General features: G+C 50.6%; 6 protein-coding genes across 6 annotated transcripts; 2 read left to right on the top strand and 4 right to left on the bottom strand.

Annotated features, from left to right (window-relative positions):
- The first annotated feature begins 8886 nt into the window (after positions 1 to 8886).
- Positions 8887 to 9822, top strand: LOC116501308 (olfactory receptor 14C36-like). The gene has a single exon (XM_032206826.1). The coding sequence runs from the start codon at positions 8887 to 8889 to the stop codon at positions 9820 to 9822; it is 936 nt and encodes a 311-aa protein (XP_032062717.1).
- Positions 9823 to 26885: 17063 nt separating this feature from the next.
- Positions 26886 to 27821, top strand: LOC116501307 (olfactory receptor 14C36-like). The gene has a single exon (XM_032206825.1). The coding sequence runs from the start codon at positions 26886 to 26888 to the stop codon at positions 27819 to 27821; it is 936 nt and encodes a 311-aa protein (XP_032062716.1).
- Positions 27822 to 30925: 3104 nt separating this feature from the next.
- Positions 30926 to 31891, bottom strand: LOC116501306 (olfactory receptor 14C36-like). Its single transcript, XM_032206824.1, has one exon. The coding sequence runs from the start codon at positions 31889 to 31891 to the stop codon at positions 30926 to 30928; it is 966 nt and encodes a 321-aa protein (XP_032062715.1).
- A 13053-nt stretch (positions 31892 to 44944) lies between these two features.
- Positions 44945 to 45559, bottom strand: LOC116501304 (olfactory receptor 14J1-like). The gene has a single exon (XM_032206823.1). The coding sequence runs from the start codon at positions 45557 to 45559 to the stop codon at positions 44945 to 44947; it is 615 nt and encodes a 204-aa protein (XP_032062714.1).
- Positions 45560 to 55781: 10222 nt separating this feature from the next.
- Positions 55782 to 56717, bottom strand: LOC116501303 (olfactory receptor 14A16-like). Its single transcript, XM_032206822.1, has one exon. The coding sequence runs from the start codon at positions 56715 to 56717 to the stop codon at positions 55782 to 55784; it is 936 nt and encodes a 311-aa protein (XP_032062713.1).
- Positions 56718 to 59216: 2499 nt separating this feature from the next.
- Positions 59217 to 62611, bottom strand: LOC116501302 (olfactory receptor 14C36-like; the record flags this gene model as incomplete). The annotated part of the gene is made up of 2 exons (XM_032206821.1): positions 59217 to 59318; positions 62147 to 62611. Coding segments are annotated over 2 exons (567 nt in total), but the record flags the coding sequence as incomplete, so codon positions are not given.
- Positions 62612 to 69998: the final 7387 nt, after the last annotated feature.

Here is a 69998-nt window from a genome sequence, read left to right as displayed (position 1 = left end):
AGCTTGCCTATACCCTAACCACAGAAGAACACCAAACGTTCCCAAAAAACCTCTGTTTACTCTCTAACCCAGAAAAGTGAGTCCTAGTCCCTAAGGGACTAGGGAGATATGAGCTCTGCTTCAGGATCTCCTGCCCCAACAGGACGAATGTGACTGTGGCAAGGACTGTGAGGTCACTTCTGTCTCTGCACTTGATAGGGCAGCTGCAGGAACGTGTCACAGAAAGGGACTGGGAGGTCACTTGTGTCTGGAGGTGGCAGGTCACCCTTGACTTCTCCCTGGGAGCTGCACTTTTGGGCTGACATCTGGCAGTGGCCCTGCTAGGCCAGCAGAAGGCACCTGCTTGGCATGCTGACTGGGGGATCCCCTCTGCCTCCAGACCCAGGAGGACCCAGACAGAAAGAAGGCCCCCAGATGGGTTGTCCTGTCCCTTCTGCTTGAGTCCATGAGTGGGCAGCAGCAGGCACAAGGCTTGGCTGTGTCTCCACAAGAAGCTGCAAGGCCAGCAGCAGGCCCCTGGCTTGGAAGGTGCTGCTGAGGTGACTTGTGTCCGGTTTGTGACTTGTGTCTTGGCTTGGACTGGCGCACGCTTCGTTGGGTTAGAAACTGGCTGGATAGCCGGGCCCAAAGAGTCGTGGTGAATGGAGACAAGTCCAGTTGGAGGCCAGTCACTAGTGGCATCCCCCAGGGCTCGGTGCTGGGGCCAGTCCTCTTTAATATCTTCATTGATGATCTGGACGAGGGCATCGAGTGCACCCTCAGTAAGTTTGCAGATGACACCAAGTTAGGTGCATGTGTCGATCTGCTTGAGGATAGGAAAGCTCTGCAGGAGGATCTGGATAGGCTGCACCGATGGGCTGAGGTCAACTGCATGAAGTTCAACAAGGCCAAGTGCCGGGTCCTGCACCTGGGGCGCAATAACCCCAAGCAGAGCTACAGGCTGGGAGAGGAATGGTTGGAGAGCTGCCAGGCAGAGAAGGACCTGGGAGTGATGGTGGATAGTCGGCTGAATATGAGCCAGCAGTGTGCTCAGGTGGCCAAGAAGGCCAACGGCATCCTGGCTTGTATCAGGAACAGTGTGACCAGCAGGGCTAGGGAGGTGATCGTTCCCCCTGTACTCAGCTCTGGTGAGGCCGCACCTCGAGTACTGTGTTCAGTTTTGGGCCCCTCGCTACAAGAAGGACATGGAGGTGCTTGAGCGGGTGCAGAGAAGGGCGACGAAGCTGGTGAGGGGCCTGGAGAACAAGTCCTACGAGGAGCGGCTGAGGGAGCTGGGCTTGTTCAGCCTGGAGAAGAGGAGGCTCAGGGGCGACCTTATCGCTCTTTTAGGTACCTCAAGGGAGGCTGTAGCGAGGTGGGGGTTGGCCTGTTCTCCCACGTGCCTGGTGACAGGACGAGGGGGAATGGGCTTAAGTTGAGCCAGGGGAGTTTTAGGTTAGATGTTAGGAAGAACTTCTTCACTGAAAGGGTTGTGAGGCACTGGAACAGGCTGCCCAGGGAAGTGGTGGAGTCACCATCCTTGGAAGTCTTCAAAAGACGTTTAGATGTAGAGCTTAGGGATATGGTTTAGTGGGGACTGTTAGCGTTAGGTCAGAGGTTGGACTCGATGACCTTGAGGTCTCTTCCAACCTAGAAAATTCTGTGATTCTGTGATTCTGTAGACTGTGATGAGGTCTCCCCTCAGCCTCCTCTTCTCCAGGCTGAACAGGCCCAGTGACCTCAGCCGTTCTTCGTACGTCTTCCCCTCCAGGCCTTTCACCATCTTCGTAGCCCTCCTCTGGACACTCTCCAACAGTTTCATATCCTTTTTATACTGTGGTGCCCAGAACTGCACACAGTACTCGAGGTGAGGCCGCACCAGTGCAGAGTAGAGCGGGACAATCACCTCCCTTGGCCTACTAGCGATTCCGTGCTTGATGCACCCCAGGACACGGTTGGCCCTCCTGGCTGCCAGGGCACATTGCTGGCTCATATTCAACTTGCTGTCTACCACGACCCCCAGATCCCTCTCTTCTAGGCTGCTCTCCAGCGTCTCATTGCCCAGTCTGTACATGCAGCCAGGGTTTCCCCGTCCCAGGTGCAGGACCCGGCACTTGCTCTTATTGAACTTCATGCGGTTGGTGATCGCCCAGCTCTCCAACCTGTCCAGATCCCTCTGTAAGGCCTTTACGCCCTCATTTGAGTCCACAACTCCTCCAAGTTTGGTGTCATCAGCAAACTTGCTCAAAATACCCTCTATTCCTACATCCAGATCGTTTATAAAAATATTGAAAAGTACCGGCCCTAAAATGGAGCCTTGAGGGACCCCACTGGTGACCGCCCGCCAGCCTGACGCAGCCCCATTTACCATAACCCTTTGGGCCCTGCCCGTTAGCCAATTGCTCACCCATCGTATGATGTTTTTATTTAGCTGTATGGTGGACATTTTGTCCAGTAGGATCCTATGGGAAACCGTGTCAAAAGCCTTGCTGAAGTCCAAAACAATCACATCAGCTGGTTTCCCTTGGTCCACCATACGGGTGATCTTATCATAAAAGGAAATCAGGTTAGTTAGGCAGGACCTACCCTTCACAAACCCATGCTGGCTGGGACCAATGACTGCTTTGTCCCCCAGGTGCGCCTCAATAAGTTCGAGAACCAACTTCTCCATGATTTTACCAGGCACTGACGTGAGACTGACAGGCCTGTAATTGCTAGGGTCTTCCTTCTGACCCTTCTTGAAAATCGGCACAACATTTGCCAGCTTCCAGTCTACCGGGACCTCTCCAAATTCCCAGGATCGTTGAAAAATAATTGATAGAGGTTCCGCGATGACGTCCGCCAGCTCTTTCAGCACCCGGGGATGAATCCCATCCAGACCCATGGACTTGTAGGGATCCAGATGGAGTAGCAAATCCCGCACACGTTCAGGGGCAGTTGGGAGTTTGTCATCCTCACCGTCCCGGCCCTCCAGCTCAGGGCACCCTGGGTCCCGAAGCCCATCATCAGCATTGAAGACAGAGGCAAAGAAGGCGTTAAGCGTCTCTGCTTTGCCTATGTCATTGTCTGTGAGGAGACCTTCCCTATCAAGGAGCGGCCCTATGTATTCTTTAGTTCTCCTTTTTCCATTCACATATCTAAAAAAAAAAACTTTTTATTTTCTCTCACAGACACAGCCAGCTTCAACTCTAGGTGTGCTTTGGCCACACAAACTTTCTCCCTTACAAACATGAACAGCATCCCTGTATTCTTTCCATGACGCCTGGCCCTCCTTCCAGTAGCGAAACACTCTCTGTTTCCGCCTAATCTCCATTAGAACATTCCTGGTCAGCCACGCTGGCCTCCTGCCCCGCCTGCCTGACTTGTGATATTTTGGAATTGCCTTATCTTGTGCTTCTAGGAGGCATCACTTAAAGAGTGACCAGCACTGGTGGACATCGAGGCCTTCAAGAGCAGTTTCCCAGGGGACCTTACTGACTAGTTCCCTGAGCAGCCTGAAGTCCGCTTTCCCCATATCTAGGGATGAGGTTTTGGTGGCACTTTTCCTTCTGTCACCGTAAATTTTGAACTCAACCACTTCATGGTCGCTATGACCGAGGCGGCCACCAATCACCACATCTCCCACCAGATCCTCTCTGTTTTCTAGCAACAGGTCTAGGAGGGCACCTTTCCTAGTTGGCTCCGTTAGCACCTGCACCAAGAAGTTATCATCTAGGTGCTTCATGAACCTCCTGGACTTGCTCGTGTCAGCCGTGTGGCACTCCCAGTTAACGTCTGGCAAGTTGAAGTCCCCCATAAGGACAAGGGGAGTTAATCTCGAGGCCTCTCTTAGTTCTGTAAAGAATAATTTATCGGCGCTATCGTCCTGGCCAGGCGGTCTGTAATAGACTCCCACAACGACATCCCCTTTATTCGTTCGTCCCTTGATCCTTACCCAGAGGCTCTCAACTTTGCCATCGCCGACCTGAAGTTCCACACAGTCCAGCCCCTGCTTCACATACATCGCCACCCCACCACCTCGCCTACCCTGCCTGTCCCTCCTGAAGAGCCTGTAACCATCTATCGCAACACCCCAGTCACAGGACTCATCCCACCAGGTTTCGCTTATGCCGATGATGTCGTAGTTGCGGGACTGGGCCAGGACTTCTAGCTCATCTATTTTATTCCTCATACTGCGTGCGTTTGTGTAAAAGCACTTCAGGTGCGTCTCCTTACACTCAGCACCTTGTGGATCTGACCAAAGGACCCCACTGGCACACAGCCCCTCTGATTCTAGCATACCATCCCTTAGGTCTTCACCGGTTCGCCTGGTTTTAGCCCCTTCCCCCTTCGACTCTAGTTTAAAGCCCTATCTATCAGCCCTGCCAACTCCTGACCTAAGATCCTTACCCCTCTCCGAGAGAGGCGCATCCCATCCGGTGCCATCAGGCCCGGTGTAGCATAGACCTTCCCAAACCATACCTACAAAACACCCCCTTATGAGGCCAGGACCTGCACACATACAAGTAATCTGGCTGTGATCCTTGCAGCATTGATGATGGGCTCCCAGCCTCTCTGAGGAGCCAGTTCCATGCCAGTCCTGTAAAGTACTTGGGCAGGAGGGACCTCCTGCCCTGTGCCTGTTGGTGGTCTCTCAGATCGTTGCTCTAAGCGAAGATCACACTCACATCCAGAAGCCATGTGCATGAAGCTGGCCTGGAAAACACCTGGGGAAGCACCTCCCAGCCCCAGCCCCAGCCCCAGCCCCAGCCTCAGCTGGTGGTGCTGCTCTGTAGGGTGAGGGGGCCGGGGTTCCCGGGGCATGGGGCACTCTGCAGGGCAGTGCTGGGCAAGCTGGGAAGCAGGCCCAGCTCATGGGGTCACTGCCATTGCCCCAGGGCTGCAAGGAATCACTCGCCAGGCTCCTTTGCTGGGGCTGCTGCGTGCCCCGGGGTTGCAGAGCTCTCCTCTGCCTGTTCACACCAGATTGAGCACTTGAGCTCTGCTCAGTCCACATAGGACAGGCTCACGCTCTGCGGGCTCCATTCATTGCTGTCTACTGGGCTCACAATGCCCTGACAGAGGAGGCCAGTGAGTGATTTTTTGGAGCCCTGGGGCAGTGGCAGTGACATTTCTATGTTTCTCACAAACTTCACACAATTGTTTCTCCTAGCCCTCCCCACTGCCCAGCACTGTCTCTCGGGTGGCACTCGGTGACCCTTCAGAAGGGCCTTTGGGCTTCCTCAATTGTCCTGGTGCTTATTAACACCTTCCTGGCTCCTTCCAGAGCTTCTTATCCATTGTGGGGACACTGTCTCTGGCTGGGGCAGAGTTCTTCTGCAGTGCAGCCCCTGTGGTACTGTGTTTTTGATATGTGACCAAAGCAGTGTTGGTCACCCACAGCTGTAGTCAGTGTAGTGCAGTGTTTGCACAGCATCAAGGCCTTCTCTGCTTCTCACTCTGCCCCATCATCGAGTCGGCTTCCACTAGACCAGGTTGCTCAAAGCCCCATCCAACCTAGCCTTGAATACTTCCAGGGATAGGGCATCCACAGCTTCCCTGGGCAGCCTGTTCCACTGCCTTACCACCCTTTAAGTCAAGAACTTCTTTCTAATAGCTAATCTACATCTACCCTCTTTCAGTTTAAAACCATTACCGCTACTCCTATCATGACACTCTGATGAAGAGTCCGTCCCCAGCTTTCCTGTAGGCCCCCTATTGGTACTGGAAGGGCTCTTGAAGGTCTCCCCAGAGCCTTCTCTTGTCCAGGCCGAACAAACCCATCTTCCTCAGCATGTTCCTAGGAAAAGTGCTGCAGCCCATTGATCGCCCTCATGGCCCTCCACTGGACTCCTTCTAATAGATACACATCCTTATTGGGCCCCAGAGCTGAACACAGTACTCGAGCTGTGGCCTCACAAGCCCTCCTAACAGATCAACATTCACTCCAAACTTGGTGTCATCTGCAAACTTACTGAGGGTGCACTCGATCCCCTCATCCACATCATTGATGGAGATACTGAAGAGACCTGGCCACAGTACTGGGCTCTGGGGGACACTAAGGACAGGCCTCCACCTGCATTTATTTGCATTTACCATGACTTTGGTCCAGTTTTTAACCCCACAAAGTGTACACCTGTCCAAGCCTTGAGCAGCCAGTTTCTCTGGAGAATGTTGTGGGAAAAGATGGAAAAGCCTTACTGCGGCCTAGGTAGAGCACATCCACAGCCTTTCCCTCATCCACTGCGAGCATCACCTTGTCACACCTTGAGATCTGATTTGCCAAGCGGGACCTGCCTTTGACAAACCCATGCTGACTGGGCCTGATCACCTGGTTGTTCTGGAAGCGTTGTGTGATGGAATCCAAGATAATCTGCTCCAAGAGCTTCCCCAGTACCGAGTTCAGACTGACAGGCTTGTAGTTCCACAATCCTCCTTCCAGCCATTTTGTAGGTGACCATCACATTTGCTAGTCACCAGCTGACTGGGAACACCCCTGATAGCCAGGACTGCTGATAAATGATGGAAGGCAGCTTGGTGAGCACTTCTGCCAGATCCCTCAGTACCCTCGGCTATATCCCATCCAGCTGCATAGATTTGTGAACACCCTCCATGAGGGATGCCGTACGAGCAGTGGTGCCTGCTCACCAGGAACCAGGCCAGCTTCCTACAGAGCTGCCTTACACAGACTATGGCCACCAAGAGAATCGGAGTTAACAGACTAAGCTCAGATTCAGTGAGACACCACAAACAAAATGGTCTACAGGAATGGGTAAAAACGTACAGGACTGGGATTTCCTATGACAGCCTGGTTCAGAGAAGAGCAAGGACACTGGAAAGGCTCAAAGTCCCAACAGAACCAAAATCTTTGTATCCATGGTAATGGCTGCTATCTAAGCCACTAAAGCCAATGAGGAGACATGTTGTTAAAGCACCAGGGCCTCATTGCCTCCTCACCCCCACCCATGAACCAGGCAGGGGTCGTACCATTGTCCTGCACTTGGCCATGCACATCCCCATCTCCTACTGCCCCACAAAGAGGCCTGAGTAACCTGTAAAGGAAAGGATCTCTCTTCCCAGGGTATGGGGCAAGCGCTGGGCCTTGGGCTTGGTGACACACATCCAGATTTCCTCCACATCAGTGTCACCTTCACGCTGCCTTTGTCTCCTTGTCCTCACTGCCTCCAGGGTTCTGCTCTAACGAGCTCCAAGGGAGGCTGTGTCAGTGCTGGCCCTCAGGGGGACACTGCAGGAAACTTGCCTCTGACTTGGACTTCTGGAGAGCTGTCTTCAATTGTCTCTGAGTGCCTGAGGTTCGTGGGCTCATCAGCAAAGCCCCCAGAGGGGTGATTCCAGTGCCTTGGGCTGGTGCTGTGCTGCTGAGCTGGGCCGGGCTCGTGGGACAGAGAGAGCTCGTGGCAAGAGGGCCGTGGTGCAGAGAGACAGCTGTGGCCAGGAGCAGCTCCTCTGCACAGCGCAGCAGGGCTGGGGGCTCTGACTGCAGCTGGCACACAGAGAGGAGAGAAGGAGAGAGGGCTTGGAGGCACTGAGGAGCGCAACAACAGAGGGCAGCGTGTGGCAGGACACATCTGCAGGCTCTTGACACCGTGAGGCTCTGGCAGCAGGGCCATGCAGGTGGGGTTGCCAGAGGGGTCTTGTACAGCTGGCACATCTGACAGCTGGTAGCATCTGGCAGGGTGGGTCTCTCTGTTTCTCCAGAAATGAGTAGAAAATGCTTTAGAGAATGGCATTTATGATTGGATTTTTCAAAAGGAAGACCAAGGCAGGGGCTACCTGAAAGGCAAGACATTTTCTGTAGCTTGTGCTTGCAGATACCTGCGGTAGAGTGGAGGCTGGTTTCATGGTAATAGGTGGTCAGGTTTGTACTGCAGACTGAGACTGCTAGAGCATTGTAGTGAGGGATCAATATTTCATCATTGAACTTCATAATGTCCCTTCCCACACCTCAGCCCACAGACTACACCAACATCATCATTGTGGTCCTCTCAGGTTTTATCCTAGCTTCTCTTTAGGAGCTGCAAACCCTCCAATGCCCAGTGCCCTGTCTTTGGGAGGCCTCAGCCAATTTGAGAAGAGTACAGATTGCCTACACTGAGCATGAGCTGCCTCCTCTGCAGGCAGAGCTGCAGCACAGGAGGGTCTGCTGAGTGTCCGTCTGTCCCTCCCTGGCCTTGCCTCCCCTGGCAGCAGCACGCTGGCATTCCTCCTGGCTTCTCCAGCTGGCCGTGCTGCTGCTGGTCTTGTTCCCAGGCTGGCTGGGGATGGGGCTTTCACATGCCCATGGGGTGAGCCCTCGGTGTGCTTGGGGGAAGGGGAGTATGGGGACAAGTTTAGGGGTGTGGAGATGGGCACTTTGAGCCTGGATGTCTCTGCTCTCAGCAGTGTCCTGGCTTGTTTCAGGCAAACATAGGAGTGCAATTGTCCCGTAGGTCAAAGAGACACCAGCAAAGGGCAGTTGACACTAGGACTAACAGACAGACTTGATGTGCTCTTCCAAGGACACTACACTGAATACATCGCTACGTTGATGAAACACAAGGTTTTACTTTGAGTACAGTGGGGCTGCTAGAACAAAAGAGAAAATAAAAATCACTATATGATCTTTACCACTAGCTTAGGGCAGGACTGACTCCCGCATTGCTCACAGCAAGTCTCGTGCCCTCTAGCAGCACCAGACAGAACTCATAAAAGGGACCTGCCAAAAGACTGAATGGAATTGGAGAATCATTTGGGAGGGATTAAATGAAAAATGGAATGATTTTTCCTCTGAAATGAGAAATGAAGGCATAAAAGAAAAATGGATATATATTATTTTTTATTTTGTAAGATAACTCTGTTAAGATAACTCTGATAAACACTCAGTGTTTTTCTTTTCCTTGGGCAGGACCCCATGCCCAGAACAAGGAAATGCCCAACAGCAGCTCTGTCAGTGAGTTCCTCCTGCTGGCATTCGCAGACACACGCGAGCTGCAGCTCCTGCACTTCGCGCTCTTCCTGGGCATCTACCTGGCTGCCCTCCTGGGCAACGGCCTCATCCTCAGCGCCGTAGCCTGTGACCACCGCCTCCACACCCCCATGTACTTCTTCCTCCTCAACCTCGCCCTCCTCGATGTGGGATCCATCTCCACCACTCTGCCCAAAGCCATGGCCAATGCCCTCTGGGACACCAGGGCCATCTCCTATCAAGGATGTGCTGCACAGCTCTTTTTCTTTCTCTTCTGCATATCAGCAGAGTATTATAACCTTACTATCATGGCCTATGACCGCTACATTGCCATCTGCAAGCCCCTGCACTACGGGAGCCTCCTGGGCAGCAGAGCTTGTGCCCAGATGGCAGCAGCTGCCTGGGGCAGTGGCTTTCTCAATGCTGTCCTGCTCACGGCCACTACGTTTTCCCTTCCCCTCTGCCACAGCAATGCTGTGGACCAGTTCTTCTGTGAAATCCCCCACATCCTCAAGCTCTCCTGCTCAGAATCCTATCTCAGAGAAGTTTGGGCAGTTCTGTTTAGTATCTTTTTAGCATTTGGTTGTTTCATTTTCATTGTTTTCTCCTATGTGCAGATCTTCAGGGCAGTGCTGAGGATGCCCTCTGAGCAGGGACGACACAAAGCCTTTTCCACATGCCTCCCTCACTTGGCTGTGGTCTCCCTGTTTCTTAGCACTGGCATATTTTCCTACCTGAAGCCCCCCTCCATTTCCTCTCCATCCCTGGACCTGGTCGTCGCACTTCTGTACTCGGTGGTGCCTCCAGCAGTGAACCCCCTCATCTACAGCATGAGGAACCAGGATCTCAAGGATGCAGTGAGGAAACTGTTTCCATACATGTTTCTTAAGCATCCATGATGCTTTTAGAAGATGTATTCTTAATAATATGCAAATATTTTGATTCACATTATATCATATCATTTCTATCATTACAAGTGTTATCATAACATTGTCATTAATAAGAATCCCAAGAGAAATCAAAGTGTATTCGGGAAAATGACACAACATTTTTTAAATTATTTTTCTCTGTGAGTATTTTAACAATATTTCATTTTGTTTTTAATAATCTCATTCTTAGCATTCTGAATGTTACTTCTTGTGTTAGGTTTGACCACATCATCTAATGTACATACAGAACCAGGCTTCCTTGGTAGATAAAGACAATAAAGATACCAGTGGAAATTCATTGGTCTCAGTATCCCTCTCTTCCCATCTCCTCTTGACCTGGGGGAGCAGCCCCAGCATCCAGGAGGGGCTCAGGGCCAGGAGCCCAGCTGCCACAGGTAGGAGCAGTGTATTTGGATTAGACCTTGTGGATCTAGGTGACAGTCCTGTTGTCTCTATAGCAGGGCCGGCACAAAGCCTTTTCCACGTGCCTCCCTCACCTGGCCATGGTGTCCGTCTTCCTCAGGCCTGTCATGGTTGCCTGCCTGAAGCCCCTTCCATCTCCTCCCCATCCCTGGACCTGGTGGTGGCAGTTCTGTACTCAGTGGTGCCTCCAGCAGAGCACGTCCTCATCTGTACCATAATGATCCAAGAGGTCAAGCATGCCTTGTGGAAATTGATGACTAGATGTGTCTTGGAAGCAAGAAATTTTTGATCTGCTTCTGCACATAGCTTGTAATGCAAATAATTGACAGAATAGCCAGTATAACTGTTTTGTTTTGTTTTGTTTTGTGGTTGTGTTTGTGCATATTCTTATTACATTAATTCAGCTAATGAACACCCATTAAAATGATATGGATGTACCTGTTGAATATAGCTCATAGACTCTATGATTGTGAAGCCATGCTCTCTGTGAATTTAACCTTAAGGAAGTTAAGATTTAACTGCCTTTTTTTGTCTGACATCCTTTCTCTGAGACCTGTTCTGGCACTTCAGGATCAGTGCCCATGTGCAGGGGTGCAGAGGAAAAGAGTCCCATCCCAGCAGCACGGCCAGGGAGCACCAGCGCTTGGGGCATGCAGAGCTGCTCTCTTGCCACTGCCGCCCTGTCCTGCTGAGCCCTGCTGGTGGGGTCAGGCCCGGCTGCTCCTGCAGCTTGGTGCCAGTGCTGCTGTGGGGCTGAGCTGGGACTGCAGGCAGGGACAGGCAGTGGGCACGGCAGTGGCACAGCTGGCCTCCACTGCAGCACTTCCCTCCTAAGGGGGGATCTCCTCCAAGGTGGACTGACCAGAGCTCAAGTGCTCAATCTGGTGTGAGCAGGCAGAGGAGAGATCTGCAGCCCCACGGCTCAAAAAAGCCCCACCAAAGGAGCCTGGGGAGTGATTCCTTGCAGCCCTGGGGCAATGGCAGTGACCCCATGAGCTGGGTCTGCCTCCCAGCCTGCCCAGCATGGCCCTGCAGAGTGCCCCTGTGCCCCAGGCACCACAGCCCCCTCGCACTGCAGACCAGCATGGCCAGCTTGGGCTGGGGCTTCAAGGATGCTTCACATGAGTGTCTTCTAGGCCAGCTTCAGACTTCTGGACTTGAGTGTGATCTTCACTGTGCACAAGGAGCTGAGAGACCGCCAACAGGCATGGGGCTGGAACATTGCCTGCAAGGTCCCTCCTGCCCTAGCACCTCACAGGACTGGCACGGAACTGGCTCCTGTGTGTCAGAGAGGATGGGAGCCCAGCAGGTGTGTCATGAGCTTGGAGGATCACCACCAGATCACTTCCACCTGGGCAGGTCCTGGCCCAAAAAGGGGGTGTTTTCTAGGTGTGGTATTATAAGCTCAGTGGTGCGTCAGAAACACTAAGTCCAGCAGGAAGCGAATGGCTGTTAAATGGCCTGTGAGGTGACTGCTTTCTGAAGTAGCTGACAGGTCACCCTTGACTCCTGGCTGGGATCTGTGCCTTTAGGCTCACATCTGCCAGTGTCCATGGTAGGGCAGCAGAAGGCACTTGCTGTGCATGTAGTTTCTGAGATCGGCTCTTTCTAAGTACCTGGTAGGCCCCATAGTGGAAGAGGTCTTGGGTAGGGGTTGTCATGTCAGAGGTGTCAGCTTTTGCCTGAAGTCATCCTTTAACACTGCTTTCAGTTTTCGACACAGAGGGGGCCACTGCCTCCAAGACGCTTGGGGCAAACTGAACCATGCATGAGGGTTTGGAAAAAGATAGACTGGGTACACAGAAACCATTCCATATCTAAAAGTTGGAGGCAGGAAACAAAATTTTGGGGTGGTACAAGAACTGCTGGGCATATTGTGCACGGTTTACCTACAGCCTTTGTGTTATTTTCCATCCTGACTTAGGTGCCACGTCAGTCTCAAGAAAGGAGTAGCCAACGGATATGAGACAGATACTCTGAGATCATGAAATCCATCAGAAAGCTGTCCCTAAGAAGATGACTGATATGGGGAAGTCAGGAGAAGCCTGGCCAGGAGAGATGTGAGATTTGAGGGAGGGAAAAGGAGCTTAGCCAGCAGAAATTAATGATTTCTGTGAGGTTAGAACATTCAGGTAATGTTGATTCTGCTGTAACACTGACTTCAAACAGTCATGTAAAGCCTTTCCCTTATTTTAACCAGTGATATTAATCCCCAAACGTCAATGCTACTCTACACCCGGACAGGAATCCACTGTTCTTATGCCTGACCTCAAAGTATCCCTTGAAGCCAAAACACAGCCTGTAGCCCCTTTCCCTTACCTTTACTCTCTTGCTTACCCTGATCTGATCAGCTTGTGGGCCACAAGGAGGAGATGGGTGGGAATGCTCTGAGGAGCTAAGCTCTGCCTCAGCATCTTTTGTCCCAGCAGGAGGAATGTGACTGTGGCAGTGACTGTGAGGTCACTTCTGTCTCTGCAGTTGGTAGGAGAGCAGCAGGAACGTGTCACAGAAAGGGACTGTGAGGTCACTTGTGTCTGGAGGTGGCAGGTCACCCTTGACTTCTCCCTGGGATCTGGACTTTTGGGCTGACATCTGGCAGTGGCCCTGCTAGGCCAGCAGAAGGCAGCTGCTTGGCATGCTGACTGGGGAATCCCCTCTGCCTCCAGAGCCAGGAGGACCCAGACAGAAAGGAGGCCCCCAGATGAGTTGTCCTGTCCCTTCTGCTTGAGTCCATGAGTGGGCAGCAGGAGGCACAAGGCTTGGCTGTGTGTAGCCAAGAAGCTGCAAGGCCAGCAGCAGGCCCCTGGCTTGGAAGCTGCTGCTGAGGTGACTTATGTCTGGTTTGTGACTTGTGTCTTGGCTTGGACTGGTGCACGCTTCGTTGGGTTAGAAACTGGCTAAATAGCCGGGCCCAAAGAGTCGTGGTGAATGGAGTCAAGTCCAGTTGGAGGCCAGTCACTAGTGGCGTTCCCCAGGGCTCGGTGCTGGGGCCAGTCCTCTTTAATATCTTCATCGATGATCTGGATGAGGGCATTGAGTGCACCCTCAGTAAGTTTGCAGATGACACCAAGTTAGGTGCGTGTGTCGATCTGCTTGAGGGTAAGAAAGCTCTGCAGGAGGATCTGGCTGCACCAATGGGCTGAGGCCAACTATGAAGTTCAACAAGGCCAAGTGCCGGATCCTGCACCTGGGGCGCAATAACCCCAAGCAGAGCTACAGGCTGGGAGAGAAGTGGTTGGAAAGTTGCCTGTCAGAGAAGGACCTGGGAGTGATGGTGGATAGTCGGCTGAATATGAGGCAGCAGTGTGCTCAGGTGGCCAAGAAGGCCAACAGCATCCTGGCTTGTATCAGAAGCAGTGTGGCCAGCAGGGCTAGGGAAGTGATTGTCCCCCTGTCCTCGGCTCTGGTGAGGCCGCACCTTGAGTACTGTGTTCAGTTTTGGGCCCCTCACTACAAGAAGGACATCGAGGTGCTCCAGCAAGTCCAGAGAAAACACAAAGCTGGTGAGGGATCTGGAGTCCTACGAGGAGCAGCTGAGGGAGCTGGGCTTGTTCAGCCTGGAGAAGAGGAGGCTCAGGGGTGACCTTATTGCTCTTCCTAAGTACATTAAAGGAGGCTGTAGTGAGGTGGGGTTTGGTCTATTCTCCCACGTGCCTGGTGACAGGACGAGGGGGAATGGGCTAAAGTTGTGCCAGGGGAGGTTTAGGTTGGATATTAGGAAGAACTTCTTTACTGAAAGGGTTATTAGGAATTGGAACAGGCTGCCCAGGGAAGTGGTGGAGTCACCATCCCTGGAGGTCTTTAAAAGATGTTTAGATGTAGAGCTTAGTGATATGGTTTAGTGGAGGACTTGTTAGTGTTAGGTCACAGGTTGGACTCAATGATCTTGAGGTCTCTTCCAACCTAGACAATTCTGTGATTCTGTGATTTGGTGAATCTCCACGTCTCACCACGATCTGTATCAATCAATCCCTGCATCTCACCATGATCTGCATCAATCTCTGCATCTCACTGCGATCTCTGTATCAAGCAATCTCCGTGTCTCACCACGATCTGTATCAATCAATCTCAGCATCTCACCGCAATCTCTGTGCTCGGAGTCTCTCAGGTCTCTCAGTGTCTCTCAGGTCTCTCAGGTCTCTCTGCGTGTCTCAGCCTGTGCAGGCGGCATGTGTTGCAGGAAAAACGGTCGAAAACACAACAGACACTAGAATGGTCAGATCATGCTCTCTCTCTTTATTACCTGACTAGCCTGACTTTTATAGCATTCTTAACAGGGGCGGATAGTGTCTCACACAAGATTATTGGTCAAAAGCACTCAGACAAAGAACTGCACGAAAACAACCCAACCTGCAAGAAAACAACCCCCTTGTGATTAGCAGTCATGTAGATGCTGTTCTTGAAGCAAGCTGCTGGCAACAACATTTTTCTAAATTCCTCAACTGGGCAATGTGGGAACACTGTCATGGGAACTTCTCATAGTCGTCCTGGTAGCTTGGTTTGCTCAGCTGCATCAAGCCATGGGATCTTTGCTGTTTCAAAAATCCCTCAACAAAAGGTCTCTCAGCAACCTGTTCCAGTGCCTCATCTCCAAGTGAAGAATTTCTTCCTAACCTCTAATCTAAATCTCTCCTCATTTAGCTTAGAACCATTCCCCCTTCTTCTGTCATTATCTGATTGAGCAAAGAGTCACTCTCCATCTTTTTTATAAGCTGCTTCAAGTACTGAAAGGCCACAAAGAGGTCACCCTGGAGCCTTCTTTTCTCCAGGCTGAACAGTCCCAGCTCTCTCAGCCTTTTTTTCATAGGAGAGGTGCTTCAGCCCCTTGATCATTTTTGTGGCTCTCTTCTGGACCAGTTTTAAAAGATCCACATCCTTCTCGTGTTGGGGTCTCCAGACCTGGACACAGGACTCCAAGTGAGGCCTCACAAGGGCAGAGCAGAGGGGGACAATCACCTGCCTCCACGTGCTGCCCACTCCTCTCTTGATGCAGCCCAGAATGCAGTTGGCCTCCTGGGCTACAAGCACACACTGCTGGCTCATGTCGAGCTTTTTGTCCAGCAGAACCCCCAAGTACCTCCCAGCAGGGATCCTCTCAATGAGTTCTTCTCCCAGCCTATCCTCATGTCTGGGATTTCCCAAGCCCAGTGCAGAATCTTGCACTTGGACTTGTTGAACCTCCTTAGATTCACAGGGACCCAAATTTCAATCTTGTCCAGCACTCTTTGGTTGGCACCCCTTCCTCTGTTGCATCAACTACACCACTCAGCTTGGTGTCATCTGCACACTTGCTGAGGGTGCACTCGATCCCACTATGTCATTGATAAAGATATTAAACTGTACCAGTCCCAAGACAGACTCGTGACAGACGCTACTCATCACCAGCATCCACTCTGATATAGAGCCATTGAGCACCACTCTCTGGGTGTGACCTTCAGGCCAACTCCTTATCCACTCAGTGGTGCAGCCATCAAATGCGTATCTCTCCAATTTGGAGATCAGGATGTCATGCGGGATACTGTAAATGGTCTTACTGAAGTCCAAGTAGATGACATTGGTTGGTCTTTGCTTGTTGTCTAATGCGGTCACTCCATTTTAGAAAGCCACCAGATTGGTCAGGCAAGATTTGGCCTTTGGTGAAGCCATGCTGGGTGTCTGAGATCACTTCTTTTCCATGATCTTGCCAGGCACAGAGGTGAGACTCAGCAAACGGTGGTTCCCTGGGTCCTCCTTTCTACCCTTTTTTAAAAATGGGAGTGATGTTTTCCTTTTTCAGGTCACCAGGGACTTCAGCCGACTGCCAGGACTCTTCCAATATGATGGAGAGAGGCTTGACAACTACATCAGCCAGTTCCCTCAGGACCCTGGGATGCAAGTCATCATGCCCCATAGACTTGTACTTGTTGAGTTCCATCAGGTGGTCTCAAACCTGCTTTTCACTTAGAGTGGGTGGGACTTTGCACCTCCAGCCTCCATCTATGGTTTAAGGGAAATGAAAGACTTGGGAAGCCTGACTGGCAGAGAAGACTGAGGCAAAGATGTTGTTGAGTCCCTCAGGCTTCTGCATGTCTGTCATTACCAGTTCACCCTTCTCATTCATCACAGGGGGTACACTGTCCTTGGCCTTTCTTTTCTGAGCAATGTATCTAAAGAATCTCTTCCTGTTATTCTTTGTGTCCCTTGCCAAGCTGAGTTCCATGTGAGACTTGGCTTTCCTTATCCTATCCCTCCACATCTGAAACTGAAACATGTGAGAGGGCCTGGGAAAAGTAACCCTGGATCCACAGAAGCCATTTGGGAAACAAAACTTGTAGGTAGGAAGCATGATTTTGCATAGGTACAGAGCTGATGGGCACATTGAGCAGGATGCGCCTAAAGACCTTTGTGTCCTTTTCCCTCCTCATTACAAGGCCACTACCTTCTGAGGAATGGAGGAGCCAACAGAGGTGAGATAGATACACTGAGATGGTAAATGTCATCAGAAAGCTGATCCCAACAAGATATGGGGAGGTCGGGAGCAGCCTGGACAAGAGAGATGTGAGATTTTGGGGTGGCAAGAGGAGCATGGCCAGCAGAAATTAATGATTCCCTAAAGGTAAGAGGGGTCATTTAATGTAGGTGTTACAGTAACACTGATTTAAAACAGTCATGTATTGCCCTTACATTATTTGAACCAGTAATTCTAATCTTTAAACCTAAATGCTCCTCCAACACTCTGAGAGGAATCCACTACTCTAATGCCTGAACTTAAAGTATCCACTGAAGAAAAATGCAGCCCACAGACCCTTTTCCTTACCTTTACTCTCCTGCTTACCCTAATTCCTTCCCTAAACACTAGCATTAAAATGCACTATTTAGCCCTAGAGAAGTTGTTGGCAGGCCTTAAAATACTCTAAACCACAGGGTTTGCCCATAACCTTATGACAGACCTGATAGCCACAGAAGAACACCAAAGATTCCCGTTTAACCTGTGTTTATCCTCTAACCCAGAATGGTGAGCCCTAGTCCCTAAAGGACTAGAGAGAGGTCAGCCCTACGTCAGGATGTCCTGACCCAGCAGGAGGAATGTGACTGTGAGGTCACTTCTGTCTCTGCACTTGATAGGGCAGCAGCAGGAAAGTGTCAGGAAAGGGACTGTGAGGTCACTTGTGTCTGGAAGTCACCCTTGGCTTCTCCCTGGGATCTGCATTTTTGGGCTGACATTTGGCAGTGGCCCTGCTAGGCCAGCAGAAGGCACCTGCTTGGCATGCTGACTGGGGGATCCCCTCTGCCTCTAGACCCAGGAGGACCCAGGCAGAAAGAAGGCCCCCAGATGGGTTGTCCTGTCCCTTCTGCTTGAGTCCATGACTGCACAGCAGCAGGCACAAGGTTTGGCTGTGTCAGGAGGCTACCCTCAGGAGGCTGAGGGGAGACCTCATCACAGTCTACAACTTCCTCGTAAGGGGTTGTCAAGAGGCAGGAGACCTTTTCTCCATTAACGCTAGTGACAGGACCCGCGGGAACGGGGTTAAGCTGAGGCAGGGGAAATTTAGGCTGGACGTCAGGAGGGGGTTCTTCACAGAGAGGGTGGTTGCACACTGGAACAAGCTCCCCAGGGAAGTGGTCACTTCTTTCACAGAAGAACTGGTCCACAACTTTGCCTTGGCAGAGGGGAAGGGAAAATGTAGTGGCCGTGTGCAGGACAGCATTGAGAAAGCCACTGCCCCAGGCAGCTGCTGCCATCTGGGCACAAGCTCTGCTGCCCACGAGGCTCCCGTAGTGCAGGGGCTTGCAGATGGCAACGTAGCGGTCATAGGCCATGACGGTGAGAAGGGAAAACTCTGAGCCAAAGAAGAAAACAGAAAAGAGAACTTGGGCTGCACATCCTTGATAGGAGATGGCCCTGGTGTCCCAGAGGGCATTGGCCATGGCTTTGGGCAGAGTGGTGGAGATGCAGCCCAGGTCGAGGAAGGCGAGGTTGAGGAGGAAGAAGTACATGGGGGTGTGGAGGCGGTGGTGGCAGGCTACGGCGCTGAGGATGAGGCCGTTGCCCAGGAGGGCAGCCAGGTAGATGCCCAGGAAGAGCGCGAAGTGCAGGAGCTGAAGCTCACGCGTGTCTGAGACTGCCAGCAGGAGGAATTCAGTGATGGAGCTGACGTTGGGCATCTGCTTTTTTCCGGATGTGGTCCTGAACAAAGAAGAGGATGAGAATAATAAAATACAAGAAATGCATCAGAGGAAAATGAATTCAATTTCTCATTTAAAATCATCACTTTTATTGTGCACTTTTTGGCAGACATTTGGCAGATCCCTTTCATGCATCCTGATTCATTCTGCCTGACGGTGTCTGTTGGAACAGGGGGCTCTACTGTGGGCAGTGCAGGAATCAGTCCTGTCCTACAGAAAGAGGTGAAGAGGAACATGAGGAAATGTCAGTTTCACTTCCCTCCTGATCTCAAAGAGGTTTTCCCCAGTGTTGCTCCCAGTTCACCAAACTGCAAAGCAGAGTTGTGGAGGCTTTTTTTTTAATTTTATTTAAATTTTTGTTTTTTGAGTTTTTTGTTTCAGCTGTCCCACCACTCCTGAGGAGTGTTTCCAAGTCACAAACCCTGGTTATTTCTGCTGGACTCAAAGGGAATCCTTGTAGATCATTATCAGAGAAAAAGAGACTGTCACTTTAGTGCACAGTGTTCTTCAGGGAGGACAGCCAGTCCGTCCATCAAGTATGGTCTCAGCTGCCCTGTGAGAGCTGCACGAAAGTTGTACTCACATGTTTGATTGAAAAGAATAAAGACCCTGCTGAGAGCAGAGGAATCCAGGCTCAAAGTGCCCATCTCCACACCCCTCACCCTGTCCCCGTACTTCCCTTCCCCCAAGCACACCGAGGGCTCACCCCACAGGCATGTGAAACCCCCATCCCCAGCCAGCCTGGGAACAAGACCAGCAGCAGCACGGCCAGCTGGAGAAGCCAGGAGAAATGCCAGCGTGCTGCTGCCAGGGGAGGCAAGGCCAGGGAGGGACAGACGGACACTCAGCAGACCCTCCTGTGCTGCAGCTCTGCCTGCAGATGAGGCAGCTCCTGCTCATTGCAAATGATCTGTGCTCACCTCAAGCTGGCAGAGACCTCCCAAAAACAGGGATGTCTCCCAGAACTAGGAATCGGGGAGCTTGCAGCTCTTAAAGATCATCTAGGATAAAACCTGAGAGGACCACAAAATGATGTTGATGCAGTTTCTGGGCTGAGGTGTGGAAAGGAACTTTATAAACTTCATTGCAGACAACCAGCACTCTCACTGAAATTCTCTTGGAGTCTCAGTCTCCACTACAATAATGTCAATCCATTACCATGAAACCATGTCTCCCCTCCACTGCAGGAATCTGCAAGCACAGGCTACAGAAAAATTCTTCCCTTTCAGGTACCCCCTCTCTTGGTCTTCCTCTTGAAATATGCAATCATAAATGTTATTCTATACAGCATTTTCTACTCATTTTTGTAGAAATAGAGACAACGACCCTGACAGATGCTATCAGCCATTGGATGTGCCAGCTGTAGAAGACCCCTCTGGCAACCCCACCTGCAGTGCCCTGCTGCCAGAGCCTCCCGGTGTCAAGAGCCTGCAGATGTGTCCTGCCACACGCTGCCCTCTGTTGTTGCGCTCCTCAGTGCCTCCAAGCCCTCTCTCCTTCTCTCCTCTCTGTGCCAGCTGCGGTCAGAGCCCCCAGCCCTGCTGCGCTGTGCAGAGGAGCTGCTCCTGGGCACAGCTGTCTCTCTGCAGCGCTTGCCAGGAGCTGCCCTTGTGCCCAGGAGCCTGGCCCAGCTCAGCAGCACAGCACCCGACCATGGCATCGCTTGCTCTGTGCCCTTGGGCTCCCTCGAGGTGTCCCCAAGGCCTCAGGGCTGACAGCTCCCGAAGGCAGCAGGGTCTCTGCTGGGGTGTGCTCATTGAGGCAGACTGAACTGATCATCTACTGCTCCTCTCTGAACACAAGATTTTTAGAAGTGTGGTTTGTGCTGTTGGACTGTGGTTGTCAAACATGATGTGCTTTAACCTGGCAGGCAGCTCAGCACCACACAGCAGTTAGCTCACACCAACCCCCCCACATGCTTATTGGTTGAGGTCAGGGCAGTTGAAAGGACTGAAATGGTAGAGAAAGAATTATAATAGTAATTATTTTTAGTGCTATTATTATTATGTACAAAACAAACTATGCACAGTGCAATTGTTCATTACTGACTGATCTCCAGCCTGTCCCCAACTGGTAGAACATTGTGGTAACCATCTGCACCTGCTCTTCTTTGACCTTCAACAAGTCCACAAATGGAAAGGTCCTCCCAGGGACTGGGCAAGGTAGACAGCTCTTTAACATCCTTTAAAACCCCACCTGTACCCTTTTGGATCTTGGAAGTACCCTCTCGTGGGGAAGTCTATGTCAAGGTTTCATAGATCAACATTCCTCTCCCTCCTTTCTTTTCTGGGCAGTAGTTCTCTTCCATTCTCAGGAGCCTGATTTTCACACCCTCTGTTTTCTCCTGCATGTAGAGGCAATTGATCCTGGCACAGGTTGGTGCTCTGGCCTAGCAAGAGCAGACCTGAGGGGGTCTGGTCTAGTCTGGGGCCTGTCACAGTGGCTGGAGTGGCTGCAGGACATGTCAGAGGTGTTGGAGTAGCTGCAGGGCCTGTCACAGGGCTTGGAGTGACACTGACTGAGGCTCCCTTTGGAATTCCCTTTGGAATTGCCAAGGTGATAACCCCTCCTTTTCAAGCACTTCTGCAGTTTTTAAGGATTCTGCACGTGCTCAGGGGGGAAGTTCCAAAGCACTGGAGGTGCCCACTGCTCTAGGTTCCTGCCCAGATCCTCCCATGCTCCCTGCCACTCCTAACTCTCCGGCCTTGGGGCAGGTCTCTGGAGGGCATTCTTCAAGAGTTGCTTATCCTTAAACAACAGTTGAAACATATTCAGGAGACATCACAGTAGGACCATCCCATGGATATTCTAAGCTTTGTAGAGGTAGTGTAATTAGCCTGGAGGAGAAGGGGGAAGTGTAGAAGTGGAGAAGTGTACATCCCTTTTCCTCCCCTAGATTGGCTTCCTAAGGCAAAAAGGTGAAGAGCATTATTCTTAATAGTTTCTGAGTGATGGTTCCTGAGGTATGGAGGTGATGGCAATGCTCAGTACAAAGAACAGATTTGTCACCTGACCAGTAATTTTATAAACTCACAAGCCAGTGCTACACAACATAGCAAAATAACTTTAAACCAGCCACAGAAATGATAAAGAGCACAATGGGAACATATGCAACAAGTAATGTGCTATACAACACATTTCTGAAAACAAGCCCAACAGACCTGAGATCCAAAATGTCGACCTTGTGATCAGCAACTATTAAACTGGTCTAATGCTTATAACAATTTATCTTTAGTACTCTGTAGTAAGATCTGTCCTTCTCTCAACCCTTTGTGCCCCACACTGGGTGCCAAAAAGACTGCTGTGGTTTAACGCGGCAGTTCGAGTACATGGAATTATTTGAACAAGTCCAGATCAAGGGGCTAGAGCAAGTCTTCTATGAAGGCACACTGAGAGAACTGTTCTGCCTGGAGAAGACAAGGCACCAGGGAAACCTTAGAGCAACCTACCAGTACTTAGAGAGGACCTACAGGAAAGCTGGGGAGACAGTCTTTGTCTGGGATTGTAGTGATAGGACAAGGAGTAATGACTTTAAAATAGAAGATGGCAGGTTTAAATTAGATACATGGAAGAAATTCTTTCCTCTGAGGATGGTGAGGCACTGGAACAGGTTGCCTGGAAAAGCTGTGAATGTCCCATCCCTGGAAGTGTTCAAGGACAGGTTGAAATGTGTTTTGAGCAACCCGGTCTAGTGCAAAGTGTCCCTGCCCACTGCAGGGGAGTTGGAATAAGATGATCTTTAGGTCCCTTCCAACCCAAACCATGATCCCATGTTGCTATGATTATCTACGACACTGCCATCATTGACCATGTGAAGCTCATAAAGGCTCTCCTCAGAGATTTTAACCAAGCCCTTTCCCAAAATTTCACCATCCCCCTGGCCAGTCCTCAGGTTGCTTAGAGTTGGTTTTGGAAGAATGAGAGAGGTGCTGGTACAGCTGCTGACATCATCATAAGACCTATCTCAAAGACCTTGGAAAGGACAAATTGATTAAAGTCATTCCTCAAGACTTAGAAAAGGCAGATGTCAAACCCATCTTCTACTAGAAGGCTGAGCAAAAGGATGATTAAGCCTAACCAAGGATTATAATGCCAGCCTTCACCCTAGCCCCCAGTCAAGAAATAAACAAATCTCCAATCTCCAAAGCTTGATCTTCCCCTATAAATTGAGCAGGCATCTTGAGAAGAACACCGATCCTTCCCTTAAAGCCCTACCATTCCCATAACCCTAGAAGGTGACCTCTAATCCCTAAATGTTAATCTGAACACCTAATTCCCAAAACTCTCCACCATGCACACAGCACATCTCAGCTTCAACCCCACTTCTACCCCTAACTTCAGCTGTTTGTCCCCTTGGGGCAGGGCAGGGACTGCGAGGTCCTGCAGCAGTCCCATGGCATTGGAAGAGGCATGTGAGGTGACAGGTATGTGATCAGATCAGAGGCCACAAGGAGGAGCTGGCTGGGAATGCTGGGATGGGATCAGGTGTGCCTCAGGATGTGCTGGGCCTGCAGGAGGCACATGGCTGTGAAGGAGGCTGGGAGGCCACTGCTGTCTCTGGATCTGACGGACCAGCAGGAGGAATGTGGCACAGATAGGGACCGTAAAGGGCAGAAGCATGCTCAAGGCATTGAAGATGATGGTGAGGCACCTTCTGTTGTGGTCAGGTGAGAGACCACAGGAAGGCTGATGGCATGGAAGTCGTGCTTGAGGTATAGCTAGTGAGACCATAGAATCAGAGAATGGCAAGGGACTTTAAAGATCACCTATTGCCAGCCCTCTGGCCATAAGCAGGGATGCCCCCCAGGAGAACAGGTTGCCCAGAGCCCTTTGGACAGGTATCCCTTCCTCTGTTGCATCAACTACACCTCTCAGCTTGGTGTCATCTGCACACTTGCTGAGGGTGCACTCGACCCCACTGTCTATGTCATCAATAATAATATTAAACAATACGGGTCAGAGGACAGACCCCTGAGGTACAAGACTCATTACCAGCCTCCACTTGGACATAGAGCCATTGAGCACCACTCCCTGCATGTGACCTTCAGGCCAACTCCTTACCCACTGAATGGTTCACCCATCAAATGCATATCTCTGTAATTTGGAGATCAGGATGGCATGTGGGACCATGGCAATGGTCTTACAGAAGTACAAGTAGATGACATCGGTCAGTCTTCGCTTGTTGTCTGATGCGGTCACTCCATTGTAGAAAGCCAGCACATTGGTCAGGCACCAGTTATCCTTTGGTGAAGCCATGCTGGGTGTCTGAGATCACCTCTTTGTCTTGCATGTGCCTTGACATTGATACCAGGAGGATCTTTTCCATGATCTTGCCAGACACAGAGGTGAGGCTCAGCATTCAATAGTTCCACGGCTTCTCATTTCTACCCTTTTAAAAATGGGAGTGATGTTTTCCTTTTTCAGGTCACAAGGGACTTCACCCGACCGCCAGGACTCTTCCAATATGATGGGGAGATGCTTGGCAACTACATCAGCCAGTTCCCTCAGGACCCTGGGATGCACGTCATCAGGCCCCATAGACTTGTACTTGTTGAGTTTCTTCAGGTGGTCTCAAACATGCTCTTCACTTAGAGTGGGTGGGACTTTGCACCCCCAGCCTCCATCCATGGGTTCAGGGAAATGAAAGACTTGGGAAGCCTGACTGGCAGGGAAGACTGAGGCAACAATGTTGTTGAGTCCCTCAGCCTTCTCCATGTCTGTCATTATCAGTTCACCCTTCTCATCCATCACAAGGCGTACACTCTCCTTGGCCTTTCTTTTATGAGCAGTGAATCTGTAGAATCCCTTCCTATTATTCCTTGCATCCCTTGAGAAGATCAGTTCCATCTGTGCCTTAACTTTCCTTATCCCATCCCTGCACACCCAAAACTGAAACATGTGAGAGGGCCTGGGAAAAGGAACCCTGGCTCCATAGAAGCCACTTGGGAAACAAAACTTGTAGGTAGGAAGTATGATTTTGTGGAGGTGGAAAGCTGATGGGCACATTGTGCAGGATGCTCCTAAAGACCCATATGTCCTTTTCCCTCCTGACTACAATGCGACTTCCTTCTCAGGAATGGGGTAGCCAACAGAGATGAGACAGATACACTGAGATGTTAAATGTCATCAGAAAGCTGATCCCAATAAAATATGGCACAGTCTGGAGCAGCTTGGACAAGAGACTGTAGATGCTAGATGCTACACTAACACTGATTTAAAACAGTCATGTATTGCCGTCACCTTATTTGAACCAGTAATTTTAATCCTTAAAACTAAATGCTCCTAAATACTAAATGGTACTCCACCTCTCTGAGAGGAATCCACTACTCAAAGTATGCACTGAAGCAAAACACAGCCCATAGCCCCTTTCCCTTACCTTTCCCTTACCTTTACACTCCTGCTTACCCCAATCCCTACCCTAAACACTAACATTAAGATGCACTATTTAGCCCTAGAGGAGTTATTGGCAGGCCTAAAAAAAAGCCTAAACCATAGGGCTTGCCCATACCCTTGAGACAGACCTGATAGCCACAGAAGAACACCAAAGATTCCCATTAAACCCGTGTTTATCCTCTAACCTAGAATGGTGAGCTCTTGTCCCTAAAGAACTCTAGAGAGGTCAGCCCTACTTCAGGATGTCCTGCCCCAGCAGGAGCAATGTGACTGTGAAGTCACTTCTCTCTTTGCACTTCATAGGACAGCAGCAAGAACATGTCACAGAAAAGGACTGTGAGGTCACTTGTGTCTGGAGGTGGCAGGTCAGCCTTGACTTCTCCCTGGGATCTGCACTTTTGGGCTGACATCTGGCAGTGGCCCTGCTAGGCTAGCAGAAGGCACCTGCTTGGCATGCTGACTGGGGGATCCCCTCTGCCTCCAGAGCCAGGAGGACCCAGGCAGAAAGAGGTCAAAGGTTGGACTCAATGATCTAGAGGTCTCTTCCAACCTAGAAATTCTGTGTGTCTGTGTGTGTGTCTGTGTGTGAAGGCCCCAAGATTGGTTGTTCTTTCCCTTCTGCTTGAGTCCATGACTGGGCAGCAGCAGGCACAAGTCTTGGCTGTGTGTACCCAAGAAGCTGCAAGGCCAGCAGCAAGCCCCTGGCTTGGAAGCTGCTGCTGAGGTGACTTGTGTCTGCTTGGCTGAGAGGCCACAAGGAGCCTGCTGGGTTGGGATGCCTACTTCAGGAGGGGTTTCCACCACAGGGATGCCATACGAGCAGTGGTGCCTTCTCACAAGGAACCAGGCCAGCTTCCTACAGAGCTGCCTTATGAGATATTTGGGTCCATGGCTATGGCTATTGTCTCAGCCACTAAAGCTTTTGAGGAGACAGCTAATCATTAAAGCACCAGAGCCTAATTGACTCCTCATGGGCTCATCAGCAAAGCCCCCAGAGAGGTGATTATAATGCCTTGGGCTGGGCCTGTGCTGCTGAGCTGGGCCGGGCTCCTGGGACATGAAAAAAAAAACACATTTCAAAAAGTCCCATGAAGCTGATAGACATCTGTGGCCAGGAGCAGCTCCTCTGCACAGTGCAGCAGGGCTGGGGGCTCTGACTGCAGCTGGCATGCAGAGAGGAGAGAAGGAGAGAGGGCTTGGAGACAGTTTTGAGTGGGAGGATGCTGAGAGCTGCCTGCAGGAGAAACCTGCACAGCCCTTGACAAGGTAAGTGTCTGGCTGCAGGGCCATGCAGCTGCAGGTCCTGGAAGGGTCTCGTGCTGGGTCTTGTTTCTGGGAGTGGGCAATACAGTAGGCTTTGAGAGTCCTGCTGGGCTGCTCTGCGAGGTGAGGAAGTCTGGCAGAAACCCCTTGGAGTATCATAATCTAGCTACTCCTGGTCATATAAAACAGGGATGGCCAAACTCCTAAAGAAACTGCATGGGATGCAGATTGGATATTGGGATACCCCAGCTTGTGAATATCCAGCTCTGTCTGAGGGTTGTCCTCCTGGGCTGCAGGCTGTTCTCCTGCAAGATGCAGCTCTCTCGAGGCATCTCTGTGTTATCCAGGTGCCCCAAGGAGGAAGCAGTTCTGTGTTAAGGTCATGTCCGTGCTGCTGGATGGCTGTCTGTGTGCAGCTGGAGTGAGTCCTCTACACCCCTGGTTAGGAGAGAAGAGCTGAGATCCTGCTCATGCACCTGCAGACAAAGTGAATATTCTGTCCATCTGCACTTCTACTGCAGCTTCTGTGCTCCCAGCTGTCTCAGCTTTCTTCTCAGAGAAATCCCTGACCATGTTCATCATGCTAACCATTACAGGGATAACTACTAGATAACAAAAGAAAATTCTACCTTGCTCAAGCAAGAAAGCTGCAGGAAGGTTCTCCTGCAAAGAGAGAGGTTCAGGCTAGGGCATGCTTTAAGGCTTGCAATGGATTTCCTGAGAGAAGTTTGTTATGACGTTTCTCTGCCATCTCGTCTTCAGCACACAACTGTGTCCAGAGTCAGCAAATGCCCAATGTCAGCTCTGTGAGTGAGTTCCTGCTGCTGGCATTTACAGACACACGTGAGCTGCAGCTCCTGCACTTTGCGCTCTTCCTGGGCATCTACCTGGCTGCCCTCCTGGGCAACGGCCTCATCCTCAGTGCCGTAGCCTGCCACCACCGCCTCCACACCCCCATGTACTTCTTCCTCCTCAACCTCGCCCTCCTGGACCTGAGCTGCATCTCCACTACTCTGCCCAAAGCCATGGCCAATGCCCTCTGGGACACCAGGACCATCTCCTATCAAGGATGTGTTGCACAGGTCTTCTTTTTTGTCTATTTTATTGGAGCAGAGTATTCCCTTCTCACTGTCATGGCCTATGACCGCTACGTTGCCATCTGCAAGCCCCTGCATTACGGGAGCCTCCTGAGCAGCAGAGCTTGTGCCCAGATGGCAGCAGCTGCCTGGGGCAGTGGCTTTCTCAATGCTGTCCTGCACACGGCCACTACATTTTCCCTGCCCCTCTGCCACGGCAATGCTGTGGACCAGTTCTTCTGTGAAATCCCCCAAATCCTCAAGCTCTCCTGCTCAAATGCCTACCTCAGAGAAGTCTGGGTTCTTGTGCTTAATGTTTCTTTAGTCTTTGGTTGTTTTGTCTTCATAGTGCTGTCCTATGTGCAGATCTTCAGGGCAGTGCTGAGGATGCCCTCTGAGCAGGGCCGGCACAAAGCCTTTTCTATGTGTCTCCCTCACCTGGCCGTAGTCTCTCTGTTTGTCAGCACTGCTGTGTTTGCCAACCTGAAGCCCCCCTCCATTTCCTCGCCATCCCTGGACCTGGTGGTCACACTTCTCTACTCAGTGGTGCCTGCAGCTCTGAACCCCCTCATCTACAGCATGAGGAACCAGGAGCTCAAGGATACAGTGAGGAAAATGTTTCCATACATGCTTCTTAAGCATCCATGATGTGTTCAGAAGATCTATTCTTAATAATATGCAAATATTTTGATTCATATTATATCATATCGTTTTGATCGTTACTAGTGTTATCGTAAGTTTGTCATTAATAGTAATCCTAACAGAAATCAAAGGGTATTTGGGAAAATGATACAACATTTCTTAAATTATATTTCTTTGTTAGTATTTGAACTATATTTCATTTTGTTTTTAATAATCTCATTCTTAGCATTCTGAATGTTACATCTGATGTAAGGTTTGACCACATCATCTAATGTACATACAGAACCAGGCTTCCTTGGTAGAGAAAGACAATAAAGATGTCACTGGATTTTCATTGGTCTTAGTATCCTTCTCTTCCCATCTTCTGTCAAGCTGGGGGAGCAGCCCCAGCATCCAGGAGGGGCTCAGGTCCAGGAGCCCAGCTGCCACAGTTAGGAGCAGTGTATTTGGATTAGACCTTGTGGATCTAGGTGGCAGTCCTGTCGTCTCTATAGCAGCGTGTCGTGGTTCCGCTCAAGTGGGCAGCCAAGCTCCACCACAGCCGCTCTCTCACTCCCCCTCCTCAAAGAAGAATGGGGAGAAAATATGTGAAAAGGGCTCAAAGGTTGAGATAAGGACGAGAAAATCACTCAGTAATTATTGTAACGGGCAAAACAGACTCAGCATAAGAAGATAGTAAGATTTATTGCGCATTACTAACAAGCTAGAGAAGTGAGAAACAAAGGAAAGAAACCAAAAGGACCTTCCACCCCCCAACCACCCTCTTCCACCTCCTCCCCCCAAGCGGCGCAGGGGAACGGGGGAATGGGGGTTATGGTCAGTCTACAGCACTTCTTCTCTGCTGCTCCTTCTCGGTCACTCTCGTCCCCTGTGCTGTGGGGTCCCACCCACGGGATGCAGTCCTTGATGAACTGATCCAGCGTGGGCTTCCCACAGGCAGCAGCTCTTCCAGAACTGCTCCAGATATGGGTCTGTACCACGGGGTCCATCCCTCAGGAGAAAACTGCTCCAACCTGGCTCCCCTATGGGCAGCAGCTCCTGCCAGGTCACCTGCTCCTGCGTGGGCTCCTCTCCACGGGCTACAGGTCCGGCCCGGAATCTGCTCCGGCAGGGGTCTTCCACAGGCAGCAGCCTCCGTCGGTGCAGGGCCACCTGCTCCACCGTGGTCTCCTCCACGGGCTGCAGCATGGAACCCTGCTCCACCGTGGTACTCCATGGGCTGCAGGGGGACATCCTGCTTCACCATGGTCCTCACCACAGTCTGCAGGCGACTTCTGCTCCGGTGCCTGGAGCACCTCTCCCCCTCCTTCTACACTGACCTTGGTGCCTGCAAGGCCGTTCCTCACTCCTCTCACTCTCCCAGCTGCTGTGTGGCGCAGCGTTTTTTTCCCTGTCTTAAATATGCTCTCACAGAGGCGCAAAACAACATCGCTTATTGGCTCAGCTCTGGAAACCAGTGGGGCCCTTCCCAAACATGGGGCACCTTCTAGATCCTTCTCACAGAAACCACACTTATGGTCCCCTGCTACCAAAACCTTGCCACATAAACCCACTACAGAGAGCCTTCATGGTGTAGTTGAGGAGGAAGATTTCAAAGAGCATCTAATAAAAATCTTTTTTCATTTTAAAGGCTGAATTTTGTTGTGTTTCAGTTTAGAGCATCATTCTCCGATAGGTATTGGTCTACGGTTTCTCCTTTGGAGCCCTGCATAGGTAGGAAAAGGTGTTTTTACCTATTTAAAAACTAAGAACAAGAAAACACACTGGAATTTCCAAGAAAACACAGTTCAAATTCCTAATTTGGTTGCCTCCAGTAATGTTTACGTTCCCTAAAGGATGGCTACGTACACAATGTATTTTAAAATTATTAGTAGGAAATTTAAAATAATAGTGTTAATATTAATCCATATCATATTAATTCAACGATAAATGATGAGAGTCTTACTAAGGAAAACGTTAGACAGACTGCTGAGAGATGGGTGAGCTTGAACTCACTGAAACTCCAAGCAGCAACTGGGTTGGTGAGAGAGGTCTGAATGGTCAAAGAGTAAGGGGAGGGCAAACCAGGGGAAAGATGGGAAGTCCAGGTCCAGAGAGGCAGCTGGAAAGGGGCATTCAGCAGGGTCTGTGTAATCAAGATGGGTTTTGTGCCTGAAAGATGAGGGAGGGAGCACACCATGATAGAAAAGCAATGCCAATGCAAGTACAGGTGAACACCAGTATTTCTTCTCCTGCGATGAATATACATCCTGAAAAATCACATTTCTTCATGATAGAAATTACACTTCACGTGAGACATTTTACGGAAGGGATGGAATCTTTTGAGCTGATGTGCTGTTGTTTTATTAATTAAGTACTAAATAAATTACTGGGTAATTACTGTGTGTCCTGGCACTGCAGAGCTCCCATCAACCCATGCATCCTTTGGCTTAGCTTTACCGTGAAGATCCACTCACTGCCCACCAACACAAGGCACACAGTGTCCCAGGAGAACCCTTAGGATATTCTGGTGGCTCGCAATACCTCCTTGATGCCACCAGTCCTGTCACGTTTCACACCCAGGAAGCTGCTTCTTGATGGGCCAGGGTCTCCAGGGGCGATGGGCATCCACCAGTGACGACTCAGTCCAGCCCTGACTCCCTCACCCAGCACCCCATGCCCTCATGCCCCTGTGTCCAGGTGGCACCCAAGTACAAGACCGAGGCCTTGAGCCTGGTATTCCCTGATTGTCTTCTTCACTCCAGATTGGGAAGAAGAGCACTGAGCAACTTCATTTTATGAACAAGATGCCACAACAGAGGCCAGGTGTCATTTAGGGATAAACACCTTCAGAGAAAGCCTCTGGGTCACACATGATGTGGTGAAAACTAACACAAGACGTAACATTCAGAATGCTAAGAATTGCATTATTAAAAACAAAATAAAAATATTTAAAATATTAACAGAGAAAAATAATTAAAAAAATATTATATCATCTTCCAAAATACCCTTTTATTTCTGTTAGGATTATTATCAATGATAACGTTATGATAGCACTAGTAAAGATAAAAATGAAATAACATAATATGAATCAAAATTCCACATTATTAGAAATACATCTTCTGAACACATCATGGATGCTTAAGAAGCATGTATTGAAACAGTTTCCTCACTGCATCCTTCACCTCTTGGTTCCTCATGTTGTAGATTAGAGGGTTCAGTGCTGGAGGTGACACGGAGTACAGAAGTGCGACCACCAGATCCAAGGATGGCGAGGTAATGGAGGGGGGTTTCAGGTAGGCAAACATGGCAGTACTGACAAACAGGGAGACGATGGTCAGGTGAGGGAGGCACGTGGAAAAGGCTTTGTGTCGGCCCTGCTCAGAGGGCATCCTCAGCACAGCCCTGAAGATTTGCACATAGGACAGCACAATGAAAACAAAAGAACCAAAGGCTCTTTGGTTCTTTTGTTTTAAATAAATAAATAAATAAATGCTAAACACAAGTGCCCCAACTTCCCTGAGGTAGGCATCTGAGCAGGAGAGCTTGAGGATCTGGGGGATTTCACAGAAGAACTGGTCCACAGCATTGCCGTGGCAGAGAGGCAATGAAAATGTAGTGGCCGTGTGCAGGACAGCATTGAGAAAGCCACTGCCCCAGGCAGCTGCTGCCATCTGGGCACAAGCTCTGCTGCCCACGAGGCTCCCGTAGTGCAGGGGCTTGCAGATGGCAACATAGCGGTCATACGCCATGACAGTGAGAAGGTAATATTCTGCTCCAGCCAAGAAGACAAAAAAGAAGACCTGTGCAGCACATCCTTGATAGGAGATGGCCCTGGTGTCCCAGAAGGCATTGGCCATGGCTTTGGGCAGAGTGGTGGAGATGCAGCCCACATCGAGAAGGGCAAGGTTGAGGAGGAAGAAGTACATGGGGGTGTGGAGGCAGTGGTCACAGGCTATGGCTGTGAGGATGAGGCCATTGCCCAGGAGGGCAGCCAGGTAGATGCCCAGGAAGAGTGCGAAGTGCAGGAGCTGCAGCTCGTGCATGTCTGCGAATGCCAGCAGGAGGAACTCTCTCACAGAGTTGCTGTTGGGCATTTGCTTGTTTTGTTTATGTTCTGCTAAAGAAACAGAAATAGATTGATAATATATCAGGATTATCTGAGAAAAAAAAACGTTTCCATTTTTCAATTAAACCTCTCAAAGCATTTGCCGAACTGCATGTAGACAGTTGGCAGTTCCTTTTCCTTCATTGGTTTCAGTTCTTCTCTGCTGGCGTGTCCTTGAGCTGCAAGGCAATTGCACTAAGGAGGTTCTCCTGAGAAGAACCTGGACACTGCTGAGAGCAGAGGAATCCAGGCTCAAAGTGCACATCTCCAGACCCCTCACCCTGGCCCCATACCCCCCTTTCCCCAAGCACATTGAATGCCAGCGTGCTGCTGCCAGGGTAGGCAAGGCCAGGGAGGGACAGACGGACACTCAGCAGACCCTCCTGTGCTGCAGCTCTGCCTGCAGAGGAGGCAGCTCCTGCTGGGGACAGCGGGGGCTTGAGGGCAGAGGCTGTGCTGGTGGGAGAGGAGAGCAGGGGGTGTCCCAGGGAAGGCGCCTGCCCTGCAGGGGATGGCAGGGAGGTGCCTGAGCCCTCCCTTGCACAGCATTTCTGGCAGCAGCTCCCTCTCACCGCCTGCCCTGCTCATATCTCTACTGCCTTCCTATGTCCCTGCTGGAAGCAGGATCTCTTTCCCCACGTATCTTCCATGTCCTTGCTCACAGACCCCATCCCACAAGCTGTGCGCTTCCTGAGTACAGGACATCACAGGGGCTGCAGCTCGTGAAGACCTGATAAGCCCTGAGGGAGACAAAAAATGTTATTGTTTCAGTCCTTAGGCTGAGGCGCCTGAAGGGATTTGATCACGTTAATTGCTGCCATATTGATCTCTCCCTGCAATACTCTTGGAGTCTAAGTCTCCTGCACAATCCAGACCATTCTTTATCATGAAACCTGCCTCTCCTCCACACCAAGAATCTGAAAGCACAGAATCCAAGCAAGTCTTCCATATCAGATAAACCATGCCTCGGTCTTCCTATTAAAATGCCCCCTCAAAAATACCATTCTCTAAAACATCTTCTATGCCACATTACAGGTAGAATAAGACCCACCCTGGCAGATGCTATCAGCCATCGGATGTGCCAGCTGTAGAAGACCCCTCTGGCAACCCCACCTGCAGTGCCCTGCTGCCAGAGCCTCACAGTGTCAAAAGCCTGCAGATGTGTCCTGCCACACGCTGCCCTCTGTTGTTGCGCTCCTCAGTGCCTCCAAGCCCTCTCTCCTTCTCTCCTCTCTGTGTGCCAGCTGCAGTCAGAGCCCCCAGCCCTGCTGCGCTGTGCAGAGGAGCTGCTCCTGGGCACAGCTGTCTCTCTGCAGCAGGGCCCTCTTGCCACAAGCTCTCTCTGTCCCACGAGCCCGGCCCAGCTCAGCAGCACAGCACCAGCCCAAGGCACTGCAATCACCCCTCTGGGGGCTTTGATGATGAGCCCACGAACCTCAGGCACTCAGAGACAATTGAAGACATCTCTCCAGAAGTCCAAGTCAGAGGCAAGTTTCCTGCAGTGTCCCCCTGAGGGCCAGCACTGACACAGCCTCCCTTGGAACGCGTTAGAGCAGAACCCTGGCGGCAGTGAGGACAAGGAGACAAAGGCAATGTGAAGGTGACACTGATGTGTAGGAAAACTGGATGTGTGTCACCAAGCACAAGGGCCAGGCCTTGACCCCAAGTGTTTCGGAAGGGAGATCCTTTCCTTGACAGGTTGCTCAGGGCTCTTTGTGGGGCAGTGGGAGATGGGGATGTGCATTGCCAAGTGCAGGAGAATGGTATGACCCCTGCCTGGTTCATGGGTGTGGGTGAGGAGGCTGTGAAGCCCTGGTTCCTCAATGATAAGCTGTCTTCTCCTCATAGGCCTCAGTGGCAGAGAAAACAGCCATAGGCATGGACACAAAGACCTGGTCCTGTTGGGACTTCCAGCTTTGTCACAGCCCTATTTCCTGTCTATACATGGCTTTCTAGGGACTCCGAGACCTCCACATCTTTCCTTTTTGGCTGCAGACCCTTATCTCTGTGGTGTCACAGCAGATCTGAGCTGAGCGTGATACCTCAGATCTTGGTGGCCATGCTCCTCATAAGGCAGCTCTGTAGGAAGCTGGCCTGGTTCCTTGTGAGCAGGCACCACTGCTCTCTGGCATCCCTCGTGGTGCCCAGGGCCTCCTCCTCCTGGGCACTGCTCACTCAACAGGGTCCCAGTCTGCCCTGATGTGTGGGGTTCCTCTTCCTCTGGTACAGGACTGGGCTCTTCTCTATGTTAAAGTTAAGGGTTTTCTGAAGTCAAAATCCTGCAGATTCTCAAGGTTCACCCACATTGATGCTCCATTCTATCAGCTGTTAATGTCAGCAGGCAGACAGTTCAACCTTCGTGTAATTGTGCTATATCTGGCTAGACAGCAGCAGCAGCAAGAGTTGCAGGGATATTTGGATAATTCAGGAGTAACCATCTGAATGGAATTGCAACACAGTCACAGAAGGTAGGAGATGGAAGGCTGTCAGGTTCCACATTTGCTGTGCTTTCTTCTCATGCATACTGTCAGTTTTTCTGAAGCTGTGTCCTGAATGTTATGGGGCTGTGCAGGTCAAAAGTGGACGGGCCAAAGCCCAGCTGGAGCTCAATCCATCTATTACTGTCAAAGACAAATAAAAAAATAAAATAAAATAAGATAAATATTATATAAATAGTATAAATGAAGGAGGATTAGGGAGAATCATAATCCTTTATTGGATTTTGGGGGGAAAACCCAGTGACAAGGGATGAGGTAAAGGCTGAGACACTTAATGCCTTCTTTGCCTCTGTTATTAGCAGCAAGACCAGTTGTTCCCCTGGACATTTCTTCCTCCTCATGGCCAGTGCCAACCTTCCTGGAACACTTTGTGGCATTTTTTTCTCTCCTGCTCTTTTCTACTACCAAAGGAAGCTCCATCAGGGTGGAAACCACTCCTGAAGCAGGCATCCCAACCCAGCAGGCTCCTTGTGGCCTCTCAGCCAACCAGACACAAGTCACCTCAGCAGCAGCTTCCAAGCCAAGGGCCTGCTGCTGGCCTTGAAGCTTCTTGGCTAGACACAGCCAAGCCTTGTGCCTGCTGCTGCCCACTCATGGACTCAAGCAGAAGGGACAGGACAACCCATCTTGGGGCCTTCTTTCTGCCTGGGTCCCTCTGGGTCTGGAGGCAGAGGGGATCCCCCAGTCAGCATGCCAAGCAGGTGCCTTGTGCTGGCCTAGCAGGGCCACTGCCAGATGTCAGCCCAAAAGTGCAGCTCCCAGGGAGAAGTCAAGGCTGACCTGCCACCTCCAGACACAAGTGACCTCACAGTCCCTTTGTGTGACACGTTCCTGCTGCTGCCCTATCAAGTGCAGAGACAGAAGTGACCTCACAGTCCCTGCCACAGTCACATTCCTCCTGCTGGGACAGGAGATCCTGAGGTGGAGCTGAACTTTCTCTAGCCCCCTTGGTATCTCTTTTTACTTTCTGGGTTAGAGATTAAGCGAAGTTTTAGTGGGAGTGTTTGGTGTTCTGTTTGTGCTGTCACGTCTGTAATTGAGGTATGGACAAGCTCTGTGGTTTACGGGTGTTTTACCTCTGCAAAGGAGTTTAGGGTTAAATAGAGCATTTTAATGTTAGTGTCAAGGGAAGGGATTACGGTTATCAAGAAAGAAAATTGATTCCTTTCAGAGTGTTGTAGTAGCATTTAGGTTTAAGCATTAAAATGACTGGCTCGAGTAAGGTAAGGTCCATATGTGACTGTTTTAAGTCAGTGTTACTGCACTACTGGCATTGCATGAATGCTCTTACCTCTATGAAATAAATAATTTCTGCTGGCCGTGCTCCTATTTCCACCCCAAAATCTCATGTCTCTTGTTCAGGCTGCTCCTGACCTCCCCATATCTTCCTGGGATCAGCTTTCTGATGGCATTTACCATCTCAGTGTATCTGTCTCACCTCTGTTGGCTCCTCCATTCCTGAGAAGGAAGCAGCGTTGTACTCAGGACGGAAAAGGGCACAAAGATCTTTAGGCGCATCCTGCACAATGTGCCCATCAGCTCTGCACCTCCACAAAATCATGCTTCCGACCTACATGTTTTGTTTCCCAAATGGCTTCTGTGGATCCAGGGTTACTTTTCTCAAGTCCTCAAGCATGTTTCTCTTTCGGATGTGGAGGGATGGGAAAAGGAAAGCAATGCATGAATGGAACTGAGCTTGGCAAGGGATGCAAAGATTAACAGGAATAGATTCTATAGATACATTGATCAGATATGAAAGGCCAAGGAGACTGTACCCCATCTGATGGATGAGAAGGGTGTACTGGTAATGACAGACATGGAGAAGGCTGAGGTACTCAGCAGCATCTTTGCCTCAGTCTTCCCTGCCAGTCAGGCTTCCCAAGTCTTTTATTTCTCTGAACCCAGAGATGGAAGCTGAGTGGCCAAGTCCCACCCGCTGTAAGTGAAGAGCAGGTTTGAGTCCACCTGAAGGAACTAAACACGTGCAAGTCTATGGCGCTTGATGACATGCAACCCAGGGTCCTGAGGGAACTGGCTGATGTAGTTGTCAAGCCTTTCTCCATCATATTTGAAGAGTTCTGGCAGTCAGGTGAACTCCCTGCTGGCTGGAAAAAGGGAAATATCACTCCCATTTATAAAAAGGGTAGAAATGAGAACCCATGGGACTACTGAATGGTCAGCCTCACCCCTGTGCCTGGCAAGATCATGGAGAAGATCCTCCTGGAATCGATGTCAAGGCACATGCAAGACAAAGAGGTGATCTCACACAGCCAGAATGGCTTCACGAAAGAGGAAATCATGCCTGAACAGTGTGATGGCTTTCTACATTGGAGTGATCACATCAGACAACAACAGAAGACCGACCTCTGTCATCTACTTGGACTTCTGTAAGACCGTTGACACTGTCCCACATGACATCCTTGTCTCTAAATTGGAGAGATACGCATTTGATGGGTGCACCATTCAGTGGATAAGGAGTTAGCTTGACGGTCACACCCTGAGCATGGTGCTCAATGGCTCTATGTCCAAGTGGAGGCTGGTGACAAGTGTTGTACCTCAGGGGTCTGTCCTGGGACTGGTGCTGTTTAATATCTTTATTTATGACAGACTGTGAGATCGACAGTGAGACAGTGAGACAGTACATTCTGCGCTTGTATAACAGAAGGCCAACTGCATGCTTCTGGCCTTTACAGTCCCTATCTGTGCCACATTACTCCTGCAGGTCTGTCACCTCCAGAGACAGAAGTCACCTCACAGCCTCCTTCACATCTACATGCCTCCTGCATGCCCAACAGATCCTGAGGCACACCTGATCCCATCACATCATTCCTGTCTAGCTCCTCCTTGTGGCCTGTGATCTGATCACATACTTGTCACCTCACATGCCTCTTCCACTGCTGTGGGACTGCTGCAGGACCTCACAGTCCCTGCCCTACCCCAAGCATATAAACCATATAAGGTAGGGGTAGGAGTGGGGTTGAGGCTGAGATGTGCTGTGTGCATGGTGGAGGGCTTTGGGAGTTAGGTGTTCAGGTTAATGTTTAGGAATTAGAGGTCACATGCCAGGGTTAAAGGAATGGCAAGGGCTTCAAGGAATTGTTTGGTGTTGTGTCTAAGGATCCTGCACAGGGTTTAGAATAAGGGCAAGCTTTGAGGACTTCAGTTTAGGCCTGGTTTGGGGCCTAAGGCTTTTGATTTTTTTTTTTTTCTTCATATTGGTCTCTTATTATATTCAGAAGATATTGTTTCTGATATAAATAATATATTTCTTATCCTCCTACTTGTTAATCATTTTGTTGTTACTCATTTACAGGAAACATGGCAGTTTCCTGTATAAATACACCCAATAAGGAAGTCATAAGAAGTTCATTGCGCTCAGGTCCTCTCTCTTCCCATCTCCTCTGCAGCTGGTCTCAGCACCGCCACCATTCAGGAGGGGCTCAGGGCCAAGAGCCCAGCTGACACATGCAGGAGCAGCCCCGGTGGCCCTCGGGGCTGCCCCTCACTGCCCGCTGGGCTCTGCCTCTCTGCTGCCTTCGGGTCGGGGCTGCTGCTTCCCTGGAGCCATGACCATGGCCAGCAGCAGGATGTGGCTGCTCTCTTTTGGCTTCCACATTGTGCTTCCTTTTTTCTGGGTAAGCCCTGATATCTCATGTACCTTGGTGACAGTCCTGTTGTCTCTACAGTGGCATCCCTGTGGCTGCAGGCAGCAGCAGGCACTGTGCAGCCCTGGGTCACAGCTGCCTCCCTGCTAGCACCACAGTAACAAAAGCGGCTGCTGAAGGCAAACCCAGGAGCCTAGAAACCAAGGGGCTGTTCCCTGCTCTGGGGGTTCTTCATGGAGTGAAGGACACAGGCTGAAAGTTCCAGGGTGGTCCCTGAGGAACCAAGGGCAGGACCAAGAGCTTCCATTATGGCAGAACTTGCCTAAGGAGATGACAACTGATCTTAAATTTATCTGCATGGGACTGCACCCCCTGCAGTGGGGCAGATGGCAGATTGCAGCCTGGAGAGGAATCTGGAGCTTCCAGGAGATGGCAGGGGATCTGCAGGGACAATGTGCTCAGTGGGTAGTGATTAGAACCTCATAAAATGTGTGATCACCCAAAGAAGGGTCTGGTAAAGGAAAAGGGGAATCTGAGGAGTCCATGGGCTAAAGGAGGGCTCTGCAATGCCACAAGAGGTGGTGAAGAGCCAGCAGGCAAAGGCCCATAAGACTACAGAGTAACTGAGGATAAGCATTTTGAAGTGCCATGGGCAAGATCTGGTGCAGCACTCGCCTGTCATTTGTGCCCTTAGAGACACCCCATGGCTCTGCCCAGCACTGCCCTGTGCTGCTGAGCCATCAGGGCAGATGGAAAAGGCTCAGCAGCAGAGATCCCCATGGATGTAGGTCTGCTGCCCACCCTGAGCAACACGGGCAGGGGGGGAGACCCGCGGGGGTCCCAGGGCACCACAGCCCCTGGCTCTCACAGCAGCACCACCAGCTTGGGGCCCTGCAGGGAGCACGGAGAAGGAAGCAGCAATGGCCAGCCAGGCTAGCACAGACACACTGCCCTGGGCAAGGCTCTCTGGGAGCAGGGATGGCCCTGGAGAAGAGCAGGGCAGCATTGCTGGGCCTGCACTGATGGGGAAAGGGCAAAGGGAAAGCTCTTTGTGCAGGCCCCTGCTCGGGGCAGGCTGCTCTGTGGCTGGGCCAGGCCTCTTGTGCTGGCCTGAGGAGCGGGGCTGGCCCTGCGGGGCATAGGCACTGTGTGCTGGGGATCTGCCAGGCAAGAGAGCAGGGCTCCTGCAGCTTCACGGACCTCCATCTCCTGGCACCATGGACACCTCCTTGCTTCATGCATCCAGCAGATAAACACCTATCGGCCACCTGCTTTCTCTTCTTCTAGAGGAACTGGGGACAGAATAGCAAAACCAAGTAAAACTCAGAAATTGTGAGCCACAGAAGGCCCTGATGCTGTGCAAGAACTGCTCAAAAACAGCAACCACAACTGTGGGTGACCATCACTGGTCACACAACCAAAACACAGTACCACAAGGGGCTGCTTTGCATAGAGTAACTCTGTCCCAGCCACAGCCAGTACAGGGCCCCTGACGGACAAGAAGGCTCCCTCTAAGCTCTGGAAGGAGCCAGGAAGGTGGTAATAAGCACCAGGACAATTGAGGAAGCCCAAAGGCCCTTCTGAAGGGTCACTGAGTGCCACCTGAGAGGCAGTGCTGGGCAGTGGGGAGGGCCAGGAGAAAGACTTGTGAGAAGGCTGTGAGAAACAGGGACACCCATGGCTTTAGCAGATCCTTAAAGTCCTGCCTGAGTCCCCAAATGGAAAGCAGGGTATGTCTGTGGGTGGAGAAGTAGCCAAATCTTGGGACTGGGACAGGGCTAAAGGGTCCTGCGTTAATCTGGTCTGATGGAGAAGTGTCCACCTTGCATGTGTGCCTCAGCCTGGGAGCAGGGGCCTGCCCACGGTGCAGGATGGCTGGGCTGTGCTCAGCCATGCCTCAGGAGATGACCTTGCTCTCTTCCTCCCCACCACTCCCCACACGGGGCAGGCCCTCAGGAAACACCCCTGAGCCTGGAGATGCACCAACCTGCTGCGGTGAGGTGCCACTACTGCAGGGGCAGAGGGGAGGGTTGGAGAGGCACATTGGGCCTGCGGGCAAGAGTGGTGTGGACTGGGGAACGTGAGTGCCTGGGAAAAGTTACCCTGGAGCCATAGGAGCCATTCTGGAAAGAAAACTTGTAGGCAGGAACCACACTTTTGTGGCAGTGCAGAGCTGCTGGGCACATTGTGCAGGGTGTTCTGATGGACTATTATGTCCTTTTCCATCATGTATTAAGTGCCACTTTTCTCAGGAATAGAGTAGCCAACAAAGGTGTGATGGATACTCTGAGATCATGAAAGCCACTAGAAAGATGCTCCTAAGATTATGACGGATACAGTGAGGTCAGGAGAAGCCCTGGTCAGGAGAAATGTGAGATTTGGAGGAGGGAATAGGGATTATCCAGCAGAAACTGAAGATTTTTTGAAAGGTAAGTTGGTTCAGGCTATGCGGAATCTGCTGTAACTGTGACTTAAAACACTTATATGAGGCTATTCCCCAGCTTCAAAGAGCAAACATAATTCCTAAATTTAAATGTTACTCCACACCCAAACAGGAATCAACTACTCCTATGCCTGACATCTAAGTGTGCACTGAAGCCAAAACTCAGTCCATAGCCTCTTTCCCTTACCCTTACTCTCTTGCTTACCTTGATCCCTACGCTTAACGCTAGATTTAAATGCTCTATTTAGGCCTAGAATTATTGGAAAAACTAAACAAACCCTAAATCACTAAGCTTGTCCGCACTTTAACCACAGACCTGATACGCAAAGCAGAACACCAATCCCTCCCAATAAATCTTTCTTTAAATTCAAACCCAGAAAGGTGAGCCCTAGTCCCCTGATGCATGAGCACCTAACAGCTGATTCCCCTGTTCCTGTGCATTGACTTCCTCACCTTCAACCCCTCTCCTAACTCTTACCTTTAGGTACCATACTGGGTGTGGCCCTTAGTGCAGGCCAAGAACTGTGAGGTTACTCTGCAGTCACATGGCATGCAAAGATGGATGTGAGGGGTCATGGGTCTGATCAGCTTGTGGGCCACAAAGAAGAGATGGATGGGAGTGCTCTGAAGGGCTCAGCTCTGCCTCAGCATCTCCTGCCCCAGCAGGAGCAATGTGACTGTGGCAGGGACTGTGAGGTCACTTCTGTCTCTGCACATGATAGGGCAGCAGCAGGAACGTGTCACGGAAAGGGACTGTGAGGTCATTTCTGTCTGGAGGTGGCAGGTCAGCCTTGACTTCTCCCTGGGAGCTGCACTTTTGGGCTGACATCTGGCAGTGGCCCTGCTAGGCCAGCAGAAGGCACCTGCTTGGCATGCTGACTGGGGGATCCCCTCTGCCTCCAGACCCAGGAGGACCCAGGCAGAAAGAAGGCCCCAACATGGGTTGTCCTGTCCCTTCTGCTTGAGTCCATGACTGGGCAGCAGGAGGCACAAGGCTTGGCTGTGTCTAGCCAAGAAGCTGCAAGGCCAGCAGCAGGCCCCTGGCTTGGAAGATGCTGCTGAGGTGGCTTGTGTCTGATCAGACCTGGGCTTTGTCTTTCAAGGAGTACCTGGTGAGAGTTGGCGAGACATGGGTGAAACAAAGGAGGAGAGCAAGGTTGTGGACAGAGATGGGTGTCTGTAGACTTGAAGGAAATAGGGCAAAGTGTGGGACAGCATAGGAAAGCCTGCAGAGGAGAAGGCAGAGGGTGCTGGTAAAAAGGGAAGGCCCCAACAGCCCTGAGGTTTTTGTCCCCTTGGCTAGAGTTTGTTGGGAGATATGTTATATTAATTCTGATGAGGCTTCATTGATTTCTTTCAACTCTGAGCAGCAGCTCAGAGGTGTCATACCACTGTTCTTCTCATGGCATCCCACTGCCCACTCCATCCCACAGATCCCAGGAAGAGCCTTGAGCCAGACATGGGGATGCAGGATCTCCTCTCCCAGTGGCTGGGGTCAGGCCTTGGCTCTTCTGCTTCACTAAAATCAACCAAGAGTTTTCTCAGCACAGGACTTTGCCAGTCTGCAATCATGGCCTCTAATTATCTACCCTAACATATCCCTGAGGAGGCTTTCTTAGTAACAGCTCTCAGTTGGGCCCATTCATACTCCAAGTCGCTTCAACTTTTCCTCCTGACTTTACTTGCTCAAGCGGTTACATCACTCTCTTCTATAGTACCTGAGCTCCATAGCATCAGTGCCAAAATACTCCATGGACCTCATTAAAATGCAGAAACTCCTGACATCTCTTCCATAGTTTTAGAAAGTCTTCACGGCTTGTGCAGCTAATTGCAGAGCTTGCATGATGTAGTTAAGGAAGAAGATTTCAAAAAGCAACTAATGAAAATATTTTCTGTTTATAAATCCTGAATTTTGCTACATTTCAGTTTTGAGCATCTTTCTTCTTCTGCTATTTTTCTATGGTGTCTTCTTTGGAAACCTTCATCGGGAGGAAAAGTAGAGTCTAGAGGTCTGACACATCTGCTGCCAGCAGTAGTCTTTGTCCCTGTAACTGCAGCCCAGCCCAGCACATGAAACCCTTTCTAAGAGAAGTCAGGAGTTCCTAGGGAAAAAAATGAAATAAAATAAAATAAAATAAAATAAAATAAAATAAAATAAAATAAAATAAAATAAAATAACAAAAAATTGAAATGACCATTGGAACCTGAGAAATTCTGCTAGAATCTTTGCAGACTACTGGAAATCTATGCTCTATTGGGTCTTCTGTGGGAAACTCAGGATGAAAATTAAAAAATATATATCTTCAAGTGGCAGTAGCTGCACCCATGAGCTTGGCCTCATTTGGGGAATTTCACCTTCTAGACACAGAAACCTAAATTGAGTAAAGTGAAAAGACCTGCCCAGTCAATAGAGTAGGGCAAAGTCCTTCTTCCTGTGCTATAGATGCAGAAGGCAAAAAGAATTGCAATGTGCCTGACACTACTCTGGGACGTGTAACCCAGGTCATACATCTTTACCTTAGTGCTGACAAGTCCACCCCTAAGCCACGCTGCCAAGCTCTGCATCTACACCTTGGCTCTCCAGTTGATGACCCAGCTCATGGATGGCAATCAGGGAGTCTCGGTTAGCATGACGCTGCCTCAGGTGCACCACCATGGTAGCCATTGGCACCTGCTGTTCTTCACCCCTCAGCTAACCCACAACAGAAGGATTCTGTGGCAGGCCAAGCAAGGTAGACAACTGTTTCATGTCCTTTGTCTCCAAGGCAGCTCTGCCAAAGCCCCACCGGTGGTGCCCTCTTGGAACTCTGAATTCCCTCTCCTGAAGCAGTCTATGCCGAGGATGCACATAGCCTCTGGGCCAGTCCCAATGGGGTGCTTGTGCCATTCCTTCCCAGTTAGACTCACCTCAGCCTCCAGTACAGTTATGTATTGGGTTCCCCCTGTCACTCCAGAAATACAGGTGGGTTCTACCTCTTTCTAGCTTGATGGCATTAGGGTACTCTGTGCACCGGTGAGTACTGATGTATCAGTAGAGCCTGATACATTTGTGGGTGTGATGTACCAGGCCATTAACTATACCCAGTCCAGTAAACCCGATTGTTCCTTTCTTCCCCGCCTCCCCCTGGCTGGAAGCAGAACCCCTCTAGTCCTGCTTATAGTATTCTTTACGGTGTCTGGTAGACGAACCACTGGAAACACGTCCCACCACAGCACAGTCATCCCACAGTACAGGGGACAGGGCGATGCCAGACAAGGGATGCATTACAGTGCAGGAGTTGTGGCAAAACTCAAGCTGAAATACTCAAGAACAGGACAGTTCAAATGGCTGAAGCAGAACCCATCTGCGTATCCTAGTTTGGGAATCATCCCCTTCCATCAGGGATATGAAAGTAAAAAATGTGAAATGCCCCATCAGGTCAATGTGGAAAAAATATTCAGAGGTTTTGTGCTGGAGTGGCAGAAGGGAAAAAGTATTGCATTGTGCCTCAGACTAATCAAGGAGACCTAATGCAGTTCATCCCTGAGATAAAGCAAACACTCTAAGAATTGTGAGGGATGTTCAGTTGTGGCCTAACATGAAGAAGAAAGTTGATCACTGGTGAAGGAACAGTCTTTTCCTGCCATCACCAATCTGGTTACACAAGCATCAGAAGAACGTCTCTGCAGTATCTCCAAACCAGCTGGACACCGGGTGCTCATGGTGCAGAGGATCTTTTGGGGATGAACTCATTCATGATGTAACCCTGAGGACAATGTGGAGCAAGGATTACATATGTCAGCAATACCTCAACCCACCGCAGTATTTCCTCCCCCTATCTCCCTGTCCTGCCCTTCTTTCCTTCAGGATTAGAGCCAGAAGGGAGCTCTGGAGGTTTCCAGTGCTAAGATCTGCTCTGAGCAGGGAGAACTTTCACATCAGATCAGGCTGCTTCCTCAATGCTTCCTCCTCCTCACTTTTGAAAGCCGTACTCCTAGGGGTGTTAGCTGGAAGGCCAGTTCTCATTCAGTGGTGCTACAAGACAGCAGTGTGGAAGAGAAGTGAGACCAGCACCAAAACGACCATGTCCTGCTGCTGTCAGTGTTTGTGGGTCCAAGAAAGTGGCGACCCTGACTCAAAGGCTGCAGGCAAGGAGTGCCTGCCAGGGCAGAAAAGGGCAGCCCCAAACAACACCAGGGTTTTCCACCACGTTGCATCAGGGATCTTCATCCCACAACCACTGCTGTGCCTGAGAAGAGTGTATGAGAAATGAGATACACAGAAACTGACTACCTGCTGGTTCCTTTATTTAGTTAGTTACAAAGAGCTTAGCAGCACCTCTACATGAAGTCTTTGGCTTAGAAGAAAAGGTAGAAGGACACAGAAGAAGAAAAATATATTAAATTTATAAAATAAAAGTATAAAGAAATATTTAGCATATGGGAATAATATTGAAAAGAATGAACAGTTTTTGAAATATGTGAACAAAGGTGTTTCTGCCTTGTCCAGGTATACTTCAGGGAGTCACATGCAGAAGATCGGTTCCTCGTTGAAATACTGAATATTGCAATAACATCCTCAGTGCCTCCTTGAGCTCCTTATTCCTCATGCTGTAGATGAGGGGGTTCAGTGCTGGAGGTACCATGGAGTACAGAACAGCCACCACCAGATTTAGATGTGGGGAGGAGATGGAGGGGGGCTTCAGGTAGGCAAACATGCCAGTGCTGACCATCAGGGAGACAACAGCCAGGTGAGGGAGGCACGTGGAAAAGGCTTTGTGCCGGCCCTGAGAAGAGGGCATCCTCAGCACTGCCCTGAAGATCTGCACATAGGACAGCACAATGAAAGCAAAACAACCAAATGCTAAAGAAAAACTAAACACAAGTGGCCCAGCTTCCCTGAAGTAGGCATCTGAGCAGGAGAGCTTGAGGATCTGTGAGATTTCACAGAAGAACTGGTCCAAAACATTGCCGTGGCAGAGGGGCAGGGAAAATGTGTTGGCCGTGTGCAGGACAGCATTGAGAAAGCCACTGCCCCAGGCAGCTGCTGCCATCTGGGCACAAGCTCTGCTGCCCACGAGGCTCCCGTAGTGCAGGGGCTTGCAGATGGCAACATAGCGGTCGTAGGCCATGACAGTGAGAAGATAAAATTCTGATACAATCAAGAAGACAAAGAGAAAGACCTGAGCAGCACATCCTTGATAGGAGATGGCCCTGGTGTCCCAGAGGGCATATGGCCATGGCTTTGGGCAGAGTGGTGGAGATGCAGCCCAGGTCCAGGAGGGCGAGGTTGAGGAGGAAGAAGTACATGGGGGTGTGGAGGTGGTGGTGGCAGGCTACGGCACTGAGGATGAGGCCGTTGCCCAGGAGGGCAGCCAGGTAGATGCCCAGGAAGAGCGCGAAGTGCAGGAGCTGCAGCTCGCGCGTGTCTGCGAATGCCAGCAGGAGGAACTCGCTCACAGAGCTGATGTTGGGCATTTGCTGGTTGTGGTCATGGGGTTCTACAAGGAGGGAAAAGGCAGTAAGAAAATACAACACAACTATCTGTTGATATCTGATTCAATATCGGCCTTTTAAGCAGACATTAGGCATGTCCATTTCATGAGCCCTGACGGATGCTGCCTAAAGTAGTCCGTGGGAACAGGGGACTCTTCTGTAGGCAGTGTAGTTAACAGTCCCTACCTATAAAAAAAAAAAAAAAAAAAAGTAAAGAGGAGCATGGGGTATTGTCAGATCAGTTTAACTCTTCATATGAAGAAATTTTTACTCCCAAATCACCTAATGGCAGAGAAGGGCTGTGGCAATTTTTTTTTTCTATGCTGTCGTTCCTGCTGCACTACAAAAAAAGCCTTGTGGATCCTCAGAGTCATAGATACTATTCCTCTAGTGCAGAGTGTACTTCAGAGAGCACAGCCAGTCTGTCCATCCATTCTGGTCTCAGCTGCCCTGTGCTGGTGGGAGAGAAGAGCAGCGATTGTCCCAGGGAGGTGCCTGAGCCCTCCCCCAAACAGCATTTCTGTCAGCAGCTCCCTCTCACTGCCTGCCTATAGCCCTGCTGGGAACTGGTTCTCTGTCCCCACATCTCTTCCCTGTCCATGCTAAGAGACCCCAGACCACAAGCTGTGTGCTCACACTCACTCAGATTCCCCTCCACTGCAAGAATTTGGCACTTAGGGCACTGAATCCAAAAAAGCCTTTCTCCTCAGACTAAGCGAGCCTCAGTCTTCCTCCTGAAATGCCCATTCATAAATGCCATTCTCTAAAGTTTCTCCTAGTCCAAATTACCAAAAGAGTGAGACCGACCCTGACAGATGCTATCAGCCATCAGATGTGCCAGCTGTAGAAGACCCCTCTGGCAACCCCACCTGCATGGCCCTGCTGCCAGAGCCTCATGGTGTCAAGAGCCTGCAGATGTGTCCTGCCACACGCTGCCCTCTGTTGTTGCGCTCCTCAGTGCCTCCAAGCCCTCTCTCCTCTCCTCTCTGTGTGCCAGCTGCGGTCAGAGCCCCCAGCCCTGCTGCGCTGTGCAGAGGAGCTGCTCCTGGCCACAGCTGTCTCTCTGCACCACGGCCCTCTTGCCACGAGCTCTCTCTGTCCCACGAGCCCGGCCCAGCTCAGCAGCACAGCACCAGCCCAAGGCACTGCAATCACCCCTCTGGGGGCTTTGCTGATGAGCCCATGAACCTCAGGCACTCAGAGACAATTGAAGACATCTCTCCAGAAGTCCAAGTCAGAGGCAAGTTTCCTGCAGTGTTCTCCTGAGGGCCAGCACTGACACAGCCTCCCTTGGAGCTCGTTAGAGCAGAACCCTGGAGGCAGTGAGGACAAGGAGACAAAGGCAATGTGAAGGTGACACTGATGTGTAGGAAAACTGGATGTGTGTCACCAAGAACAAGGGCCAGGCCTTGACCCCTGTCCCCTGAGAAGGGAGATCCTTAGCAGCCACACCTTGCTCAGGGCTCATTGTGGGGCAGTAGGAGATGGGGATGTGCATGGCCAAGTGCAGGAGAATGGTACGACCCCTGCCTGCTTCATGGGTGGGGGCGAGGAGGCAATGAGGCCCTGGTGCTTTAACGATCAGCTGTCTCCTCCTAGGCCTCAGTGGCAGAGACAACAGCCATAGCCATGGACACAAAGACCTGAGTCCTGATGGGTCTTACAGCCTTGCCACAGCCATTACTCCTCTCCACAGCAGGCTGTCTGAGGGACTCCCGGACTTCCTAATCTTCCACTGCCAGATGCAGACCCTTCTGTGGGTAGTGTCACATTTGATCTGAGCTGTCTGATAACTCAGATCTTCTTGGTGTTCCTGCTCCTCAGAAGGGAGCTCTGTAGGAAGCTGGCCTGATTCCTGCTGAGCAGGCACCACTGCTCATATGGCATCCCTCGTGGTGCCCAGGCCCTCCTCCTCCTGGGCACTGCTCACTCAGCAGAGTCCCAGTCTGCCTCCATGTATGGGGTTCCTCTTCCTCTGGTTCAGGATTGGGCTCTTCTCCGTGTAAATGTCAGGAGGTTTGTGTAGGCAAAATCCCGCAGTTTCTCAAGGTTCCCCTGCACAGAAGCTCCATTCTGTCAGCTGTTAATGTCTGCAGGCAGACGAATCACCGTGATTGTGCTGTTTCTCACAAGATAACAGTAACAGGAGTTTGCAGGACAGTTTGGATTATACAGCAGGAACTAGTTGAATGGAATTACAGCACAGAATCAGTGAAGGGTGGGGGATAGAAGGCTGCCAGATTCCACTTTTCTGTTCTTCCTTCTCATGCATACTGTTACTTTATCTGGAACTGTGTCCTATATACAAAATACAACACTGTATCATCTAATAAGAAGGAAATTAAGTCTATCCCAGACAACACATGGACAATATCCACCCTATATTCCATACCATCTGCACCATGCTCAGCTCCAGTACTTTCCAATTAATCACCACCACGTTTTCTCAGATGATATACACGCAGATATATCATGTCCTTAGTCTGTGAGTGTCCTGGAGTTGGCTAGGATCCAGATAATTTTCCTCCTAGTAGCTGGTATGAAGCTGTGTTTTGGATTTAGCATGAGTACTCAGTACTAAGGCCAGTCCTCTTTAATATCTTTATCAATGATCTGGATGAGGGGATCGAGTGCACCCTCACTAAATTTGCAGATGACACCAGGGTAGGTGCGTGTGTCAATCTGCTCGAGGGTAGGAAAGCTCTGCAGGAGGATCTGGATAGGCTGCACCGATGGGCTGAGGCCAACTGTATGAAGTTCAACAAGGCCAAGTGCAGGGTCCTGCACCTGGGGCACAATAACCCCAAGCAGAGCTACAGGCTGGGAGAGGAATGGTTGGAGAGCTGCCAGGCAGAGAAGGACCTGGGAGTGATGGTTGATAGTCGGCTGAATATGAGGCAGCAGTGTGCTCAGGTGGCTAAGAAGGCCAACAGCATCCTGGCTTGTATTAGAAACAGTGTGGCCAGCAGGGTTAGGGAAGTGATTGTCCCCCTGTACTCGTCTCTGGTGAGGCCGCACCTCGAGTACTGTGTTCAGTTTTGGGCCCCTCGCAACAAGAATGACATCGAGGTGCTCCAGCAAGTCCAGAGAAAACACAAAGCTGGTGAGGGGTCTGGAGTCCTACAAGTTGCGGCTGAGGGAGCTGGGCTTGTTCAGCCTGGAGAAAAGGAGGCTCAGGGGTGTCCATTTTGCTCTCTACAGGTACCTCAAAGGAGGCTGTAGTGAGGTGGGGGTTGGTCTATTCTCCCACGTGCCTGGTGACAGAACGAGGGGGAACAGGCTAGATTTGCACCAGGGGTGGTTTTGGTTGGATATTAGGAAGAACTTCTTTACTGAGAGGGTTGTGAGGCATTGGAATGGGCTGCCCAGGGAAGTGGTGGAGTCACCATCCCTGGAGATCTTTAAAAGATATTTAGATGTTGAACTTAGTGATATGGTTTAGTGGAGGACTTGTTAGTGTTAGGTCAGAGGTTGGACTCGATGATCTTGAGGTCTCTTCCAACCTAGACAATTCTATGATTCTGTGATTCTGTGGGAAGAAGAGCTTGGCCAGCAGCAACTTATGATTTCATAGAAGGAAGAGGGTTTACGTAGTGTGGATGCTGCAGTAACACTGACTTAAAAAAGTCACATATGTCCCTTTCCTTACTTGAAACAGTAATTTCAATCCCTAAACCTAAATGCTACTACAGTACTCTGAAAGGAATCTTTTTTTTATTATTATTAATTTTTTCTCTTACTAAACCCAATGCCTTCCCTTAACACTAACATTAAAATGCTCTATTTAACCCTAGATTCCTTGGCAGACCTAAAACCACAGACCTTGTCTATGTCTTAACCAAAGACCTGACACCACTAGCAGGATAACACATACTCCCATTAAAACTTTGCTTATTCTCTGACCCAGAAAGAGAAAAACAGGTACCTAGGGGGTGAGAGAAAGTTCAGCTCTGCCTCAGGATCTCCTGCCCCAGCAGGAGCAATGTGACTGTGGCAGGGACTGTGAGGTCACTTCTGTCTCTGCACTTGATATGGCAGCAGCAGGAATGTGTCACGCAAAGGGACTGTGAGGTCACTTTGTGTCTGGAGGTGTCAGGTCAGCCTTGCCTTCTCCCTGGGATCTGCACTTTTGGGCTGACATCTGGCAGTGGCCCTGCTAGGCCAGCACAAGGCACCTGCTTGGCATGCTGACTGGGGGATCCCCTCTGCCTCCAGAGCCAGGAGGACCCAGGCAGAAAGAAGGCCCCAACATGGGTTGTCCTGTCCCTTCTGCTTGAGTCCATGAGTGGGCAGCAGCAGGCACAAGGCTTGGCTGTGTCTCCACCAGAAGCTGCAAGGCCAGCAGCAGGCCCCTGGCTTGGAAGCTGCTGCTGAGGTGACTTGTGTCTGGTTGGCTGAGAGGCCGCAAGGAGCCTGCTGGGTTGGGATGCCTACTTCAGGAGTGGTTTCCACCCTGATGGAGCTTCCTTTGGTAGTAGGAAAGAGCAGGAGAGAAAAAAATGCCACAAAGTGTGCATTGGAATGTTGGCACTGGCCATGAGGAGGAAGAAATGTCCAGGGGAACAACTGGTCTTGCTGCTAGTAAAGAGGCAAAGAAGGCATTAAGTGTCTAAGCCTTTAACTCATCCCTTTTAACCAGGTTTTCCCCCCAGAACCCAATAAAGGATTATGATTCTCCCTAATCCTCCTTCATTTAAAGTCGTAATATTATTTATTTATTTATTTTATTGTCTTTGACAATAATAGATGGATTGAGGTCCAGCTGGGCTTTGGCCCTTCTAATTTTGACCTGCACAGCCCCATAACATTCAGGACACGATTCCAGATGTTAAGAATGTTTTAACAATTTGTATCCATATAGAACAGTCCTGTCTGCCTCTGGGCCCTGCACTGGTAATTTAGTTCTTGAACCACAGATGCAGTGTGTCCCAGTCTCCTCCTCATTCTAGTCAATTTATCAAGTCTTCAGAAAATACTCCTTAAATTTATGAACCTGTTTGCTTTTGTTATTCCGGACTTCTATTTCTAACAGTTACAGCTTTTTTTTTCCTGTCTTCTTCGAGATTAACTTAACACTGCTATAGATGTGTCTGTGAATGGCTGGGGAAGAATGTTTTAATTACTGGTGAAGTGTCAATAAGAAAGCTATTTGTGTTTGTATGAAGTCTTTGATGTCTGGGGGTTTCAGAACAACTGATAACAACTGGTGACTGTTATGGGATACTATGTAGGCCTCTGATATCTGGCCAGGTGGCCAAGAGATTAAGAAGAAGAAAAAAAGAAGCTGAAGGATGGCTAGGAGACAAGACCTGCAGGGGATGCTGTATAAACTTGACACAGTGCCAAGGAAGTACGAAGGGGAAGGACAAGAAAAAAAACTTGGAGAGGAAGACTACGAGCCTTCAGCATGAAAGACCCCTAGAGAACCCAAGAGGGACCACTGGAGACTGATGCGCATGCTCCAGTAGGAGGGACTGGACCCCGGAACATAATTGTAACAACCTATTTTTTTAGAAGTAGTAATGAATATGTATTAGTCTAGGAGCATAAAAATCAGCTACTTGATGTGGCTGGTGTGCGTCCTGGTGAAGCGGAGACTCTGAGTGCACCCAGCGCTGTTTGCTTACCTCTATTCTTTTAATAAATCCTATTTTTTTTATTTAATCCTATTTTGAAAAATGAGCCATTTCTAACATCCCGATGAAGGTCTCTAAAGAAGTCACCCTGGATGAATAGCAATAGGAGAATGAGGCTCAAAACTGAAATGCAGCAAAATTCAGCCTTTGAAAACTGAAAATATTTTTATTGGTTGCTCTTTGAAATCTTCTTCCTTAATTACATCTTGCAAGCTCTTCACAAGGCGTGAAGGCTTGAAGACAACTATCAAAGAGATGTTAGGAGTTTCTTCATTTTAATGAGTTCCATGGTGTATTTAGGTGCTCAGTCTATGAAGCTCAGGTACTGAGAGGTGAATGATGCAACTGCTAGAAAAAATAGTCAGAAGGAAAAGCTGAAGTGACTTGGAGTATTAATGGGCCCCACTGAGGGCTGTTACTAACAAAGCCTCCCCAGGGCCTTGCTAGGGCAGATAATTGGAGGCCATGGTTACAGACAGGCAAAGCACTGTGCTGAGAAAAATCTTGGTTGGTTTTTGTGAAGAAGAGCAAATGCCTGACCCCTAGAACTGTGAGAGGAGATCCTGCACCCCCACATCTGGCTCAAGGCTTTTCCTGTTGTCTGTGGGATGTGGTGGGCCGTGTGATGCCATGAGAAGAACAGTGGTATGACACCTCTGAGCTGCTGCACAGGGTTGCAAGGAATCAATGAGGCCTCATCACAATGAATAAAATATATTTCCTCATAAACTCTAGCCAAGAGGACAGAAATTTCAGGGCTGTTGGGCCTGCCATTTCTACCAGCACCCTCTGCCTTCCCCTCTACAGGCTTTCCTATCATGTGCCATAGTCTGACCTATTTCCGTGAAGTCTGGAGACATCCATCTCTGTTCACCACCTTGCTTTCATCCCTTGCTTTCACCCATGTCTCGTCAGCCCTCACCAGATGTTCCTTGAAACACAAAGCCAGGGTCTGATCAGAGGGTGACCTCTGGCACCACAGCAAAACCCTTTGAGGGACATTTCTTCCTCCTTGTGGCCAATGCTTAACTTCCAAGGTGCACTGTGTGGAAGTTTTTTCTTCTGCTCTTTCCTACTGCCAAAGGAAGCTCCATCATGTTGGAAACCACTCCTGAAGTAGGCATCCCAACCCAGCAGGCTCCTTGCGGCCTCTCAGCCAAGCAGACACAACTCACCTCAGCAGCAGCTTCCAAGTCAGGGGCCTGCTGTTGGCCTTGCAGCTTCTTGGCTAGACACAGCCAAGCCTTGTGCCTGCTGCTGTGCAGCAATGGACTCAAGCAGAAGGGACAGGACAACCCATATGGGGGCCTTCTTTCTGCCTGGGTCCTCCTGGCTCTGGAGGCAGAGGGGATCCCCCAGTCAGCATGCCAAGCAGGTGCCTTGTGCTGGCCTAGCAGGGCCACTGCCAGATGTCAGCCCAAAAGTGCAGCTCCCAGGGAGAAGTCAAGGTGACCTGCCACCTCCAGACACAAGTGACCTCACAGTCCCTTTCTGTGACACGTTCCTGTTGCTGCCCTATCAATGCAGAGGCAGAAATGACCTCACAGTCACTGCCACAGTCACATTGCTCCTGCTGGGGCAGGAGATGCTGAGGCAGAGCTGAGCTCCTCAGAGCATTCCCACCCATCTCCTCCTTGTGACCCACAAGCTGATCAGATCCATGGCCACTCACATTTATTCGGAGTTAGGGTTTGGATTAGGTCTCTTAAGCAGTTTTCTAGTGTTAAATAGACTATTTTAATGCTACAATTAAGGGCAGAGATCAGAGTGATTAAGAGAGTAAGAGCTAGGGGAAGCGGCTATGGGCTGAGTTTTGTCTTCTAGGGATACGTTGAGGTCACTCATTAGAGTAGTGGATTCCTGTCAGGGTGCTGAGTAGCATTTAGGTTTAAGAAAGAAGTTTACAGGTTAAAGCTGGGGAATAGCCTTGTATGACTATTTTAAGTCAGAGTTACAGCTGCATCAGCATAACCTGGACCCTCTTACCTCTACAAAATCCTTAATTTTAGCTGGCCAAGCCCCTATTCTCTCCTCTCAGTGTTACATTTCTCCTGGCCAGGCTTCTCCTGATTTCCCCATATCAGTTATCTTTTTAGGGGCATGCTTATGATGCCTTTCATGATCTTAGACTATCTGTCAGTGCTCTGTTGGCTACTCTATTCCTGAGAAAAGTGGCACTTAAGACACGATGGAAAAGGACACAAATGTCCATCAGAGCACCCTGCACAATGTGCCCAGCAGCTCTGCAGTGCCACAAAAGCGTGGTTCCTGCCTACAAGTTTCCTTTCCAGAATGGCTCCTATGGCTCCAGGGTAACTTTTCCCAGACACTCACTTCCCCAGGCCACACCACTCTTGCCCTCAGGCCCCATGTGTCTCTCCAAGCCTCCCCTCTTCCCCTGCAGTAGTGGCACCTCAGCGCAGCAGGTTGGTGCATCTCCAGGCTCAGGGGTGTTTCCTGAGGGCCTGCCCCGTGTGGGGAGTGGTGGGGAGGAAGAGAGCAAGGTCATCTCCTGGGGCATGGCTGAGCACAGCCCAGCCATCCTGAAACATGGGCAGGCCCCTGCTCCCAGGCTGAGGCACACATGCAAGGTGGACACTTCTCCATCATTCTAGCTTCACGCAGGGCCCTTCAGCCCTGTCCCCCATTCGGTACTCACCACTTCCTTCTCGTCAACCCAGACATAGATTGCTTTCCATTTGGGGACTCAGGCAGGACTTTAAGGATCTGCTAAAGCCCTGAGTGTCCTTGTTTCTCACAGCCTTCTCACAAGTCTTTCTCCTGGCCCTCCCCACTGCCCAGCACTGCCTCTCAGGTGGCACTCAGTGACCCTTCAGAAGGGCCTTTGGGCTTCCTCAATTGTCCTACTGCTTATTACCACTTTCCTGGCTCCTTGCAGAGCTTCTCATCCATTGTGGGGACAAAGACTGGCTGGGACGCCATTTCTCTCTGCAGATCAGACCCTGTGGTGCTGTGTTTTTGATATGTGACCAGAGCAGTGTTGGTCACCCATGGCTGTAGTCGCTGTTCCTGAGCAGTGCTGGCACAGCATCAAGGCCTTCTCTGCTTCTCACTCTACCCTGGGAGTTAGTTAGCTGCAGGTGGGCAAGAGGCTGGGAGGGGAACCTGCTGTGACAGCTGACCCAGTCTGAGCAGTCTGAGCTGCCCATGCACTCCTCAGATTCACCTTGTTTGTTACCTGAAACGACCTTGCACAGTCATTTTATGAGGTTCTAATCACTACCCACTGAGCACCCTGTCCCTAGAGATCCCTTGACATCTCCTGGAAGCTCCAAATTCCTCTCCAGGCTGGCTTTGGCCGTCAGCCCCACTACAGCGGGTGCAGTCTAATATAGATGAGTCCAAGACCAGTTCTCATCTGCTTGGGCAAGTGCCGCCATAAAAGGAACTCTTAGTCCTGCCCTTGTTTCCCCACAAACCACCCTGGGACTTTCAGCCTCTGTCCCTCACTCCATGACAAACCCCAGAAAACAGAAGAGCAGGGAGCAACCTCTTGGGTGTATTCCTGGCAGCAGCTTTGGAGAGGTGTCCAGGGTTCTGGGTTTGCCCTGAGCAAGACCCTCTTGTTACTGTGGTGCTAGCAGGGAGGCCAGCTGTTACCCAGGGTTGCACACTGCCTGCTGCTGCCTGCAGCCACAGGGATGCCACTGCAGAGACAACAGGACTGTCACGAAGGTACACAAGATATCAGGGCTTACCCAGAAAGAAAAGAAGCACAATGTGGAAGCCAAAAGAGAGCAGCAGGGAAAAGGCCACGTCCTGCTGCTGGCCATGGCTCCAGGGAAGCAGCAGCCCCGATCCGAAGGCAGAAGAGAGGCAGAGCCCAGCGGGCAGTGAGGGGCAGCCCCAAAGGGCCACCAGGGCTGCTCCTGCATGTGTCAGCTGGGCTCTTGGCCCTGAGCCCCTCCTGTGTGCTGGAGCTGCTCCCCCAACTCCATAGCAGATGCAAAGAGGGAGCAGCTGACACCACCAACATTCATAGTTTCTTTATTCTTTTTATCCAAACAGAGAGCCTGGTACTGTAGGTATATTAGATGATTGGGTGACAGATAATAACTTAATTAATAGGTAGGATTACACAAGTAGAATTCAGTCAAAATTACAAGTTTAAGAAATAATTAAAAAAATAGAAGAATTACAAGCTATTGTATGAAGAGTTTTTTTCAGATAACCTCTCTTTCCTGTTATTTTTATAGACACATTATTGATGCCAAAGAAGCATGTGTCCAAAGAGTTTCCTCAAGGCTTCCTTGAGCTCCTGGTTCCTTATGCTGTAAATGAGAGGGTTCAAGGCTGGAGGCACCACCGAGTACAGAACTGTCACCATCAGGTCCTGGGATGTGGAGGAGATGGAGGGAGGCTTCAGGTAGGCAAACAGGACACTGCTGACAAACAGGGAGACCACGGCCAGGTGAGGGAGGCACATGGAAAAGGCTTTATGACGACCCTGATGAAAGGGCATTCTCAGCACTGTCCTCAAGATTTGCACATAAGAAAATGAAATGAAAACAAAACATGTAAAGGCTAAACAGAGAGTAACTACAAGAAGCACAATCTCCCTCAGCCAGGACTCTGAGCAGGAGAGCTTGAGGATCTGGGGGATTTCACAGAAGAACTGGTCCACAACATTGCCTTGGCAGAGGGGAAGGGAAAATGTAGTGGCCGTGTGCAGGACAGCATTGAGAAAGCCACTGCCCCAGGCAGCTGCTGCCATCTGGGCACAAGCTCTGCTGCCCAGCAGGCTCCCATAGTGCAGGGGCTTGCAGATGGCAACGTAGCGGTCGTACGACATGACTGTGAGAACGTAATATTCTGCTCCAAACAATAAGACAAAAAAGAAGACCTGTGCAGCACACCCTTGATAGGGGATGGCCCTGTTGTTCCAGAGGGCATTGGCCATGGCTTTGGGTAGAGTGGTGGAGATGCAGCCCAGGTCGAGGAGGGCAAGGTTGAGGAGGAAGAAGTACATGGGGGTGTGGAGGCGGTGGTCACAGGCTACGGCACTGAGGATGAGGCCATTGCCCAGGAGGGCAGCCAGGTAGATGCCCAGGAAGAGCACGAAGTGCAGGAGCTGCAGCTCGCGTGTGTCTGCGAATGGCAACAGGAGGAACTCAGTGATGGTGCTTCTGTTGGACATCTGTTTTTTTGGGATGTGTTCCTGCACATAGAAGAGGAAGAACAGTAATAACATACAACAGATTTATCAGAGAAAAATTAATCCCATTTCTCATCTAATATCACCAGAAAAGTTGTCCACTTCCAGTAAGACATTTGGCAAGTCCCTTTCATGAGTTCTTCCTGATGCTGCCTGAGGGTATCCCTGGGAGCAGGGGACTCCTTTGTGGGCAATGGAAGAGTCAGTTATGCCCAATAGCCAGAGGAAAGGCAGAACATGGGGTACTCTCAGACTCACTTCACTGCTGATATCAAAGAACCTTGCCCCAGTGTTGCTCCCGGGTTATCCAACATCAGAGCATATATACATATACAGATTTCTTTAATTTTGATTGTATAGGGTCAGATTTTTTGTTGTTGTTAACCTATCACACCTGCTGAATTTTTCTGAAACAGAAACCCTGAGCATTTCTCCTGCACTTGATGGGAAACTTTGCGCATCCTAAGAGTAAAAGAGGCAGTCCCTATAGCGCGAAGTGTCCTTTAGTGAGGACAGACAATCTGTCCATCAGTGCTGGTTTCAGCTGCCCTGTGAGAGCTGCAGGAAAGTTCTACTCAGAGGTTGACCTGAGAAGAACCTGAACACTGCTGAGAGCAGAGACATCCAGGCTCAAAGTGCCCATCTCCAGACGCCTCACCTTCTCCCCGTACTCCCCTTCCCCCAAGCACACTGAGGACTCACCCCATGGGCATGTGAAACCCCCATCCCCAGCCAGCCTGGGAACAAGACCAGCAGCAGCACGGCCAGCTGGAGAAGCCAGGAGGAATGCCAGCGTGCTGCTGCCAGGGGAGGCAAGGCCAGGGAGGGACAGACGGACACTCAGCAGACCCTCCTGTGCTGCAGCTCTGCCTGCAGAGGAGGCAGCTCCTGCTGGGGACAGCAGGGGCTTGAGGGCAGAGGCTGTGCTGGTGAGAGAAGAGAGCAAGGGGTGTCCCAGGGAAGGCGCCTGCACTGTAGAGGGTGGCAGGGAGGTGCCTGAGCCCTCCCTCGCACAGCATTTCTGGCAGCAGCTCCCTCTCACTGCCTGCCCATGTCCCTGCTGCATACCCATATCCCTACCAGGAGCCAGATTAGTGTCAGCTCAGTTATATCCTGAGGAGACCACAAACATGATGTTGGTGTAATCTTTAAGCTGAACTGGCTGAAGGCACTTTATGAAGTTCACTGCTTCCATGTAGATCTCTCAGTGCAATGCTCTAGGAATCTCAGTCTCCTACACAATGCTGACAACAAATTAACATGAAACCTATATTGTCTCTACTGCTGTAAGCTCAAAACACAGACTAAAAAAAAATCTTACCCTTCAGGTAACCCCTGTTTTAGCCTTCCTCTTTAAATATCGAACCATAAATGCCATTCTCTAAAGCATCTTCTACTCATTTCTGGAGAAACAGAGAGACCTACCCTGCCAGATGCTATCAGCCATCAGATGCGCTAGCTGAAGAAGACCCCTCTGGCAACCCCACCTGCATGGCCCTGCTGCCAGAGCCTCACGGTGTCAAAAGCCTGCAGATATGTCCTGCCACACGCTGCCCTCTGTTGTTGCGCTCCTCAGTGCCTCCAAGCCCTCTCTCCTTCTCTCCTCTGTGTGTGCCAGCTGCGGTCAGAGCCCCCAGCCCTGCTGCGCTGTGCAGAGGAGCTGCTCCTGGGCACAGCTGTCTCTCTGCACCACGGCCCTCTTGCCACGAGCTCTCTCTGTCCTACAAGCCCGGCCCAGCTCAGCAGCACAGCACCAGCCCAAGGCACTGCAATCACCCCTCTGGGGGCTTTGCTGATGAGCCCACGAACCTCAGGCACTCAGAGACAATTGAAGACATCTCTCCAGAAGTCCAAGTCAGAGGCAAGTTTCCTGCAGTGTCCCCCTGAGGGCCAGCACTGACACAGCCTCCCTTGGAGCTCGTTAGAGCAGAACCCTGGAGGCAGTGAGGACAAGGAGACAAAGGCAATGTGAAGGTGACACTGAAGTGTACATAAAGTGGATTTGTTTCACTAAGTACCAGGGTACAGACAATAATGAATGATTTAAAATTTGAAAATGCAGAAAAGGAAGATAAAATAGTAATTAACGTTAACAATAACAATGGCAATAGCAATAACAGTAACAATAATAATATGTACAAGGCAAGTGATGCACCATGCAATTGCTGAGAAGCCCCTCACCGATGTTCAACCTATCCCTGAGCTTTGGTCCCACTGACCCTGGCCAGCCGGCATCGGGATCTCTTGTGCATGTCCCTTGACCTTAATTTCTTTTCGTGCAAAATCAGCTCTCAGAGGAAGTTGGAGTATTTTCTTCCCTTTCTCTAATACTCCCTCTGCTGTGTCACCCCACCCAGTAATGCCATCGATGTAGTGCAGGTGCTCAGGAGCTTCCTCCTCTTCCAGGGCAGTCTGAATCATGCTGCTGGCATGGCAGCACTCAGCATTGCGGGACTTCATTCAGGCCACGATAGGCCTCTGTTAGTGCACTCGGTTGGTGCTATACTGACACAGGTGCACGGCTGTGGTAGGGATTGTCACCAGCTGTCCTTCAGCCCTCATCAACCCCACAACAGAAGGGTCCTGTGAGAGACCAAGGCAAGGCAGACAACAGTATAATGTCCTCTGTCTCCAAGGCAGCTATGCCTAAAGCCCACCGATACCCTTTTGGGTCCCTGAAATATCTATCCTCTCCTGAAGCAGTCTCTTCCAAGGATGCACAGAGTCTCTGGGCCAGTGCCAATGGGGTGCTTTTGCCATTCTTTCCAACTTAGACACACTTCAGCCTCCAGTACAGTTCAGAGTTGGGATCCCCCTGTCACTGCAGACATACAAATGGGTTTGACCCTCTGTAGCTTGATGGCATTAGGGTACACTGTGCAGTGGTGCCCACTAGCTCCTGATGCTTCTGTGGGTCTGATGTGCAAGGACATCAAATCCCCACAGTCCAATAAGCCCGACTGTCCCCTTCCTCCCCCTGGCTGGAGGCACAGCCCCTCTAGTCCTGCTCATAGTATTCAGTACTGTGTCTGGAGGACAGCCCGCTGGAAATTGGAGCAGCAGTTCTCTAAGAACCCCTTTTAGTGATTGCTTTTCCTTGCCACTCACATACCCATGCCTCAAGGCTGGAGGTAGATTTTCCATCCCACTTTCTCATGTCCTCTCCATGGTCACACTGGTAAAACCACAGGGTGGCACATAGTGTGTATCCACTGTATCTCCTTTCATGCCCTCTAATTCCAGGGAGGGGCGCCGTTTCTCCCAACACCAGAGCAGCATAGGGATAGGGATCGTGTGATTACTGATGCTCTTATGACTTCTTCCTCTTCGTCCTCCTACTCACATTATGGCCCAGCTTTTCTGAAGCCTGCCTCGTCTTCTGACTAACTGACTTTCACATCCATTAGTTTTTCTTGCATAGAGGAGCAAGTGATACAGACAGAGCTTGGTTTTCTGGCTCAGACACAGGGCCCAGAAAAAGAGCTGGAGTTGCTGCAGGGCATTTTGCAGATGCTGTAGTAGCTGCAGGGTCTGTCAGAGGGGTTGGAGTGACTGCAGGGCTTTTCACAGAGGCTGGAGTGGCATTGATTGTTTTTGAAGGGGTTTTGCCCCGTTTTGTCTTTGAAGGGGTTTGACGTGCTGGGCACAGATGCAGTTACGGGGATAAAGACCACTGCTGGCAGTGGCATTGTGTTTCAAAGGCCGGGCTACATCCATCTGGAAACACCTGTGAGCTTGAAGATGATAGAATCTCCTGTGGTGAGGTGCCACTACTGCAGGGGGAGAGGGGAAGGAGTGTAAGACATGTGGGACCTCCAGACAGAGTGGTGAGTGCAGAGCAGTAAGTGTGTTCTGGGCATTAAGAAGGCCTGAAAGAGCATAGCATGGCCTTGCTGAAGGTGAGGACCTTGAGGTTTGATGTGAGGGTAGCAGGGGAAAGAGGATGTGGAGTTCAGTTCTGGGATAGAGGGACAGAGGAATTCTGTCTTCTGGCAAAGACAGAAGCAGGTTTGGGTCCAGGACATCCTAGGTGACTGAGGATTATTAACAGGACTTAAAAGAAGCTAGAAGAGTTTGCAGGGATCTCCCAGGCTTTGGCAAAAACCCAGGCAACCACAGCTTTGAGTTAGAAAGAACAGGCAGGGATGTCATAGAAACATTGAGTGGCTGGGGTTGGAAGTGACCTTAAAAATCCTCTAGTTCTGACTCCCTGCCATGGGCAGGGATGCCACCCACTAGATCAGGTTGCCCTGAGCCTCTTCTAACCTGGTCTCGAACACCTCCAGGGATGGGTATAGTGGGTTTACGTGGCAACGTTACCTGGGGGGCTGCAGGGGTGGCTTCTGTGAGAAGAATCCAGATGCCCCATGTGAGATAAGGGCTGGTTTCAGCCAGCTCCAAGGGGACCTGCTCCTGAGAGCCAAGCCAATAAACGATGTTGTTTGAGCCTTTGTGAGGGCAGATTTAAGAAAGGGGAAAACAAACAAACAAACAAAAAATGCTGCTCAACAGCAGCTAGGAGAGCGAGGAGTAAGAAACAGCCTTTCAGACACCAAGGTCAGTGCAGCAGGAGGGCAGGAGGTGCTCCAGGCACGCAGCAGCAGTTCTGCTGTGGCCTGTGGAGAGGCCTCTCGTGGAGCAGGTGGATGTGGCCTGGAGGAGGCTGCGGCCCATGGAGAACCCCCGCAGGAGCAAGCCCTGGACCCAAGCTGCAGCCCGTGGAAAGGAGCCCACATGGAGCAGGCGGTCTGAGGGGAGCTGCCGCCTGTGGGGTACCCGTGCTGGAGCAGTTTGCTTCTGGGGGATGGACCCTGTGGTACGGAGACATGTGGGAGCAGTTCCTGAAGAGCTGCTGCCTGTGGGCAGCCCCCGTGGGCTCAGTTTGGGAAGGACGGCATCCTGTTGGAGGGACCCCACATGGAGCAGAGGCAGAGAGTGATTGTGAAGGAACATCGGAGACGAAGTGCTACAGACTGACTGCAACCACTATTGGCCATTCCCCTGCAATGCTCAAGGGAAGGAGGTGGAAGAAGGTGGATAGGGGGAAGTTGTTTTTATTTTGTTTTCTTTGATTCTCAATCCTATAGCTTGCTAGTAATAGGCAGTAAAATTAACTAATTTCCCTACGCTGAGTCTGTTTTTCCCTTGATGATAACTGTAAACTAATCTCCGGGTGCTTACCTCAACCCTTGAGCCCTTTTATTCATATTTTCTTCCTGTTTACCATTGAGGAGGGGGACTGGGGAGTCAGATAGCAGTTGTAGTGGAGCTCAGCTGCTCACCTGAGCAAAACAACCAAATGAAGCAGAAGAAGAAGGGCAATGTCATGACTGTGAAACAAATCAAGGCATCAGTTTCCTCAAGACATCCTTGAGCTCCTGGTTCCTCATGCTGTAGATGAGGGGGTTCACTGCTGGAGGCACCACCGAGTAGAGAAATGAAATCACCAGGTCAAGGGATGGGGAAGAGATTGAGGGGGGTTTCAGGTGGGCAAACATGATGGTGCTGACAAACAGGGAGACCACGGCCAGGTGAGGGAGGCAGGTGGAAAAGGCTTTGTGCCTGCCCTGCTCAGAGGGAATCCTCAGCACTGCCCTGAAGATCTGAACATAGGACACCACAATGAAAACAAAACATCCAGTGGTTAAAGAGGCACTAAACATGAAAAGCTGACCTTCCCTGAAGTGGACAGCTGAGCAGGAGAGCTTCAGGATCTGGGGGACTTCACAGAAGAACTGGTCCACAGCATTGCCTTGGCAGAGGGGCACTGAAAATGTACTGGCCGTGTGCAGGACAGCATGGAGAAAGCCACTGCCCCAGGCAGCTGCTGCCATCTGGGCACAAGCTCTGCTGCCCACGAGGCTCCCGTAGTGCAGGGGCTTGCAGATGGCAACGTAGCGGTCATAGGCCATGACGGTGAGAAGGGAATACTCTGCTCCAACCAAGAAGAATATGAAGAAGACCTGTGCCGCACATCCTTGATAGGAGATGGCCCTGGTGTCCCAGAGGGTATTGGCCATGGCTTTGGGCAGAGTGGTAGAGATGCAGCCCATGTCGAGGAGGGCGAGGTTGAGGAGGAAGAAGTACATGGGGGTGTGGAGGCGGTGGTGGCAGGCTACGGCGCTGAGGATGAGGCCGTTGCCCAGGAGGGCAGCCAGGTAGATGCCCAGGAAGAGCGCGAAGTGCAGGAGCTGCAGCTCACGTGTGTCTGCGAATGCCAGCAGGAGGAACTCAGTGATGGTGCTTCTGTTGGACATCTGCTTTTTTCAGGATGTGATCCTGAAAAAAGAGGAGGATGAGAGTAATAAAGTACAAGAAATGTATCAGAGGGAAACGAATGCTCTTTCTCATTTAAAATCATCACCTATATTGTGACATTTAGCAGATCCCTTTCATGCATCATGATTCATTCTGCCTGACGGTGTCTGTTGGAACAGGGGGCTCTACTGTGGGCAGTTCAGGAGTCAGCCCTGTCCTACAGCAAGAGGTGAAGAGGAACATGGGGAAATGTTGGTTTCACTTCCTTCTTGATCACAAAATGCTTTGCCCCAGTATCGCTCCCAGTTCACCAAACTGCAGAGCAGAGCTGTGGAGCCTTATTTATTGATTGATTGATAGATTGATTGATTTATTTGATTTTTTTGTTTCCTCTGTCCCACCACTCCTGAGGAGTGTTTCCAAGTCACAAACCCTGGCTATTTGTGCTGAACTCAAAGGGAATCCTTGTAGATCATTATCAGAGAAAAAGGGACTGTCACTTTAGTGCACGGTGTTCTCCTTCAGGCCAGTCTGTCCACCAAGTGTGGTTTCAGCTGCACTGTGAGAGCTGCAGGAAAATTCTATTCACATGTTTGACTGAAAAGAACAAAGACCCTGCTGAGAGCAGAGGAATCCAGGCTCAAAGTGCCCATCTGCACACCCCTCACCCTGTCCCTCCACCCAAGCACACCAAGGGCTCACGCCATGGGCATGTGAAACCCCCATCCCCAGCCAGCCTGGGAACAAGACCAGCAGCAGCACGGCCAGCTGGAGAAGCCAGGAGGAATGCCAGCGTGCTGCTGCCAGGGGAGGCAAGGCCAGGGAGGGACAGACGGACACTCAGCAGACCCTCCTGTGCTGCAGCTCTGCCTGCAGATGAGGCAGCTCCTGCTGGGGACACCGGGGGCTTGAGGGCAGAGGCTGTGCTGGTGGGAGAGGAGAGCAGGGGGTGTCCCAGGGAAGGCGCCTGCCCTGCAGGGGATGGCAGGGAGGTGCCTGAGCCCTCCCTTGCACAGCATTTCTGGCAGCAGCTCCCTCTCACCGCCTGCCCTGCTCATATCTCTACTGCCTTCCTATGTCCCTGCTGGAAGCAGGATCTCTTTCCCCACATATCTTCCATGTCCTTGCTCACAGACCCCATCCCACAAGCTGTGTGCTTCCTGAGTACAGGACATCACAGGGGTTGCAGCTTGTGAAGACCTGATAAGCCCTGAGGGAGACAAAAAATGTTATTGTTTCAGTCCTTAGGCTGAGGCGCCTGAAGGGATTTGATCACATTAATTGCTGCCATGTTGATCTCTCCCTGCAATACTCTTGGAGTCTCAGTCTCCTGTACAATCCAGACAATTCATTGTCATGAAACCTGCCTCCCCTCCACACCAAGAATCTGAAAGCACAGAATCCAAGCAAGTCTTCCATTTCAGATAAACCAAGCCTCGGTCTTCCTATTAAAATGCCCCCTCAAAAATACCATTCTCTAAAACATCTTCTATGCCACATTACAGGTAGAATAAGACCCACCCTGGCAGATGCTATCAGCCATCGGATGTGCCAGCTGTAGAAGACCCCTCTGGCAACCCCACCTGCAGTGCCCTGCTGCCAGAGCCTCACAGTGTCAAGAGCCTGCAGATGTGTCCTGCCACACGCTGCCCTCTGTTGTTGCGCTCCTCAGTGCCTCCAAGCCCTCTCTCCTTCTCTCCTCTCTGCGTGCCAGCTGCGGTCAGAGCCCCCAGCCCTGCTGCGCTGTGCAGAGGAGCTGCTCCTGGCCACAGCTGTCTCTCTGCACCACGGCCCTCTTGCCACGAGCTCTCTCTGTCCCACGAGCCCGGCCCAGCTCAGCAGCACAGCACCAGCCCAAGGCACTGCAATCACCCCTCTGGGGGCTTTGCTGATGAGCCTATGAACCTCAGGCACTCAGAGACAATTGAAGACATCTCTCCAGAAGTCCAAGTCAGAGGCAAGTTTCCTGCAGTGTCCCCCTGAGGGCCAGCACTGACACAGCCTCCCTTGGAGCTCGTTAGAGCAGAACCCTGGAGGCAGTGAGGACAAGGAGACAAAGGCAGTGTGAAGATGACACTGATGTGTAGGAAAACTGGATGTGTGTCACCAAGCACAAGGGCCAGGCCTTGACCCCAAGTGTTTCGGAAGGGAGATCCTTTCCTTGACAGGTTGCTCAGGGCTCTTTGTGGGGCAGTAGGAGATGGGGATGTGCATTGCCAAGTGCAGGAGAATGCTATAACCCCTGAGTGCTTCATGGGTGGGGGTGAGGAGGCTGTGAAGCCCTGGTTCCTCAATGATAAGCTGTCTTCTCCTCATAGGCCTCAGTGGCAGAGAAAACAGCCATAGGCATGGACACAAAGACCTGGTCCTGTTGGGACTTCCAGCTTTGTCACAGCCCTATTTCCTGTCTATACATGGCTTTCTAGGGACTCCGAGACCTCCACATCTTTCCTTTTTGGCTGCAGACCCTTATCTCTGTGGTGTCACAGCAGATCTGAGCTGAGCGTGATAACTCAGATCTTGGTGGCCATGCTCCTCATAAGGCAGCTCTGTAGGAAGCTGGCCTGGTTCCTTGTGAGCAGGCACCACTGCTCTCTGGCATCCCTCGTGGTGCCCAGGGCCTCCTCCTCCTGGGCACTGCTCACTCAACAGGGTCCCAGTCTGCCCTGATGTGTGGGGTTCCTCTTCCTCTGGTACAGGACTGGGCTCTTCTCTATGTTAAAGTTAAGGGTTTTCTGAAGTCAAAATCCTGCAGATTCTCAAGGTTCACCCACATTGATGCTCCATTCTATCAGCTGTTAATGTCAGCAGGCAGACTGTTCAACCTTCGTGTAATTGTGCTATATCTGGCTAGACAGCAGCAGCAGCAAGAGTTGCAGGGATATTTGGATAATTCAGGAGTAACCATCTGAATGGAATTGCAACACAGTCACAGAAGGTAGGAGATGGAAGGCTGTCAGGTTCCACATTTGCTGTGCTTTCTTCTCATGCATACTGTCAGTTTTTCTGAAGCTGTGTCCTGAATGTTATGGGGCTGTGCAGGTCAAAAGTGGACGGGCCAAAGCCCAGCTGGAGCTCAATCCATCTATTACTGTCAAAGACAAATAAAAAAATAAAATAAAATAAGATAAATATTATATAAATAGTATAAATGAAGGAGGATTAGGGAGAATCATAATCCTTTATTGGATTTTGGGGGGAAAACCCAGTGACAAGGGATGAGGTAAAGGCTGAGACACTTAATGCCTTCTTTGCCTCTGTTATTAGCAGCAAGACCAGTTGTTCCCCTGGACATTTCTTCCTCCTCATGGCCAGTGCCAACCTTCCTGGAACACTTTGTGGCATTTTTTTCTCTCCTGCTCTTTCCTACTACCAAAGGAAGCTCCATCAGGGTGGAAACCACTCCTGAAGTAGGCATCCCAACCCAGCAGGCTCCTTGTGGCCTCTCAGCCAAGCAGACACAAGTCACCTCAGCAGCAGCTTCCAAGCCAAGGGCCTGCTGCTGGCCTTGAAGCTTCTTGGCTAGACACAGCCAAGCCTTGTGCCTGCTGCTGTGCCCAGTCATGGACTCAAGCAGAAGGGACAGGACAACCCATCTGGGGGCCTTCTTTCTGCCTGGGTCGTCCTGGGTCTGGAGGCAGAGGGGATCCCCCAGTCAGCATGCCAAGCAGGTGCCTTCTGCTGGCCTAGCAGGGCCACTGCCAGATGTCAGCCCAAAAGTGCAGCTCCCAGGGAGAAGTCAAGGCTGACCTGCCACCTCCAGACACAAGTGACCTCACAGTCCCTTTCTGTGACACGTTCCTGCTGCTGCCCTATCAAGTGCAGAGACAGAAGTGACCTCACAGTCCCTACCACGGTCACATTCCTCCTGCTGGGGCAGGAGATCCTGAGGCAGAGCTGAGCTGTTCAGTGCACTCCCATTCATCTCCTCTTTGTGGCCTACTAGCTGGTCAGATCCATGGCCCCTCACATTCATCTTTGTATGCCACGTGACTGCAGAGCAATCTCATGGTTCTTACCCTTCCTTATGGGTCAAGCACCTTAAGTGCTTAAGATAAGGGTTAGAAAAAGGGCTGAATGTGAATAAGTGAATGCAAAGGAATCAGGGCTTTGGGTGTTAGGCATTCATGTATGGGGTTAGGGACTAGGGCTCAGCTTTCTGTGATAGAGATTCATCAAATATTTATTGGGAGGGTTTGATGTTTGGCTTGTGGTGTCAGGTCTGTGGTTAGAGTATGTACAAGTTCTTTGGTTTAGGATTTTACTTAGGTCTGCAAGAAATCTAGGGCTAAATAGAGTGTGTTTGTCGTAGCGTTAAGGGCAGGGATCAGGGTGAGCGTAAGGGTGATGTTATGAGGCTATGGAGTAGTTTTGGCTTCAAGGGATCTTGTGGTCAAATAGTAGAGCAGTGGATTCCTGTCAGGGTGTGGAGTAGCATTTAGCTTTACGGATTAACGTTACAGGTTAAAATAGAGCAAGGGTCTCACATGACTGCTTTAAGTCTGCTTTATGGTAGGATCAACATTACCTGAACATTCTTACCTCTGCAAAATCATTAGCTTCTGCTGTCCACGTTCCTTTTCCCTCACACAAATCTCACATCTCTGTTGTCCAGGCTTCTCCTGACTTCCCCATATCAGTCATCTTCTTAGGGGAAGTTTGGAGAACCAGCATGGAGAAGGAGAGAAACGTCTGTAGGAGCACCCTGCACAATGTGCCCAGCAGTTCTGCAACACCACAGAAGCAGGCCTGAAGGATGAGTTTAGGCAAAAGCTCATACCTCTGACATGACAACACCTTTTCAAGACCTCTTCCTCTGTGGGGCCTACCAGGTACTTAGAAAGAGGGGATCTCACAAACTGTGTGCAGAGCAGGTGCATCTGCTGTCCTGTCATGGAGACCAGCAGATGTGAGCCTAAAGGCACAGATCCCAGCCAGAAGTCAAGGGTTGAGCTGTCGGCTACTTCAGAAAGAAGTCAACTCACAGTCACTTAACAGCCATTAGCTTCCTACTGGGCTGACAGCTTCTGAGGCACCTCTGCCCTCATAATACCAGACCTACAAAACACCCCCTTTTTGGGCCAGGACCTGCCCAGGTAGAAGTGAGCTGGTTTTCATCCTTCAAGCCTGCTGGGCTCCAGGCCTCTCCGACACTCAGGAGCCAGTTCTGTGCCAGTCCTGTGAGGTGCTAGGGCAGGAGGGACCTTGCAGGCAATGTTCCAGCCCCATGCCTGTTGGTGGTCTCTCAGCTCCTTGTGCACAGTGAAGATCATGTTTGTATTCAGAAGCCATGAGCCTGAAGCTGGCATAGCAGACATTCAGGGGAAGCACCCTCCAAGCACCCACCCTAGCCCCAGCCCCAGCTCCAGCCCCAGCTGGCGGTGCTGCTCTGCAGAGTGAGGGGGTTGTGGTGCCCGGGGCAAGGGGACACTCTGCAGGGCTGTGCTGGGCAGGCTGGGAGGCAGACCCAGCTCATGGGGTCACTGCCATTGCCCCAGGACTGCAAGGAATCACTGGCCAGGCTCCTTTGCTGGGGCTGCTGCATACCCTGGGGCTGCAAAGCTCTCCTCTGCCTGCTCACAGCAGACTGAGCACTTGAGCTCTGCTCAGTCCACCTAGGAGGAGATCCCCCCTTAGGAGGGAAGTGCTGCAGTGGAGGCCAGCTGTGCCACTGCCGTGCCCACTGCCTGTCCCTGCCTGCAGTCCCAGCTCAGCCCCACAGCAGCACTGGTACCAAGCTGCAGGAGCAGCCGGGCCTGACCCCACCAGCAGCGCTCAGCAGGACAGGGCGGCAGTGGCAAGAGAGCAGCTCTGCATGCCCCAAGCGCTGGTGTTCCCTGGCCGTGCTGCTGGGATGGGACTCTTTTCCTCTGCACCCCGGCACACAGGCACTGACCCTGCAGAGCCAGGCCTGGTCTCAGAGGAAGGATGTCAGACAAAAAAGGGAGTTAAATCTTAACTTCCTTAAGGTTAAAGTCACAGAGAGCATGGCTTCACAAGCACAGAGTCTATGAGCTACATGTATATTCAACAGGTACATCCATATCATTGTAATGGGTGCTTATTAGCTGAATTAATGTAATAAGAATATGCACAAACACAACCACCAAAAAAAAATAAAATAAAATAAAATAAAACAGGTATACTGGCTCTTCTTCCAATTATTGACATTGCAAGTCATGTGCAAAAGCAGATCAGACATTTCTTGCATCCAAGACACATCTAGTCATCAATTTCCACAAGGCATGCTTGAGCTCCTGGGTCCTCATGCTACAGATGAGGACGTGCTCAGCTGGAGGCAACACTCAGTACAGAACTGCCACCACCAGGTCCAGGGATGGGGAGGAGATGGGGGGGACTTCAGATGGGCAATCATGACAGGCCTGATAAAGATGGACAACATAGCCAGGTGAGGGAGACACACGGAAAAGGCTTTGTGCTGGCCCTGCTATAGAGACAACAGGTCTGTCACCTAGATCCACAAGGTCTAATCCAAATACACTGCTTCTACCTTTGGGAGCTGGGCTCTTGGCCCTGAGCCCCTCCTGGATGCTGGGACTGCTCCCCGAGCTCCAGAGGAGATGGGTAGAGAAGGAAACAGAGACCAATATATTTCTGCTGAGTTCTTTAGTGTCTTAACTAAAAAGGAAACCTGGTGTCGTATGCACATTAGATAATATATTTAAAGGTAACACAAAATGTAACTTTCAGAATGCTAAGAAACACGTTATTTAAAACAAAATAAAATATTGTTAAGATACTAACAGAGAACAATAATTTTAAAAATTGTGCTATTAATTTCCCAAATACCCTTTTATTTCAGTTAGGACTACTGTTATTGATTATGTTATGATAACACTACTTCCGATAAAAATAATGTGATATAGTATGAATCACAATATGGAACATAATATTAGTAATTATACATCCTCTGAATATACATCATGGATGCTTAAGAAGCATGTATTGAGGAAGTTTCCTCACTGCATCCTTGAGCTCCTGGTT

Source organism: Aythya fuligula, chromosome W (genome assembly GCF_009819795.1).
Source record: "Aythya fuligula isolate bAytFul2 chromosome W, bAytFul2.pri, whole genome shotgun sequence".
In the NCBI taxonomy this organism is placed as follows: domain Eukaryota; kingdom Metazoa; phylum Chordata; class Aves; order Anseriformes; family Anatidae; genus Aythya; species Aythya fuligula.
Note: the sequence above shows the minus strand (reverse complement) of the source record. Positions and strands in the feature narration are given on the sequence as shown.

What these genes read in the sequence shown, in the direction of transcription:
- LOC116501308 (XM_032206826.1), top strand. Translation starts at nt 8,887, where the DNA reads ATGCCCAACAGCAGCTCTGTCAGTGAGTTCCTCCTGCTGGCATTCGCA.
- LOC116501307 (XM_032206825.1), top strand. Translation starts at nt 26,886, where the DNA reads ATGCCCAATGTCAGCTCTGTGAGTGAGTTCCTGCTGCTGGCATTTACA.
- LOC116501306 (XM_032206824.1), bottom strand. Translation starts at nt 31,891, where the DNA reads ATGCCCAACAGCAACTCTGTGAGAGAGTTCCTCCTGCTGGCATTCGCA.
- LOC116501304 (XM_032206823.1), bottom strand. Translation starts at nt 45,559, where the DNA reads ATGGCCTACGACCGCTATGTTGCCATCTGCAAGCCCCTGCACTACGGG.
- LOC116501303 (XM_032206822.1), bottom strand. Translation starts at nt 56,717, where the DNA reads ATGTCCAACAGAAGCACCATCACTGAGTTCCTCCTGTTGCCATTCGCA.